At 45.5% G+C, this 71,349-nt stretch overlaps 2 protein-coding genes across 2 annotated transcripts; both read left to right on the forward strand.

Moving 5' to 3' along the window:
* Window positions 1-8,603: 8,603 nt before the first annotated feature.
* On the forward strand, window positions 8,604-52,351 carry CTTNBP2NL (CTTNBP2 N-terminal like). Its single transcript, XM_074977651.1, has 5 exons — window positions 8,604-8,663; window positions 18,700-18,807; window positions 42,142-42,372; window positions 43,641-43,748; window positions 45,125-52,351. Exons 2-5 carry the CDS (start codon window positions 18,709-18,711, stop codon window positions 46,586-46,588), a joined length of 1,902 nt encoding a protein of 633 aa, XP_074833752.1. The 5' UTR covers window positions 8,604-8,663; window positions 18,700-18,708; the 3' UTR covers window positions 46,589-52,351.
* Window positions 34,417-36,061, forward strand: LOC142001963 (uncharacterized). The gene is made up of 2 exons (XM_074977652.1): window positions 34,417-35,051; window positions 35,268-36,061. Exons 1-2 carry the CDS (start codon window positions 34,575-34,577, stop codon window positions 35,868-35,870), a joined length of 1,080 nt encoding a protein of 359 aa, XP_074833753.1. The 5' UTR covers window positions 34,417-34,574; the 3' UTR covers window positions 35,871-36,061.
* Window positions 52,352-71,349: the final 18,998 nt, after the last annotated feature.

The raw sequence follows: 71,349 nt of genomic DNA on the forward strand, positions 1-71,349 counted from the left end.
ATGGGTTTTCAGCTGATATATAGTGTCAGTTTCATAGAATCATAGACTATTAGGACAGGAAGGGACCTTGAGAAGTCATCGAGTCCAGCCCTCTGCCCTCATGGCAAGACCAAGTACTGTCTAGACCATCCCTGGTAGACATTTATCTAACCTGTTCTTAAATATCTCTAGAGATGGAGATTCCATAGCCTCCCTAAGCAATTTATTCCAGTGTTTGACCACCCTGGCCATGTCTACACTAGCCCCAAACTTTGAAATGGCCACGCAAATGGCCATTTTGAAGTTTACTAATGAAGCGCTGAAATGCATATTCAGCGCTTCATTAGCATGCGGGCGGCCACGGCGCTTCGAAATTGATGCAGCTTGCCCCGATGGGGCTCCTTTTCGAAAGGACCCTGCCTACTTCAAAGTCCCCTTATTCCTATGAGCAGATGGACGAGCCGCGCGGCCGCGAGCCGCATCAATTTTGAAGCGCCGCAGCCGCCCGCATGCTAACGAAGCGCTGAATATGCATTTCAGCGCTTCATTAGTAAACTTCAAAATGGCCATTTGCGTGGCCATTTTGAAGTTTGGGGCTAGTGTAGACATAGCCCCTGACAGTTAGGAACTTTTTCCTAATGTCCAACCTGGACCTCCCTTGCTGCAGTTTAAGCCCATTGCTTCTTGTTCTATCCTCAGAGGCCAAGAAGAACAAGTTTTCTTCCTCATGGTTTCCTTAAGTTTCCTCCCTCCTCCTTACAGACAATATCTCCTTTATCAGGCTCTCTCCTGCTCTTACAGGAAGTGGTGATCTAACACAGCCAATCTTCTAGCTCTAACTTCCCTAATTTATACTGCTCCAATACCAAGCTTCTCTCTCTTCCTCCTTTTGTGTCTTCAGGGAGTGACAGACTAAGCTCCTCTCTCAAACACAGCTTGCTTCCCGTCATTGGTTTCTCTTATGCAAATCCTGTCTCACAACCAACCTGTTCTCCCTGGCCTGTAACTCCTGCTACCTGTCTCTTCAATGGGAACAGTCGGCACTTACTCGTCCTTCCACATAGTCTCCATCTTTGTATCCAACTGTAACCCCCTTCCCCCAATTCGCTCACACCACAACAGATGTGGGAAGTTATGTGGTTTTGTGATTCAAGACAGATCTGTGAAACAGGAGAATTGAGACCAAATTCTCAGCTGCTGTATCTGGCTGCAGCTCTGTTTCCCTTGATGAATATACACCTGTGTATACCTGCTGAGGATCTGACTCCAAGGTTCTGATCCCAGCTTAGATACTGACTTGTGAGTGTAATCTTGGGCAAGCAACTTAGCCCACTCAGTTCCACAATTTTCTCTTCTGTAGAATGGGAATTATTATACATGGTTTGTTTGTAGTGAAGTAGTGCCTAATGGCTCCCATGACATTATGCTAGACACTGTGCACACCGCAGAAACATAATATCTGCTCCCAGAAGTTTACAATCAAAAGACAAGAGCCAACAGATGGATAGTGACAGGAGACAACACCAAGTCACTGTGAGCTGATTATGATCAGTATGATAAGCAGTAGTCTTAGTGCACCAGCTGCCCTCACTATGGTAATAGTCGTCAAGCTAGGTGAATTTTTTGACAGTTTATTTACCAAAGAAAATGCAGTTGCAGGTCAACTGAAACTATTTACGAATGCAGGTCACTGAACCAAGAAAATCAACTCTTCGCTCAGCTTGAAATAGTTGCAATACTGGTACCAATTTCCAGGGAGAGGTCATGAGGCTTAATGTGTTTCTGAAGGGCTCTAAGATCACAGACTGTCAGGCGCTGTGGAAGGGCAAAGTGTTATTTTTACTGGTACCTTTTACCAGGAGGGTACAGCCTGTGTGGGAGGGCTGCCAATTTTGGATGGATGTATTCCAGAGATTTTGTCACTTGGCAATCTTTAATTAATGGTTAATTTTTAATTCCTGGTGACTTCAGGACAATCCTGAACGACTGTAGAACCTGCAGCAGTATTGGGCAATCCTTGTGCATGAACAATTGTCTTCAGAAATAAACACTGTATGTCACAAGTTACAAGGGAGGAGGGTCTAGGACAGCTGATTGTATATGTTATTGCTTGCATTATTTACTGTACAATTGAGAACTTCCTGTCACTTTTATCAGTGAAGACGGACAGTTCTATTATTCCCCCACTCCCTCCATTGAGCTGTTGTCTCCACTAGCCTTCCTTATATTCTGATGCACCTTTTGTTTCAAGATGTTGCTGCTGCTTCTTAGGAGATGCCACAACAGAATATGTGTTCACAGGCACCCGCAATCCCCGTATTCTGCTGTAGTCGGTGTTGTAGTAACAGGAAGGACGGCCAATACGATTGTCTGGCTTCCCAAGTCTAGTGAGTTAGCAATTCTTCAGCATGTCTTATTGGGGAGCTGAGCGGCCACACAACACTCCCTGGAGAAGGGTTAAGTTCTAATTCTGATTACTGTGTGGGGAATATGATCTGCTCAGCAGGCGGCGTTGATGGCAGTAACCTCTCCCCTACACACACACCCAATTTCTCAGAAAGCAAAGGATCAAACAATCAGCTCTTAAATCAAGGAGACCACCACTCCCAATAGGGAGGTGATAGGACAGTGGCAGGCAAAATACAGCTGTCAAGCCTTTGGATCCATCCAGGAGTCCAGTGAAACCCAGAGGCAGACTCCGGGCCAGCTGCAGCCCTGGCAGCTCAACGCTATGCCTCTAGATGACACACATCACTTGAAGGGGGAGTGGGAGAGACCTTGCTTGTTGTCCCTGCCCCCAGCACAATCCTCACTGTTGCTGTTGGCCAATTTCTGCCCAATGGGAGCAGCGAAGATTGTGCTGGGTGCGGGGACAACACACAAGCCCCCTCACCCCCACCTCCCAAGTGGCATGCACTGCCTAGAGGCACACAGCTCCAGCAGCCAGCCACTTTGAATAGCCTGGGACAGGCAGGGAGGTTCCCCATGGTCCTGCTGGGTTGCTGGCCAGGAAGTACCTAGGTAAGTGCCTACCTGTCAGAGCCTGCAACTGGCACCCTCCCTGTACCCACCTCCTTCTCTGACCCTGCGCCCCCCTTGCACCCTTCCCCAAGGCCAAAATTCTCTCCTGCATCTTTTCCTCCTCCACTACCCTGATCTCCCTACTGAACCTCAATCTTCTGCCCTGATTGCAACTCCCTCCTCAACCCAAACTTCCTCTCAGACCCCACACCCTCTCCTGCACCCCAGTCCCCTATTCCAAGATCCCTTCTGCACCCAACCTCTGTCCCAGACTTCATGCCCCCTTCATAAGAAAAGAGCAACCCTTGAATACTTACCAAAATTTTGGAGTAGCCCCTCATCAAAAATTATTGCGCACACTAACAATTGGGTTTATGTGTTAAAATTGCAGTCTGGGAGCACTTGTGGGTTCTGTTTTTCATGTGGACCTAGGTAAAAAAATCTCAGACATGCTTTGTCTATCCCCCATCTGCAAAAGGGGGACAGCAATATTGTATCTGCTTCATTGGGTCATGCAGCACCTCTCAATGAAGCAATGTTTATAAAAGATATTGAGATCTCCAAATAGACAGCATCAAAAAATCATGAGAACGAGTCATCAGATTTATCAAGACAAGTCATGCTGCACAGCCATAAATACAACAACACCCCTTCCTAAGTAAAAGCTCAGTGCACCAATATCAGTAAGTACCATAGCATGGCTTGATGTGTCTGTAGAACATGCGACAAACTTAATCCTGAGGTTTTATATGTTAGTTTCTTTATAAAAATATAGTGTTCTCCTTTTCAAGTGTCCCTGTCACAAAAACAAATAAAAAAAATCTAGTGACTGGTGATAACTGAGTCTTTGTTGGGAGTCTGGCAGAACTGAAAGTGATGAAATGGGCTTCTGAAACTGACCATTCCTTCATCTCTACAAATGGGCTTTCTGCCTCAGTCTTGAGAGAGCGAGAGTGTGTGTGTAAAGGAAGTTCATACTGCCAGAAAGAATGACCTGTGATGAAAGTACAGGACTTGAGACCAAGAAAATTCCCAACTCTGCCACAGGCTCCCTGTGCAACCTTGGCCAAGACAATTCGTATCTCTGTACCTCAGTTCTACACCTGTAAAATAGAGAGATTCCTTTCTCCCACCCTTGGTCTTGAAGAGGCTGTGTGGCAGGGCTGGGACTCCTACTCTGAATGTATAGCATCTACCCCAACAAGGTGCTAATCATAGCTCGGGTCTAAGCACTTATGACAAATAAAAAGGAATACAGTTGTTTACTTCCTAAGTTAATAAAGAGACGCTAAAGGCCCACGATTCTTGAATAGTGTAAATAAGACTAGTTCCATCAACTTCAGCTGAGCTACACTGCTTTACAGCAGCTGAAGATTTGTCCCTTTCTCCCTAGGACCTATTTACCTGAACATTAAAATAAAAGTTCTCATTAAAAATAAGAGGAAAAAGGAATTTCTGAATTGTCTTGCTTTAGACAAAAGCTTTGTTTCTCTTGTTCTGATTTGGAGCTTGGCGGTAGGGATCGTCAGTGTCTTCTACTGTGCCCTGATGGTCGATATTAATAAAAATGACAAGAAAACCAGCCACGGCTACAAAGCGGTTCACAGTGTGTGATTTCACCAGAACAAATTTCTTATTATGCACTAAAACCATTTGGAGCACTTCTAAAAGAACTAACAACAAAATCCACATATGCACCCTCTCTCGGGAATTAATTAATATGATAGAAAGGCTTAAACTCCAGTTAGAGTGATTTGTTCTAGGAACTGGGCTGACACCTTACTAACCTCTCATCTCATTTAGCTTTCACTCTGTCATGTGCTGTTTCTATTATAAGCAGGATTTGTCAAAAAAACCAGATTTTCATTCTGCAAACAATACCTGCTCTGCATGGCTTTCTTATTAGAGAGGTGGTATTTTCATAACAGGTGTTTAAATAAAACAGGAAAGATGCTGCTCAGGGTGAAGGCAGTTTCTCTGTCACTGTCATTAATTTTCTTCACTTCTGAAAGTTACACTATGTCTCAACAGCCAAACAAAATTTTATTTCCAATAATAATACTTTACAATAATAACACATTTAATTAAAGGTTTATGAAATGCTTGAAAGATTAAAAGGCTTGGGAATGTGAATCATTAAATTTCCCCTTACTTCTGTGGCTGATTGAGGATCTCAAATTGCTTTTCAAATATTAATTAAGCCTCACAGTATTCTCTGCAGCAGGTATTATTACTATGTGAAAAGCACTATATGAGCCTAAAGTAGCATCATTATTATTTTAATGATGAGAAAACTGAAGCTTGGAAATTGACTTGCCATGATTCCAAAAGGGAACCTATGGAAGAAGTGGGATTTGAACGAAGATGTGATCAGACTCCTAGGGATTGCAAAATATGTCTGCTTGCTTAGATATACATCAAAGGAAGGAGGGTGTTTCAAAGAAATTGGAAGACAGCTAGGGAGGATTTTCTCAAGCATGGTTTCTCTTAAGAAAGTGTGAGAAAAATATGGCATTTCAAAATGTACACAAGTATGACTGAAGAAAATCATATTTTTTTGCCCAATGGCTCAGGGATGTGAACTGGGGCAAATTAAAGCAGATAAGTAGAAAACTGAAGCTTCTGAAATGTAGAGCAAACGATGAGTCGTTACTTCCTGGATGGGAAAAAAGATCAATGTCTACATGAGAAACATTATTTGAAAGAAGCAGACCCGGATGTCAGAAGCCAATAGATGAAAACTTGTGTCTTTTGCTCACTAAGCTGTAGAGATGGAAATTTACAAAAGTTATTATGGAAGGAATGATAGAGGATCATCCTAGTTAGGGGACAGCTAGCAAGGAGATTGATGAATGATGAGCAGCAGATGAATGACAGAACAGCTGCTGAGTGCTGTACATTGATAGATCATGAAGGCTGCTGAAAATTCTGCTATAGTGTCACCAGTATTCAGACCTGAGTAAATGGATTTGCTTAATACAGAGGGACTGGGATCGTGGTTTGCTATGCACTGTACAAAGCCAATATACTCCCTGTCCTGGAAAGCTTGCAATCTAAGATGGGCTCAGGCTGCAAAATCTGATTTCACTGAGACTGACAAGTAACCAAACCATCTGGAGACTGGCCTCTAATTTGAGGTTTCAAAAAAATGGCCTGTCTCAAAGAGACATAAGAATGGCCATACTGGGTCAGACCAAAGGTCCATCTAGCCCAGTATCCTGTCTGCCGACAGTAGCCAATGCCAGGTGCCCCAGAGGTGGTGAACCGAAGACGATCAAGCGATTTGTCTCCTGCCATCCATCTCCCACCTTCGACAAAAGGCTAGGCACCATACTTTACCCCTTGCTAATAGCCATCTATGGACCTAACCTCCAAATATTTATTGAGCTCTTTTTTAAACTCTGTTAGAGTCCTGATCCTCACATCGTCCTCTGGTAAGCAGTTCCACAGGTTGACTATGCGCTATGTGAAGAAAAACTTTCTTTTATTTGTTTTGAACCTGCTACCCATTAATTTCATTTGGTGTCCTCTAGTTCTTATATTATGGGAACAAGTAAATAACTTTTCTGTATTCACTTTCTCTACACCATTCATGATTTTATATACCTCTATCATATCGCCCCTCAGTCTCCTCTTTTCTAGACTGAAAAGTCCCAGTCTCTCTAGCCTCTCCTCATATGGGACCTGTTCCAAACCTTTATTCATTTTAGTTGGCCTTTTCTGAACCTTTTCTAATGCCACTATATCTTTTTTGAGGAGACCACATCTGCACGCAGTACTCGAGATGTGGGTGTACCATAGTTTTATATAGGGGAAGTAAGATATTCTTCGTCTTATTTTCTATCCCTTTTTTAATTATTCCTAACATCCTATTTGCTTTACTGACTGCTGTTGCCCACTGCATGGATGTTTTCGGAGAACTATCCACTATAATTCCAAGGCCGTGTCTACACTAGCCCCAAACTTCGAAATGGCCACGCAAATGGCCATTTCGAAGTTTACTAATGAAGCGCTGAAATGCATATTCGGTGCTTCATTAGCATGCGGGCGGCCGCGGCGCTTCGAAATTGATGTGGCTCGCGGCCGCGTGGCTCATCCCAACGGTGCTCCTTTTCGAAAGGACCCCACTTACTTCAAAGTCCCCTTATTCCCATGAGCAGATGGGAATAAGGGGACTTCGAAGTAGGCGGGGTCCTTTCGAAAAGGAGCCCCATCGAGACGAGCGGCACGGCCAAGAGCCGCGTCAATTTCGAAGCGCCGCGGCCGCCCGCATGCTAATGAAGCACCGAATATGCATTTCAGCGCTTCATTAGTAAACTTCGAAATGGCCATTTGCGTGGCCATTTCGAAGTTTGGGGCTAGTGTGGATGTAGCCCAAGATTGGTTTCCTGATCTGTTGTAGCATTTGAAAGCAATCAGGTTTCTTCCATTTACTAGCCAAAAGGAACCTAACACGCACAGCTAGTGTAAGGAACACACAAAGTCAGCTGCATTATTGGTATGGTACATAGTGAGAAAACAACGTCAAGGGCCAACTTACAAATATTTGTATGTATTAGCGGCCCTGTGGCAAATTACATAGCAGCTGTGAAGCTGAATTTGAACTCAGTGCAGAAAGAGCAGCTGATGCCAGACAGCAACCTCGGTGAAGGAGAAGTACCAGAATGAGTTTGTTTGGTGGGGGCAGTCGTATTTCCCGTCCATGACGTATGCTGGGGGCAAGAGCAGAGATCTGGCCACCTCCTGCTTTCCTGTCTCTTTGGCTGGGGCAAGAGGAAGGGGAAGCTTCTAGCTCCTCAGGGTTGTAGAGAAGCTTCCCTCTCCCAGGATGGGGGGGAGGGAGAAAGGAGCGGCCCTGTCCCTGGCCCCCTCTGTGTGGTAGAAGGGAGAGCTGTCAAGCCCCTCCTTTGGCCTACGCCCCAAGGCTGTGTGGGAGAAGGAGCTGGCAGCTTTGCCCCCCTGTGTTTTACGCGCCCCCCGCTGTGTGGGAGGAGAAGGGAGAGCTGTCACATCCCGACCCTGACCATCAGCCTGCGTGGGAGAAAGAGAGGGGCGAGGCCCGGACGCTGGGTGGAAAAGAGGCACTCCTGGACCCCCCCTTGTGCACAGCCCCTCCAGCGAGGGTAGGGGGAGAAGGGGGCGCCCCCAGGCTGGGGGGAGGAGAGAGGCCGTGGCCCGTCCCCCGGCTGGCTGGGAGCTGTCAGGAGTCCCCCCCCAGCTGAGGGTGCGGGAGGAGGTGGCACGAGCCGCCCGGGCTCGGAGGAGGGGGGCAGACAGGAACCCCCCACGCTGGGGGGGGGGGGGGGAGCTACCGGACCAGCCGGCAGCTCTCCTCTTCCACCCGCCAACACCGCCCCGGACGTGACGTATCAATCACAACCCCCTAACTCTCCCTTCAGGGCCGCGAACAAAAGGGATTTTCAGCTCCTCGCCCCGCCCTCCGGTGTCCAGCGCCGCGCCCTGATTGGCTGGCGGCTCCGAGGGCGGCCGGCCTCACCGCTCCGCCCCGCCCTTTCGCTCGCCGATTGGCTGTCGGCCCGGTCGGTGGGCTCGGCCATTGGCGGGCGCGACCGACCGTCGGGGAGCTGGGCCGGGCCGGGCCGAAGAGTCGGGCTGGGCGGTGTAGCAGCGGCGGGTGCGGAGCTGGACGGGTCCCGAGTCAGGTCAGTCTCGTTGTGGGGGGCGCTGCTGCACCCCACCGCCAGGGCCCGCGCGCCAGGGGGGTCCTCGACTCGGGGCCTGATGAGGCGTGTGGGGCCGGCGCGGGTGACCGTTGCGTCGGTTGCGGATAAGGTCGCGCGGGCGCTCCTCGCCCGAAGGCAGGGCGCTGCCGGGGCTGCCTCGCCCTGCGCCAGGTGTCCGGCGGGAGGGCCGCTCTCGGTCCCTGGGCCCGGCTCGGGGCGGCTCCCGGTGCCCACGGCGTGCCCGTGCGCCTCCCGCCTCTCCCCCTGCGGCTCCTCCGCGGGGCGCGCCCCCAGCTGGCGGCTGCCCTCGCAAGGGGCGCGCTGGCCGCAGGGCGCCGCCTGGCTGCAAAGAGGCCGCCCCAGTGGGCAGATGGCGATTGGTGAAACGAGCCCCCGTCGGGGGGACGGGGACGGGGACGGGGACGGGGGCGGGAGCACCGCGTGGTTTAAAAAAATCCGATTCTGTTAAAGTCGGCAATGAAGCACTTAGTTTCTCATTAAAAATACGTCCCAGCGGGGTCGGCGTGTTAGGCTGTGTCCGCAAAAACGGGGAGGTCCTGGGGAACCTTATAGACTCGCAGCTCTATTGGATAGAAACAGAGAGGGAGCCGTGCTAGTCTATATACCATCAAAACGAAAAAGCAGTCAAGTAGCACTTTAAAGACTAACTAAATAGGTAATTAGGTGAGCTTTTGTGGGACAGACCCACTTCTTCAGACCATAGCCAGACCAGAACAGACTATGACTATGGTCTGAAGAAGTGGGTCTGTCCCACAAAAGCTCACCTAATAAACTATTTTGTTAGTCTTTAAAGTGCTATTTTGCTGTTTGTTTGTTTTTTGTTTTGATAGATCTGTTGGAGCATAAGTTTTCATGGGTTTTGCTTTACTCACAAAAGCTTATGCTCCAGTAGAGCTGTGAGTCTATAAGGTGTCCCAGGACTTCTCGTTGCTTTTAAAAATGAGTTGCCATTAACTTTCATCACTGTCCTGCTACACCTACACTTCCAGTTCCATAAAAGCAGCTAGTCTCTCCCTTCTTGGAAGTTCTGGGCTTTCCATTTCTGTTTCCCAGCAGAGGGTACACTGTGCAAAGCATGACAAAAACTGGTTTGGATTGTTCTGTTTTTTTCTTTTTCTTTCTCTCTCTGTGCTTATGTGGTGGTGGATGTTGGCCAAGCACAACAGAGAATTAAGACATTGTCATATAGCCCTGGCCTCCAGTCAGTTCTGAATCTATGGCCACTATAGGTATAGTAGCTTGCTATAGAAAACTAGCCCCATTATTCCAAAAATACAGGTTATAAATCTCTAATCCAGCACCTTCAGGGCCAGAGCAGAGAATTTGCCAGACCATGGGAGGTCAATACTGTCTAGCACATTACCAGCATTTCCACTGTTTACTGGGCTCTTAGAAGACATTTAGGGGTAAACTACAGCTAAATAAGAGCACAGAACACTGAAAGCCAGGATTAGTGTTTGTAAACAAACTTTACGGGACCATGGGAAACTTGGCTGCACCCATGATAAGCAGTCGTCCAGCTAACTAAACTCATGTTAGATTACGGATGTTGCTGGACAAGAGTGTTCCAGATTAGAGAGGCTCAACCTGTATATTTATTGTTCAAGCCAACTAGCCACAGACACCCAGCCAAATAGCCACATGTGGCTAGCAGCTAGCATGTTGGACACCACAGTCTTGCAGACGTCGAGACAATATATATAGGAAAAGATGCAGGTAGCATAGAAAGGAGCAATGGAGCGGACTAGAAAGGAAAAGGAATGCTGTTATTCAGCACATCCACAGCTTCCTACATTCCCCCACACTTTTGCCACATAAAAATTGTCCTAGCTTTTGGGCATGAGAGAGCCCTATTTGGGAATATTTTAAAGAAATTCATTCCCTGGGTAGAAAATGAAACTGTGACAAGTGTAAGAAATGCAAGATGATGATGCAGGTCCTAGTTTTAAGGATGAAACATCCTAAGAAAATAAGGTGATAGATAACAACCAGCATGGATTTGTAAAGAACAAATCATGTCAAACCAATCTCATAGCTTTCTTTGGTAGGATAACAAGTCTTGTGGATACGGAAGAAGCAGTGGATGTGGTATAGCTAAACTTTAGTTAGGCATTTTGATACAGTCTTGCATGATCTTATCAGTAAACTAGGAAAATACAACTTAAATTGAGCTATTATAATGTGGGTGCATAACTGACTGGACGACTTCTTAGATGTTTCACAATCATGCTGAAAGGGCATAACTAGCAGGGGTCTGTTTTGGAACTGGTCCTGTTCAATGTCTTCATCAACGATTTAGATATTGGCATAGAGAGTACATTCAAGTTTGCTGGGAGAGGTTGCAACTACTTTGGAGGATAGGGTCATAATTCAAAATGATCTGGACAAACTGGAGAAATGGTCTGACGTAAATAGGATGAAGACACATAGGATGAAGGACAAATGCAAAGTACTCCACTTAGGAAGGCACCTTCAGTTTCACACACAGAGAATGAGAAGTGACTGTACAGAAAGGAGTAATGCAGAAAGGGATCTAGGGGTCATAGTTGGTCACAAGCTAAATATGAGTCAACAGTGTGACACTGCTGGAAAAAAGCAAACTTGATTCTGGCCTGCATTAACAGGAGTGTTCTGTGAATAAGACACAAGAAGTCATTCTTCCACTCTACTCTACGCTAAGTAGGTCTCCACTGAAGTGTTGTGTCCAATTCTGGGTACCGCCTTTCAGGAAAGATGCGGAGAAATTGGAGAAGGTCCAGAGAAGGGCCACAAGAATGATTAACAGTCTAGAGAACATGAGATATGAGGGAAGACTGAAAGAATTTGGCTTGTTTAGTTTAGAAAAGAGAAGACTGAGGGGGCCATGATAGCAGTTTTCATGTACCTAAAAGAATGTTACAAGGAGGAGGGAAAAAATTGTTCTCCTTGGCCTCTGAGCATAGGGCAAGGAGCAGTGGTCTTAAACTGCAGCAAGGAAGGTTGAGGTTGGACATTAGGAAAATCTTCCTAACTGTCCAGGTGGTTAAACATTGGAATAAATTGCCTAGGGAGATTGTGGCATCTCCATCTATGGAGCTGTGTAAGAGCAGGTTAGATAAATAGCTATCAGGAATGGTCTAGAGACTGTAGATGGTGCTGGTCCTGCCACGAGAGCAGGGGAACTGGACTTGACCTCTCAAGGTCCCTTCCAGTTCTAGAGTTCTGTTATTCTACAAGAAAAACTGCTTTTGAAAGGAAATGATGCAGATGAAGATGTGGCTATGGCTGAGTGGATCAACCAGTTACTAACCTAAATGGCACCGTTCTTCAAGATGCTCTCTGTGCCTTCTGGTATAAATGTGATTTGATAAGTAAATTCTCAGGCTATTTTCTGTGTTTGAAGAAAAATGTTTAGGTTAGCTAATCTTTATGGCATGTTTGATTTGTTAACTGGGTTTAGCATCTGTCATTCAAGTGTACAATATGGAAAGCTGCAGTAAATCTAGAGCAGTGATTCCAAACCTTTTCAGTAACACAGCACACTTCAATGAGACCAACAATTCCACAGTACCCCCAGTTTTTCAGTTGAATCCATTGCTCGTAGACATCATATTAACTACATTTACTGTGGTTCCAGTCAGTCATTTTTTACTGCTTTTTCAGTGCCTCCAAGTCACATAATCTGGTCTGTGTGCACAGTATTCATGAACCAGTATTTGACTTCTTAGAGAACAGACCCGTTCAGAGGCCCAGTGGCTGTCATGAAATTTTACATCCTTGGGTCTGTAACAGAGGGAGTGCTGGCTCAGGCTCTAGCTGACGCCATTACTAGCTATTTCAGAGACTAGTATTTGAATTAACTCTGAAATCCCCTTTCCCCTAAGTGGAGGCAAGAACCATAAAGAGTGTATTTCAGGAAATTGCATTAAAAAATAAAACTGTATATACTTAGGTCAGAAAAATTTACCAGATGCTTTTTAGCCTTAGAACTAAGCCTAATAATGAGAGGTTTATACAAAAGGTAAGGGTGTGGAAGCCCCCTCCATGGGCCAAGCCCTGGAGTAATGTCTCCATGAGAAAACCAGAACTGCTAATAAGGAAGAAGAGGATACTGTTTCAGGATCCTGGCTTCTGCAAAGAAGGCTGCTTCTGCACTTGCCCCTTCCTGTCAGAAGTGGCATGGTAATAAGGCAATTTGAAGCAGGCTAATGAGGTGCCATTAGCATAATGGCAGTCACGCAAATTTCAAAGTGTGGACTTCGAATTGCAGATTGACAGCGTAGATGCGGGCAGCTTCGAAATAAGCTCCACACTTTGACGTTCCCTTACTCCCGCAAGACAAGATCAGAGTAAGGGAATGCTATTAGAGCAGATGCCAGCCCTGGGATGCCAGAAAACAAAGCTTGTACTGTGAAGAGATTTGCCATGTACAAGGAGAGCTGGAGAATTTTATGCACAAGGGTTTCAGATGTGATATTTGAAGTCTGTAGTTCTAGAAAACAGAAGCCTATAGTCCAGGAGAATTTTAGGTATGATTTTATTGTTATAACAGTTTAAAAATATTTTAATAACAATTTTGTATGGGGAAATATTTTATTTTGGAAAAGTGGTTGCTTTGTTTAGCTTTTAGGCTGACTTCTACCTTCCCTGACCCCTTCCTCCCTCCAAAAATGTCCCCAAATGGTACTCATTTTAGCCTAAATCTCTGTTGTAGCTTTGGCTTACTGCCTAATACATGTGCAGAAAAACAAGATGTTAAAGAGAGCGGTGTGCCTGTTTTTGAATAGTATAACTGGAAGCACAGATACAACAACCTCTGTATTCACCAGCATGTTTTTATTTTGGTGATTTCCACACCATCTTTTTAAGATTTTTATATGGCCCCTTTCATTGTGGTATCTGAATGCCTGTGTACTTCTGAAAATATGACCCCTGCTTAAGCTATGAGGAGTTAAAATGAGGCTTAGTCAGAGCTCTAGACACAGAAACATTGTTGAACCACCAGCATGTTTGTAGCCATGGCATATGAAGGAACAGGAAGTAGCCTCAATCTTTAGAGTAAAAATGCAGCTCTGTTCTGTGTAAGATGTAGCAAAGAGAAGCACAAGGCACATGAGTCTAAGCGTATCTGAGCTGTGTTACAGATCTCCACTGTGTATTCTGCTGTATGTGCTTTTCTGAAGTGCTGTGGTTAGGCTCTTCTTTGATTGGAACACTGGTCAGTTGGAAGTCATCAAGTACATCATCCAGATCTCCTGGAGTCAGTGAACGAGATTCTTCTATTATGCTGGGGTCCTTGTTTAACTAACTTCACATTTACACTCATGAATACAAGGAGAATATAGCCAAGTGCTTTCGTAATCTGTGCAGGTATTATGCATGATGAAATATAATGAAATACTCTTATTATTTGCTAGGCTATTCCCTCCTTTCTTCCAACAGTGCTTGCTCAGAACACTTAAGTCTTATTTAAAACCAGTTTCAAATATGCCTGTAAGATGATGTTTAAGAATTTATATTTAAAGTTTGTTTTAATATTTGTTTTGTGCATATTTTTTCATGTTAAATTCTGGAAAGTAGGTGATTTTAAGGGATCTATTGACAGGCTTAGAATAAATTGTGTCATAAGAAATGTAACTTTCAGGTATAAAAATTATGTTTCTGCTAAAAAAAATTGTAGCACAGCTAAAAGGGTGTTGACCTTTAGACAAGGAGTAAGCAGTTTTGTTTGTTTAAGCTCTGAATTTTTGATTGCTGTTTTGAAAGTGTAGCAGATGTCAGACTTAAAAATATTTATTTGATAAGACTAAACACTGAGGTTTTGTGATTTGAGCTCTGTGTTCACACTAGTTAGCATGTTCCAGCAGTCCCTCGATTTACGGGAGGGCTGTGTTCCCATGCACCCTCGCATAACTTGAACTTTCTGTAAGTCGTGGAGCGTCTTTTTTCCCTTGCGCAATGCACGTTCTGCAGCCGGGGAAACAGCAGGAGCACGTGGAGCTCCTTTTGAAAGGTAAGCCCTGGTGCAGCGGGGAGAGGCAGTTGGAGAGGGTTAGGCCTGGCGGTGGGTTGGGGCAGTGGGAGCAGGGTTAAGCCTGGACTGGGTTAAGGCTGCAGGGGGGTTAAACCAGGGCCGGGGTAGGGGTGTGTGATGTTGAGCTGGGACTGGGGGATTGAGCTGGAGCCATGTCCAAGTGGTGAGCTGGGCCATGGGGGGTTTGAATCATGGCGAGTGTGGGGGTTGAACTGGAGCCGCATGGGGCCAGGGCGCTTGGATTCTGAGTTGCGCTTAACTTGGGGGGTTGAGCCAGGGCAGGGGGAAGTGGGATTTTGAGTTGTGCTTAATTTGCAATCGCACATTTTGAGGGTTTACTATGCTGTGGATGTGAACTGTAATGTCCTTATTATTATTCCTAAATACTGGTTTTAAGATTGTTCCTTGTTTAAGAATATAGAGGCAATGAGTCAGTTCATGCCAGTTTGCACATGCAAATCTACTTGACAAAATGTGTACATGTGGTGTTAAGGGGCAAAAATTGTGCAGGACAGAGTGGCAACAGTACTCTGAGTAGCATTTGCTGCGGGGGAGGTGGGCAGAGCGGGATTACTAGGAAGGGCATGATTAGAATGACCCAGGATAGGGTTCAGATAGAGGAACAAATTTATTGGTGTAATGGCATCTTTGAGTTATTTTTTGCTCCAGAGACAGCTGGTGTTCTTGTGAAATTGGGCACTAAAATATATTGTGTTGACTTTTAAGTTCTTCCTCCCACCATCATCCTAAAGCTAAAAGGGCTAGAAGGGTTCCATTTCTAAATGTGCAGCTGCCTGTGTACTAAGAGAAGCATTTACCCTGTGTCTGAAAACCATAGTAATCGACATAGTGGTGTTTTTCAAAATCCTGATTTTAATTATGTCTGTTTTGTGAGATAATCATTAAGACATACAGTAAACCCCTGATTTATGCATAGGTTGCATTCCTGGGCAATCACACGTAAGCTGAATTTCCTGCACATTTTCCTGTATTGTCAAAATGGGTCCCCATCTGGAAAAGGTTGGCAACTGCAGCTCTGTTCCCTCCCACCACCACCCGTCCCCCAGGCTCACCACTATTGAAAACAAAAAGGGCCCCTTCACGCCCTTTTCTGAGTGGTGTGTGGGGCAGGGCAAGCAGGAAACCTGCCTGAGGCTCTAACCTCGTCCGCAGGTTGGAGCCAGTGGCTTGGAAGGCCATACCCATCCCGCAGGCTGTATTTTGCTCAGCCCCGTACTAACTCATTGTCCAGTGTAGAAATGTCACTCAGTCCCATGTTGGATTACCTAGACGCAGTGTTTCCCAAAGTGTGGTATGTGTACCACTTGTGGTACTCGAAAGGATTTGGGGGGAACACGGCAGAAAATAAATTGCTAAAAATCAGGAGACAAGCACTGGGCTGGCAGTGGGAGAGGAGGTATGCTGATGAGGCCGAAGTCCTAAAAGGAGTACGCAAATGTTTGGGAAACAGTGCCTTGAAGCATTCACAGTTTAAAATAGGGCAGCAACTTGTCAGGAGGGAACTCTCTTCCTGTCAGAGGGAATTTAGACTTTCTCCTGCTCATACTGCTGCTATGGAGAACCCTTACTTCCTCCACTGTTTTGAAGGCACCAACTTAAGGCTGGCTAGTCGTGTTGGAAATCACGAAACCATACATTTTCGGGTTTACCAGACTGTTTATTACATAGTCACATTTCCTTCCCTCAGACAGTAAATTCATTTATCTGTAGTACTGAACACATGCTATGCTGACAGCTCTTTAATGGCTAGTTACATTGCATTTTACACAACCACAGTACCATACACTGCTGTAGCTATGCTTTCATTTAAGAGTCTCTAGGCATGCCAGCGTAAATCTACCCAGAAAAGGCATTTAAAAACCTGTACTGCTCTCCTGAAACTTTGCTGCTTTAATGCTTCACACTGGACTTTGAGTGAAACAAAAATTTTATTTTTATAGATGGAGTGCCCCCAATTAATGCTGAGGGGAGGAATATATCTTTACGTTAAATTTCTTTTTAAGTGGAGAGAAGATACTTAGGCTTGTTACTCTTCTGAGTGAGCAAGACAATTTTCCTTTCCCATCATATGGAAACTGCAGCAGCTTAAATAGTCTTCCATTTTTGTTTGCAATGTTTGGCCACGTCTACACTACCAAGTTCTTTTGAAATATTTTTTGAAAGAAGGGGCTCTTTCGAATGTTCAGGAGAGCATCTACACACAAAAAGCGTTCTTTCATAATTAAATCGAAAGAACATGGTGATCCTTTTGAAAGCGCTGTTACACTCCCATTTCAGGAAGAGCTCCGTTTTTTGAAAGCTTCTTTCAAAAGAAAACATATAGACACTCCGCAGGCCCTTTTTTACAAAAGAGCAGTCTTTATGGTGCCTGATTTTTTGATCATTGGCCCGCTCTTTCAAAAGAGAGTGGGCTGTGTGGACGTTCTGTTTCAAAAGAGCCAGATCACTCTTTTGATCTGCTTTTTTGTGTGTGGATGTGTTTTTTTCAAAGAAGTTCTTTGGAAGAGATCTTCTGGAAAGACTTGTTTTGAAAGATTGCTGTAGGGTAGCCGGAGTCTAATTGTCACTTTTTTGTTCCCAGGATATTAGAGAGACAAGGTGGATCAGGTAATATATTTTTTCTTGGACCAGTTTCTGGGGGTGAAAAACATAAGCTTCAAAGCTACACGGAACTCTTCTTCTTGTCAGAAGAGCTCCATATAGCTCAAAAGCTTGTCACTTTCAACAACAGAAGTTGCTCCAACCAAAGATCGTACCTCACCCACCTTGTGTCTGCTTACATGAGACTGAACATGGCTTTATTTGTTTAGCACTACACAAGACTCTTGTGCAAATTATCTGCAAAGTAGCAGTGACTTCAGAAGTTTTCACTGGATTCCATTCTGCTGTATATATTTGTCTAAACAAAGGTTAAAAATTAATCATCTAGTGGGTAAGTCCATCTTTTGCTAACACAGTTGAGCACCATATCACACACTGAAATCAAACGTCCCATGAAGTTTTTCACTTTTAGAATATGTTAAGAATAGCAAAAGATTGGGATGAATTTGATGCATTTAGTGCTCTTGTTGCCTTGCAATGAAGGGTATGTTCAAGAATGTGTAGTAGTTCTGGGACTTTTTTCGACTTACATGTTCAATGTAGAATATTTTTGGCTTCCACCATAGAGACATGGCTTTGTTAAAACATAGGGAGTGACTACTGTTGATTTTAATGTAAATCCAGTATCCAGAAATATTGGATCTTCATTCTAATGAGTGCAACTTAAAATTGTATTTCACAAGCTCCTATTTTCTGAAGAAAATCCATAAGCAAATAGAAACCAGATTTTTCTCTGTGTGTGTTTGTTTGGTTGTGTTTCTGAGGTGTTAACATTATGGACTGACTTGAGTCTCTGCCACAGATATTACAGATGGCTGAAAAAATACAATGTAGTTTTCAAATGTTAGCCTACAAAGTTTATACTTATATTTTATTTATTTTACATATTTGTATTATGATATAGTTGGATCAAACAAGTTACAAGCGTGAAATACAGGTCCATGATTAAGTCCTGAGTGGGACATTTGCAGCTATATGGTTCAGATTCATAATCCACTATAGATGTTAAAAGATTCAGTTCTCCTCCCTGTTAATTTTGGCTGCTGCTCAGTGAATGCTGAACATCTATATTAGCACTTCTCTTCTGCCCACACCATCTGGGTATGCATATGCTTGTGAACCCCCTGGGAAAAGGTGAAAAATCAATCTTCTGCAACTACTTATTGAAGTCAAAAAGAAAATGCTGTTGTGTGTGTTTTCTCCTTTGACAACACAGCTGGCAATCTGAAAAACTAAAAGGTCTGACGTTTCCAAGTTGAATGAAGATTGTGCATTTCTGGATCTTACAATATCACAGTTGGTTTTGTTCACAGCAAGGCCAAGTGAACTGATTGTTTTCTGATTACTTTTGTTCTTTAGGTATTCAGAATGAATCTAGAAAAGCTCAGCAAACCAGAACTATTGACGCTATTTAGTATCCTTGAAGGAGAACTAGAAGCCAGAGATCTTGTCATTGAGGCCTTAAAGGTATGTTCTAAGTACCACAATTGAGGTACCATGCTCCTGTGAGTTCTGCCAAATACCTGTATCCAAAGATGGTGTTCCACAGCAATGATCTATGCCCCTTTAAAAATTCAAACTGGATATAAGTGGTGTTAGATAATCAGTGCTGTATATTGATCTATATCTTGGAAGTCACTATAAAAAGTTGGCAGCAAAAACAAATTCACTGTTTAAGTGCAGAGAGCAATCAAAATGTCACTGCTTCTTTTTTGATAACAAGACTGCTCCTGATTATGCTTTGGGAAGACTTAAAGGGTTAGTCTTAAACTTCTTAATTAAGTGTTTCATATGTCCCTGTTTCTTCAGTAAGCAAAGCACCAGAGAAGATCAGCTCTCAAAATCTCTGGGGCAGAGGTGGCTGTGTCACTGCTTCTTAATTAAGAATCAGATGCCAATTTCATGCTAAGAATAATTTAGCACCAATGGGATAGCAAGGCTGTATCTGCACTGCATGTAAGGGTTGTGATTCTTTTGCTGTGTACGTATTTGCACTAATTATCCTCAAACTGGTGGGAGTACAAATATGGTTTTAACATGCTAGTGGAAGCAGAGGCCAGCTGCTACTATCATTGTCGCTGCAGCTACTTGCAGCTACTCTGCTATTTATGTGCATGCTAGTTCTCTTCAAGACCTCATAATGGAGACATAACCTAAGACAGATGCTCTGACGCCACCTATATAGACTTGTTACATCTGTGTGAAGGGCATTCTTATGTCTGCTTGTACAGCGTTCTGTGGTACTCTGCTTTCATGTGGCATGCTTATTAATCGAATAGAAAAAAAGAGCTCCATGGCTTTTGATGCCTGTGTGAGTGAGGGACAGTGTTGTTTTGTTGGAGCTGTACAGTGTGCTCAAGAAATGAATAGCTGATATTGGGGCTTATGTCTAGGCTGACTAGCTGAAACTCAGCCCTGAGATGGAATTAGTGCTCCAGGATAGAGACAAGCAATCACATGAAATTTCAAAACTTCATCTGTCCTTCACTGGGGTTTTTGTCACAGACTAAGTCCTGGTATGTGTTGCAGACTCTGGAGGGCCTATACTAGTAGTAATGTTTTCTCCAGCTACGTGTGACTAGAAAATTGCATCCCTTTCTTTCACATGCAGGACCTTGTCATCCTTATTATGACTTTATCCTCTTGTTGTATGTCTGCAACATTGTACTGAACATGTCTTGAGGAAGACTACTCAGACTTCAGCTGGCCCTTGTCTGGATGGAGAAAGTAAATAAGGAAAAGTTATTTCCTTTTCCCATAACACAGGAACTAGGGGTCACCAAAGGAAATCAATAGGTAGCAGGCTTAAAACAAACAAAAGGAAGTATTTCTTCATACAGCACAGTCAGCCTCTGAAACTCCTTGTCAGGCTATGTTGTGAAGGCCAGGATTTTTACACGATTCAGGAAAGAACTAGAAAAATTCATAGTGCAGCGATGTCCAGTAGGAATTCAAAGATCGACACACTTGTGGTTATCGTCTTTCCATATTTGCCACATTTGCCTTCCCCCAGAGCCAGGTGCTCCCAGTCTCTCCCGCCCCCACCGCTCTAAATAAATGCCCTTCCCATCCCGCAGAGCCAGGCTCCCCTGGCTCCCCCAGCCCCTTCTAATTTAATGCTGGCAACTCACCAGAGGTGCTGCTGTTGCCACCATGCACTTCTCCCGCCAAGCGGTGGGGCATGAGCATAGAGCAGGCAGACGGCACTCCCCATGTGCAGCTTTCAGGAGCAGCCACATTTAAAGTCTCCAAGAGCCCCATGTGGCTTGAGAGCAGTATTTGCCACACTGCAGTGTCATGTTCACTATGTGTGGCAAGTGGCAAATGTATTGAACACTGTGGTCATACGATAGGTTCATCAGTGGCGATTAGCTAGGGTGGACAGGAATGGTGTCTGTTTATCAGAAGCTGGGAATGGTAATGAAGTGGATCGTGATAATTGACTGGTTTTTTTGTTTTATTTTGTTTTTTCATTCTTTCTGCAGCATCTGGCATTGACCACAGTTGAAAGACAGGTTACTAGATTAGATGGACTTTTAGTTGTTGAAGTTGCTGATTTTGATTTGTGGTTTTTATCCTATATATATGAGTGTACCTGAAGTACAATTGTCTAAGACATTCAGGTTTAAATGAGAGTGCAAGATGTTCTCAGTGAGGTGTTCTTAGCTAGGATGCCAACTCCTCAGCTATGTCTATACTACAGAAGTCTTTTGAAAGAGGCCCTTCTGGAAGATCTCTTCCAAAATGATTTCTTTCGAAAGAGAGCATCCACACACCAAAAAAGTGGATTAAAAGAGTGATCTGGTTTTCTTAAAGAGAATATCCGCACAGCCCCCACTCTTTCAAAAGCACAGGCCAGGGATCGAAAAATCAGGTGCCATGAGGGCTGCTCTTTCGAAAGAAGGGCCCTGAGGAGTGTCTTCATGTTTTCTTTTGACAGAAGCTTTCAAACGAAGGCATTCTTCCTGAAACAGGAGAGGAAGAGCACTTTCAAAAGGAGCTGTGCATTCTTTTACTTTACTTTCAGAACACTTTTTGTGTGTAGATGTTGTTGACCTGGGGGGAAAGGTAGTAGGATTTATGGATTTGGGAAGGCTGGTCAATCTGACTTAAAAGATTGTCGGTTCACACCTCTCCAAGTTAACAGTTGAGTCTGAGACAGAGGCTGTCTCAGGCTAGAGGTGAGTTTTTGGGGATTTTCAGTGACTACACAGACAATATTTTTAGTACCACTTTTAGTTTTTTTATTTACCAGCACAATGATACATATGCAGCACTTAACAAATACAAACTGAAGGTGTTTCACGTAGTCAGTATCTGATTACAATCAAAGGATTTTGCTTAACAAAATTTTAAAGCAGTACCAATTACGTAACTAACTGCACTTACGGGTTAAACTTATGCTAAGCAAACAGGATGCAATACTCACTGATTCCTTTGAACTCTTTAGAAGCAGAGAGGAGCTCACTTCAATTGGTGAGGAAGGAATTATTGCAGTGGTTAGATTAAAGGAAGAAATACAAAAAGATTGTTCCAGGAAAGATAGCAAAGATTAAGAGATAGCAGAGGGGGAGAGACAATTGGGGTGACAAACACCCCTCTCCTTTGGAGCTGTCTGGCACAACTTAACACAGCGCTCGCTTTCCCTTGCACGTCAAGGGATTTTTATACCCATTTTACCGCAAAGGGTACGTCTACACTAACCAGCTACTTCGAAGTAGCCAGCACAACGTCGAAATAGCACGCGTCGTGTCTACCTGCGCCGTGTGCTATTTTGACGCTGAAATCAACGTTAGGCGGTGAGACGTCGAAATTGCTATTCTCATCTGACGATGGGAATAGCGCCCTACTTCAATGTTCAACATCGAAGTAGGGCATGTGTAGACGATATGCATCCCACTGCGTCGAAATAGCGGGGTCCTCCATGGCAGCCATAAGCTGAGGGGTTGAGAGACGCTCTGTCCAGCCCCTGCGGATGTCTATGGTCACTGCGTGCAGCAGCCCTTAGCCCAGGGCTTCTGGCTGCTGCTGCAGCTGGGGGTCCATGCTGTGTGCACATGGTCTGCAACTGGTTGTCAGCTTTGTGGATCTCATGCTGCGCAGGGCAAGTGTGTCTGGGAGGGGCCCTTTAAGGGAGCGGCTTGGGGCTTTGTTGGCCCCTTATTTCGACGGGGAGCGCTTGTGTGTGTGGACGCTCCACATTTCCTTCTGGGGAGGCTTCTTTTGATGTTCCCTGTCACTACTTAGACGTGGAACATTGACCGCACCAGCCCTGGAGGACGTGTAGACGATACACGTCGAAGTAGCCTATTTCGATGTCCTTTCTTCGAAATAGGCTACTTTGACGTAGTGTGCTAGTGTAGATGTAGCCATAATGATTAAATTAGGGTCTGACCTCATTGAATCTTTACCAATTGCTGATACCCCAAATTTCCCAATGATCTCAACCTGGATGTGTCCAAGCTTCTAAGAAAAGGTCAAGGGGGAAATGCCATCTAGCAACCTTTATCCAAATTCGGCTGACAATTTCATACCTTTTTAGGTGGGGGAAAACTTGAGTACCATTGGCATCAGAGATGTACCCTGGATAGCGACAATCTATGCACATATTTTAACATAAGTTATATGACCTTAACCTTACTTACAGAAAAATGTTCAGCAAAACAGCCCCCCCCCCGCCCTCGCCCATGCCACATTTGGCTGGCAGGCTGCTCCTGTTACTGCTGACAGGAAAGATAAAAGGGCATAGGCCTTTTCTGGGCCTAAGTTAGCTAGACTGTCATGGCTTCTTAATACCTATGGCTGTAGTGTACTAAATTCTAGTTAAGCTGTATCTTCTACTATAACTAAGCTAAGCTAAGCACAGGCTACAACGCTCCACAGGATCTTTTGAAAGTTATTGAAAAAACTTGGTAATGTAGATGCAGCCCTCCAGTTTATCAGGCAATGTTGACCTACTGTTCTTCAGGGAATGTTTTCAAATGCATCTGTTCACTAAGGTGTTGTGTGGGTGTAAATATTAAATGGGAGAGTGGGGACATAGGAGTAATGAGGCAAAAATTTTTTGAGGAAAAAAGTTATAGATGTTTTGTGAGGGTTGACCATCTGGTAACTTATGTACAGTGCTATAGAATTTATAGCTGAGCTCACAAATCCGGTCCTGTGCCACGCTAAAATCCAGTTACAGTCACTTGGCATGGTCTGTTCCTTGTATGTATGTTCTAGCTAGCGCAAGTGGTTCATCTCTTTCTGGGTGAGTGACAGAGATTAACTATATTTGTCTCAAAACTAAAGGTGGGATAGATAGCTTGCTGTCTGAACAAAAATGTATTGCAAAATGCTGTTTTCCATTGACTTGTACATGTAGAAAGCTTTTCTGGGTTGCTTCTCTGCATGCTGTGCATTCTACAGGAACTGTATAATTCCATGGAACAGTTCTGCAGTTAACAATGAATGACTCTAAATAGCATCAGTAGTTCTGGTGCTGTGATAGGTTGTAGTCTTACATTGAGCATATCCTCTTTCTGTTCTTCCTGTGTCAGCTTCCACCCTTTTATGCTGCTTCCCCATTTCTCTTCCCTTTTATTTGTCTCCATATGGGCTTGCATGTGTTTATGTATTTTTAAGGAACTAACCATTATAATAGCTAGATGCCATTATTAAAAGTATAAAAGATGATATACTCACATGATAGTTCTTCGACATCACACACTAAGGAGGAGGCTTACAGTGGATACCAGTGGAACAGTCCTAAAACCTATGATGAACTCTATTTTTGCTGGCAAATATAAACAGGTTCTGTGTGTTGTACTTTGAAAGCTCTACCTTCGGTTCCGCCACATTTGATTCGTTTTAAAACATCCAAAACTAAATGACAAAGCCAACTAACTGAAGCTCTGTCTGCTTTTGGAAGGTTATCAGTATGCTAAAAAGAAAATGATCAGTTTTGCAGCCTTTTCTTGTTGTGCTGTGTATTATAATGCCTTCTGGTTCTCTTGATTACAGATGTTTAGGTAGTTATTGCATGTGTTTTCATAAAAGACTGCTTTTGTTGCACTAGTTTAGCTTTGTTTACTGCTAGCAGCTTTTTTCATTTGTAAAGTTATTTCTCCAAATAGGGAGAACACCCAGAGAAGCCACAGCTGGAATTAAGAAAGTGTTTTTAAAAGAAAGTGGCAGATGCTGTTGGAGTGTAAGTTTTGTGTTTAGTCTTCATGTGTTGTATTTAGATAAAAGTTACCTTTCAAGGCTTCAGCACTGGACAGCATGAATGAAATGAAAAGCATCAGTGCAGCATTGCAGTCCATTCTATATTACACTTGATGATTGGAAATTGGATTTAACAAATAAAGGTGCCTATTATAGTCTACTCACCCAATCTTTTGATTTGAGATGAGAACTGGTTTGGTTCAAGTTTTGGGATCTGCTTTGTGTGTCAGGCCATTACCTCATTAGTTCCCCACAATCTGATCTAGTGGGGTAATACAAAGGAACACGTGTAGGAGTAACAGGTGTCTCAAGGAAATAGACTTCCCTCTCGCACAGTACAGTGAAAATGCTACAGTTCAGTTTTGAGCCTGTGGTGGTGATGCAGCCAGCATAGTGCTATGTAGAAAGAGCTCTTCAGAAACCTACGCAGCAAACAGTATGTTCATGTAAAAGGATAAACTAAGTAATGCACAGTGTGCAATCTTGTTGCTCCAGTGGTGAAAAAAAAATTTTGAACAAATATTATAGCTCTTTGCCTTTAAGGTATGGTAGGAAGAGTCTTTCTTATCAGATGAAATGTGCTTTATCTGGTCAATAATTTTGAAGATAGAGAAACTGGAGTATTAGAAAGTAGCAAATGGAACTGGCAGGTTATTACAATAAATAGTAAAATGTGACCATGTTCAGTATTACTTTCTTCATGTTGGGTTGTCATTACTTGTAATGTTATAACTTCAGAGGTTTTAAAACTAGAATGGCATGTTGCTTGCCCCCCTGCAGTGTTGACTTTGCTAACCTTCTTTCAGATGCCTCGCTAGCCTCAACCCAAGTGAGAACAGACAAAAATATTCTGTGGTGAAAAAACTTGTATCTTTAGGCCTCTGTTGAACTTTCTTCTTGCATCCAGACAATGTCTTAGCTTTTCAGGATACCTGTTACTCTCTCTAAAACGTTAATGTTCTGCAAACACATTTGGTTTGTGCTTTAGTGGACTTCTGCATTCCTGCAGGGAAAGGCTGACCAAAAGTAGGATGGCTTCAGTGTATATACATCAAATGTATATATGATTAACAATAATTAAAATGCAGATTTAACCAGCAGTGAAGTGTTCGTAAGCTGTTCATACAGCACACCACTAACCAACCAAAAGAAAATTTGACAAGTATAGTGGAATAATTAACAAATTAGATGAAATTATGATCTGTTAATGGCAGTCACTGAATGTACAGTGGCTAAAGTAATCACATTAATTACTCTCGTAGGGCTAGGAAAAAGATCAGTGGTAATGTGATTCTCAGCAAGACAACTGAACTTAGTGGGGAGAAAAGAAATAAAATCTTTACTTCAAAATTAGTTTTCACTGTGGTTCCCCCCAGAGTTACTACTCTTGGGGAAATGAAAATCCCTCTTTTCTAATTGACTTACTAGTGGAGCAGTGGCAGATAGCTGTAGGTCTCCCGGCACTGTTCTGTGACTGGATCCCAGAAGCTAGATTTAGTAGAGTCATGACTAGAGCTGAACTCCATGTTGGAAGAATAATTTTGGTACCCTTATGAACACAGACAAAGAGAGTTAAAAATACTGAAGTTACTTAGTCTAGAAGCTAGACAGAATTTGAGAAGCAGAACATTTACAGCCAAATTCTCTGGGATCTACAGCTTTTCATTTATTTTTAGTGGTTTTAACTATAGTAACCATTCTAAAATGTTTCATTGAATAATATAGAAAGTGTTCTTAACATATGTAAAATAGCAGAGTGCAAATTCTATGCCAGTCTATATGCTCCTATTTTGACAAGTAGAAAATATTACAGGAAAAAGTATTAAAGAAGCATGTTAAGAGCATATTGAACAGTTACAGAGTGAAATCCTATTAAGAAAACTTTAGCTAACTGAAATGCTTACAGGATAAATAGGACTAGTAGATAACAGCTGAAATAAGCATTTTTTGACTGCATCCTCTGTGAGGTTATCTAATTGATAGTTCTGAGCTGTTGGGTCAAATATATGTTAATGTCTAACAAAAAAAATCCTGAGGGTTACTCAAATTTTGTTGTTAAGCAAGATGAGATGTACTAGTCTGGTAGATGGCAGGGTGTACAAGTTCTACATCTGATTCAATAAACTATTGAAATCTCTGGAGTTATATGTCATAACAAAGTTTTGTTTATATTTCAACAAGAAGCACTTTTGTACTGAAAGAATACACGTGCACACACTTGTACAAATTGCAGCCACTAAAATAGCCTTTCTTCCAGGTCACTCTGATCATATCATGTCCTTTCTAGTTTCTTTGCACTGGCTCCCTGATTCTCACCATATCAGATTCAAGCTTCTTGCCATACGAATAGCCATACTGGGTCAGACCAAAGGCCCTTCTAGTCCAGTATCCGGCTCTGACAATGTTCAACACCAGGTGCACCAGTAGGGAATGAACAGAACAGATAATCAAGTGAACCTTGACCTGTCACCCATTCCCATAGCCATCAGTGGCTGTTAGCCAGGATGGGCAGGGATGGTGTCCTTAGCCTCAGAGAGACACCATATCTGTCCATCCCAGCTAATAGTTGCCGAGGTACCCAACCAAAGTGAATTTATCTGGTTCTTTTCTGAATGCTGTTATAGTCTTGGCCTTCCCAATATCTTCTGGAAAATAGATCCACAGTTTGGCTGTTCATTGTATGGAAGAAAATGCTTCCTTGTGCCTGTTGTAAACCTGAAGCCTATTAATTTCATTTGGTGACCGACAGTTTTTGTGTTATGTGAAGGAGTAAATAACATCTTCTTCACCTGAAAATAGCCTATTCACTCAACAAACCTCTCTCCAAAAAATCATCCAAGTTATCCAGGACCATCTCACATTGAAACCTTAATTTCATTTACTATGCTGTTGGCTGCCTTTTCTTCCTGAAAATATTTAAAGCACACAACAAGGTAGCAGCTATTTTGGGAGTGAGAAATTTTTATAATCATTTTACACAATTTAAGATTAAGGGCCCACTTCTGTGGTCCTTACTTGTGTAAGACTGTCTGTAGAAATTACTGCGTGAGTGGCCTCCAAATGATCCTTCTCAGATGTAGCAAATTGTAGAAGTGGGAGGAATCCATAAAAAATAAACTAGATCCATCATTCTTCACATTTATGGAGTATTTTGTTCCCTTTCCCTTTTTTGAGAACAGAATTATCTATTAATTAGGACTGAAGTTTTGTTTGCTTTTAGATCTGAAAACAGGAAGCAGCTTTTAGGCTTGTTCTTTCTTCAGTGTTGATGTTCTTTCATTGCAGGGCAGAATCTGGTTAATTAGCGTTAATGACTGGAAGACTGAATCACTGAAGTTTACAAGAAAACAAACAGATGAACAAACAGCAAAGTGAGGATAATGCATTCCAAAACAAACTGTTCATTTGTCAGTTGTTAGATTTTGTAGTTTTCTAATCAGTACCATAAGGTCCCCTATAGCAACTACTAAATTTTTGAGAAGGGTCAAGACTACTAATTTTTTTTTTTATTTTTTGGGCAGGTTATAAAGTACTTGGATTTAGCAGGCTTCTGCTATGCTCTGTCTTCTTGAATTACAATATTTGATACAGGCTATTATATATGTGTGCGTGTGTGTGTCACTTTCGTGAACGTTTCAATTAAGAAGTTGACATGTTCACCAATAAATTGTAATAAAAAGTGCTGTCACTCACTTGTCTAGTACTGGTTGAACCACTCTTGTCCAGCACCTTTGGGACCTGACGGGTGTTGGATGAAAAAATTTCTGAGACCGCGGCGGTCAACATTGTCTAGGAAATTACCAACACTGTCACTGCTTACTGTGCTCTTAGAGGACATTTAGGGGTAAATTACAGTTAAATAACAGCACAGAACACTGAGAGCCAGGACTGGTGGCTGGAAACAAACTGTAAGTGACCATGGGAACTTGACCACACCCATGATAAGTGCCAGATTATGGATGTTGCTGGATTAGAGAGCTTTAGATTAGGGAGATTCAATTTGTAATTTATCAAATTCTGAACAACAATTTCTATCCTCTGTGTTATTACGTGAGTATATTTTTGTGAGAGTCTCAGTTTCATATTCTGTTTTTCTGGCCAAAACACAGATTTTTCCTGGTCCAGTTCAGTCCAGGAGGGTCCTCATTTGCAGTCTAGGGAATTGGTAGTCTTCAGGCTGCACTTTAGTTTTACATACAAGAGAAGCTCATTTAATATTAATAATGCTATTATGTTGGTTCTATAGAGAGTTGATTTACTGACTAGCCAAGTTCAACAGGAGGAGGAAGCCTTGTTGTTTTGGTCATCTCTTAAAATATCTATTAGTAATCACTTTTGGGTCAGAATCAAGTTCAGCTTTCAGATATGGAGCTACTCTGGAACTACTGATAGCAAGTCGACTCTTTATGATATTTTTTCTTGGTAGCTTAATGCAAAGTCTGTAATCCCTATCCCTGATTACTGTGAAGTTATCAGGAAGCTCAAGACTTCAGGGGAAGGTATTTAAAGAATATGCCATTCTCTGTAATCTCAAGGAGGAACTTTAGCACAGATTACATTGCTAGATATTTGGGGGTTGACATAAAAATAGTGCAATTAAAACATTTTAAAAGTTTTTTCTGTTTTCCCTAAAATGAAAAAACTGAAGTGTAATATACACATTCCCCATTCTCTGTCCAAGCAATAAATTTTGTTGGAAATTTCCACTAATTTATGCCTTGTGGTTTAGAAAAGGAAGTTGAGGATGGTTGAGAGGCCATGATGCAATGCTGTGTCTCAGACAGATCTTTTTCAGTAAAAAAAGTATTATGAAAGAAAACTGAAGGATACTCTGTAGAAAACACTTGGTTCAGAATAACCTGGAAGTCCCCAGAGAAAACAAATCCTTTTTGCTAGCAGAGCAGAGCCATCAGTTTACTTAGCTGCACATTAAACATCTTTTAACTATCCAAATATTGCTTCTACTCCACAATACTAGAATTATTTCAAAATAGCCTAGTGGTGTTCAATAACCCAAATTCAAATTGAACAGTCAGTTATTGCCACATCTGACATGCATGTGCTTCAGCATCTTCGTTAACAGACTCTGAAATACTATTTTTGAGTAGCTGTTAGTCTCCAGTTAGCTGAATTTTATTGTTCTCCCCTCCGAGCATTTGCTACTTAAAATGTTCATCTTGTCTTTCCTCTAAGCATAGTTGAATAGCCTGAACAGCCAACTACATTATATTTTGAGTTTGCAACTTTCACATGCAAAGGAGGAAGTTGTTGCTGGGAATGAATGCATTATATTCAGTTGTCTGGGTGAATGGCTGTGTCCTTTCAAATTAAAAGACTAGGTGCACTCAGTTGCGTAAGCCACCAGATAATGCTCAAATCTCTGTTATTTAAGGTGCATAGCCTACAAGCATTACAATTTCACTCTAGAGGGACTAAACTGAATTTTTTTTCAGTGCAAAATGTATCTGTTCAGCAATACCTCTTACTTACCAGTAGGGTCACCTGTGCAGCAGACTATAAGGAGCAATGTTATAATAATATTTCTATAGACTTCGTGTTTGCCAGGGACCTGGTACTGAAAAAAATGTGTTAATATGAAAACTCATAACTGCATTAAGTATATCTTGAGAGTGGATGGGCATTGTGCCTTTGTGGGCAGGGTATATTAACTGAGTTGTGAGTCTTATGTATTCTAGACTTCTGGTTAAAGATGTATACCTAGTTTATGCCTAGCTGACTTGTATTTCTATGACCGTAGTTAGATTTGAAAGGTGGTTTAGTTACATTTGATCATTGCAGTTCAGGGAAATCATTAACTGCTCATAAAGTAAGGGGGAAGAACTTGTTCTTTCCCAGACAGGAAATAAACCACCCCAGCTTGATTCAACAAACCATACAGCAGGTTCCTGAAAAGTGTGGGGGAGTTTGTAGAATTGTGGATGGTTTCAGTCCTCACAAAAGTCAAATGTAAAGAACATACTGTATGTGAGTTGGTTTGATGGATTTTGGTTTGGGTTTGTTTCCACAAGAGTAGACTGTTACTCTGACAGGAACGAACCCTTCTTAGGGAGCCAGATCAGAACTTTTTGTAAAGCTTTTACTGAAGAGAAATGAGCTATGGTAAATTAGTTCAGAAGTGCCTTTAACAATAGACGTGCTAATACCATTTTAAATCTGGAATTTGTTTCTGTTGCGGTCGTGTGTAACCACTACAGGGTTGGATGTAATTTAAAAAGAAAAAACAGCTTGTCCATCAAAACATCTGGGCCAGCTGGATATACACATTTTAATTTAGTGAAAGGCTTTCCAGCCCTTGGATGTTCCCTCACAACTGTTGTTGGGTTTGGTTTACTTCTGTTTTTAGTGCTTGAGAAAAAACTTGAGGATTTTTCCTCTTATCTGTTCAAAAAACACTCCCCTAGTTTTTTCCTGTGATTCATTTAAACCACTGGCAGCTCATTTATCCAAAGACAGCGAGTACTCCCTTTTCCTTCCTTTTGCTCACAGCAGTCTCTTAAGCTCTGATCAAATATATTTGGATGCAAAAAGCATGTACTGTATAAATTGGAAGGTTTATAAACGGGGTGGAGTATTTATTGTGTGTATGTGTTGGCAGAGGGAGTGGGAAGGGAGACATGGCAGGGACAGGAGCAGATTCTGTTGATAGCAGCTCCAAGATAGCATTCTGGGCTATCTGTCCAACTCTTTCTGCAGGGAATGCGTGTGTCTGTTTTCTTTTGCAGGGAAGTTGGGTATCTGATTGACTTCTGACTCCATGCTAGTCAGGAGCCATGTGATCAGAAGAGTATGGACAAGACTCTAATTTTGATTCCCAGCCATTCTCACTCCCAGATAACACTGCACTCTGTCTTTGTTAGACAGAGCCCATGAAGTGGAAATCTCAGTGGCTGCATCTACACTTGCAAGTTCTTTCCAGAGATTTTTCAAAAGAAGTGGGCTCTTTCAAAAGATCCCACAAAGTGTCTACACACACAAATCATTCTTTCAAAAGTAAATTGAAAGAATGCTGTGCTCCTTTCGAAATCGCTCGTCCTTTTCTGTTTCGAGAAGAGCACCTACTTTCGAAAGCATCTTTTGAAAGAAAACATGTAGATGCTCTGCAGGCCCCTCCCCCCCCCCTTTTTTTTTTGTTTGAAAGAGTAGTCCTCACGGGGCCTGATTTTTTCTATCCCGGGCCCGTTCTTTCAAAAGAGCGAGGGCTGTGTGGACACTCTGTTTCAAAAGAGCAGATCACTCTTTTGTGTGTGCACACTCTCTTTTGAAAGTTCTTTCAGAAGAGATCTTTCCAGAGAGCTTCTTTCAAAAGATCTTTGTAGTGTAGCCATAGCCAGTATATTTTTTGTCTAATTCTTTTAAGGAATGTCCTGCTATAATAAAAGGATATTATCAAGAGACAAAATGTATTAGTAACACTTTGGGGGAAAGTATCGGAGGGGTAGCCGTGTTAGTCTGGATCTGTAACAACAAGCAAGGGTCCTGTGGCATCTTATAGACTGACAGAAAAGTTTTGAGCATGAGCTTTCGTGAGCACAGACCCCCTGGGACCAGCGTCTGATGAAGTGAGTCTGTGCTCACGAAAGCTCGTGCTCAAAACTTTTCTGTTAGTCTATAAGGTGCCACAGGACCCTTCGTTGCTGTTACTTTGGGGGAAGACTTTCAAACATGGTGTTAGGTGCCCAATTCTCATTTCTGCCTCTGAAACAATCTCCCTAATTATTACAGCCAAAGTAAATTTAAAATCCTCAGGCTAGGGTCATTCTTGCTGTTTGTTTTTTCAATCTGTTCATTTATGAGAAATAGCCATTTTCATGTTTGCTCCTAGAGAATATCACTCTTGTTCTTATACATGGGCCCAAAGCTGTACTGTTTGGGTTTCCAACTGTGCAAGGGCATGTTTACATTTTAAGTTGTGTTTATTGGAATGTTAAAGAAACAGTCATAGGAAGGTTATCCATATTGAGTTTTGAAAATCCTGCTCTCTGATTTTAACCAAACCTAACTCTTCTACCTAAAATATATCCTGAAAACAGTTATGTGCCACTTATTAGTCATGTCTGTCTTTTTAATAAATGAAAAGGATGAAATTAGCTCGTTAGGGTGAGGTTTGATTTCATATTCAGTGTAGATATCTAGCTTTTTCTGTTTTCCAGCAACTGTATGTCATTTAACGTGATCAGTGAAGACTCACTGCCATGTAGAACCAATGTTAAGAACTCTATTAATTCTGAAAAGCCTACTGTATTTAATTTGGTATGGCTTACTGGCATTTGTGTTCACACAGATACTCACATATATGCCTGCTTATATATAAAACTAGAATAAGGGAGGGTTTGTTATAGCAATGGGCTTAAATTGCAGCAAAGGAGATTTAAGTTGGATGTTCAGAAAAATTTCCTGTCAGGGTGGTTAAGTACTAGAATAAATTGCCTAGGGTGGTTGTAGAATCTCTATCATTGGAGATATTTAAGAACAGGCTGGATAAATATCTAACAGGGATGATCTAGATGGTGCTTGGTCCTGCCATGAGGGGCTGAGTTACCTGAGTTGAATTGATACCTGTAGTTCTAGGGAGCCTAGATCAGTGCATCACAAGCTTTTTTATACCAGTGGATTGCCTGCTGCCTTCTTGAACTTTGTCAGAGAGATCTTGGAGCCCAGTGCCAGTCCATGAACCAGTCATTGAGAAACACTGGTCTAAATTTATCAAATCAGACACTGATATCTCTATGGCATCGCCTCTGGATGGTAGGTGCTGCACTGAATGTCAGGTTTGTGTCTTTAATCTACGTCATAGCATTGTATTTTGAGATGGGAACATTTAAGGAGAGATTTTTCCAAAGTGCTCAGCATTGATCTGTTTTTCCATTGGAGTCAACAGTGAAATTCCCATGGACTTCAATCTGGGCTTGTCTGCATTTGCCCCCAGCTTCGAAGAGGGTGTGTTAATCAGGGTGATGGGAGATTACTAATGAAGTGCTGCGGTGAATATGCAGCGCTATATTAGGCTAATTCTCCCCCATGCTGACTTCCAGTTGTCAAAATTTTGAGGAGTAAAGACACTTTGAAATACACGCATGCCAGCACTTTGAAGTTTGACACTTCAGAGTCACCATGGGGGAGAATTAGCCTAACAAAGCACTGCATATTCACCGCAGCACTTCATTAGTAATCTCCCATCGTCCTGATTAACATGCCCACTTCGAAGTTGGGGACAAGCGTAGATCCAGCCTCTGAGCAGTTAGGCCAGTGAGTGCATTTGAAAATCTCAGCCCTGAGCATTCTTCCCTTCACCACCACATACACATATCTTTACCTTTTGGCCTTCAAAAGCATGTCATTCTGCAATTGAAAATATGTGTCTTTGATTCTAATTCCTAACGAAAGAGGAATGTGTTTGGATATATGTAACCTTTAATTTTTTAAAACTTGTTCCTTGTATGTTACATATTTTCTTTTTGAACTATTTTAGCAAATGTTCAAGGCAGTGGGGAGAGGCATGACCACATGCCAGGAGCCCAACAAACACATTCTGTAGTGCCGTGGTTGGTTCCAAATTTTATTTTTTATCGGTTACTGGGTTTTTAAATTCTTGTCCGTCAGTGGAAGAAACGAGTGATAATTTGTTTCATTTAGGCTACGTCTACACTGGCACGCTACGTCGAAGTAGCCTATTTCAACGTAAGAACATCGAAATAGGCTACTTCGACGCGTATCGTCTACATGTCCTCCAGGGCTGATGCCGTTGATGTTCAACGTTGAAGTAGCGACAGGGAACGTCGAAAGGAGCCACCCCAGAAGGAAACGTCTAGCGTCCACACACACAAGTGTTCGCCGTCAAAATAAGAGGCCAGGAAAGCCCACGGACTGGGACACAGGCTGGACTAGTCCTTCCGGGTCAACAGCAAGCTGCTCCTTTAAAGGGCCCCTCCCAGACACACCCGGCCTGAACAGCACGAGGTCCGGAGGGTACTCTCCACACTCTCACAGACCAAGTCACAGCAAATATGGACCCCCAGCAGCAGCAGCAGAAAGAGGAGGCCCTCCAGGTAGTCATCCAGGGGAAAAGCGCCCTGCTAGGTGCTGCCCGGGAGGCCACCCAGTGGTTCCTGCCAGGGGAGCCTTCCCCGGGGGCAGACGGGGACGCCCCTGACCACCGGGCTCCCCTCTTCCTCCCCCGCCGGCTGCTCCCCTGCCGGTGGAGCTACCCCAGCAGCTCCGAGCGGTGGGAGCACCTGGTCATGCAGGAGTGGGACGACAACATGTGGCTGCGGAGCTTCCGCATGCGCCAGCAGACCTTCCTGGAGCTCTGCCAGTGGCTCACCCCCACGCTGAGGCACCAGAACACCCGGATGCGGCGCGCCCTCCCCGTCGAGAAGAGGGTTGTAATAGCCTTCTGGAAGCTGGCCACTCCAGATGGCTACTGCTCCGTGGGACACCAGTTTGGAGCGGGAAAGGCCACGGTTGGGGCTGTCGTCATGGAGGTAAGGAGGCCCAGGCATGCATCCATTGGGAGGCGGGGGGGCCGGGTGTGAGGTTGGGGAGGGAGGGGCCGGGTGTGGGGCTGGGGAGGGAGGGGCACTGGGGAGTGAGGGGCTGGGCGGGGGAGTACCCGGGGAGGTGCCCGGGAGGGGGGCCTGCAGGGAGGACCGTGGGGCACCCTGCACACCCTCATGGGCGCCTGTGTTCCCTCCCCACAGGTGGTCCGTGTGTTCAATGCCATGGTGCTCCAGAGGGTCATCCGACTCGGGGACCTGGACGCAGCCATTGCTGGATTCGCCGCCATGGGGTTCCCGAACTGCTTCGGGGCCCTGGACGGGACCCACATCCCCATCCACACCCCGGACCACAGCGGAGGAAGATACATAAACCGCAGGGGTTACCACTCCGTGGTCCTGCAGGCCATGGTGGACAGTCGGGGCCACTTCCAGGATGTGTACATGGGCTGGCCCTGCTGCACACACAATGCCCATGTTTTTTGGAACTCGGGCCTGTGCCACTGGCTGGAGGTGGAGCCTTACATCCCAGAGGGAGATCCCTCTGGACTACACCACTGTGTCCCTCTGCCTCGCGGCAGACGCAGCCTACCCCCTGCAGCCCTGGCTCATGCGCCTGTACGCCGGCCACCTCAACGCCAACCAGGAGCGGTTCAACGCCTGCCTGAACCACTCCCGCCATGTGGTGGAGAGGACCTTCGGCCATCTGAAGGCCCGCTGGCCGTGCCTCCTTGCCCAACTGGACATCAGCCTCCAGAACATCCCCCAGGTTGTGGGCGTATGCTGCACACTCCACAACGTTTTTGAGAGCAAGGGGGGCGGTGGCTGGGCAGTCCAAGGGTGGGCAGTTGTCGCCGGCACGGGCTTCCCCCAGCCAGCTGCTGCACCCAGCTACCAGGCCCACCATGAGAGGGTATGGGTCTGCAAGGCCCTGTGGGCCCACTTCGATCAGGGAGACCTGAGCACCTCCCTGGCCTTCCCCAGAGGACCCCCCTACACACAGCCCACACTGCCCACACACCACCCCCCCAACAAGCACACGCCTCCCGTTATTTGGAAAATAAAACCTTTTTTTTTTTTTTTTTTTTTTTTTTGAAAACTGCTCGCTTTGTTTTGTGCACAACAGAAACTGCAACCAATATACAAAGGGGGACCACAATATACATGGGGGCCCAGTGGACGGCTTGGCCGTTGGCCCATCAGTCCAGGGTGGGGGTAGAGGGGCACGACCCCTGGCGGGTACGGCTTACAACCCCACCCCCCATGTCCGCAGTCCCCGGCGTGGCTGGCTGGGGGCTGGGAGGACCGGCAAGTACGGCCGGGATGCCTCCACTGGCCGGTCTTCAGCCCCAGTGGGCTCTGGTCCTGGGGAGCTTGCAGGCAGCATGGCAGGTGGGGCAGCAGGCGGCAAGGCAGGCGGAGAGGCGGGGGGCAACAGGTGGAGCGACGGGGAGGGTGGCCCAGGGGACAGCGGGGGGTGGACTCCCAGATTGACCCAGCTATGTCCCAGAAGACCCCCATGAAGTCCTCCCACACCGCCCACCACCAGGTGGACTCTTCCCTGTCAAAGCGGAGTCTCTCCTCCGCCACCTCTGTCTGCCGCCAGAGAGCTGCCAGGAGCTGGGGGTCCACAGGGGCCATCCCCAGGGTCCAGCAGTGGTGGGACCGTCCCGCTGGCCTTGGGGGTGTCTCTGGGCGCTGGCAGTGGCTGACCTCCAGCGGACTGTCAGGGACGACAGAGGGTGCCTGCCGGGGGTGTCGGATGGTGCAGCTGCAGAGAGGGAGAGAGGGAGGGGAAGGCTGTTAGTACCGTGCCCTGGCCCGTGGCCCATTCCCCTGACCCCTCGTTGGGTGCTGGGTCTCCGCCCCCGTCGGTGGGTGTGATGTCCCTGTTGGCTGTCCCCATAGCATTGTTTCCCCACCCCCGAGGTTAAGGCACAGTGCTGTCCATGGGTGCGGGCGCTGATGGCTGTGCCACCGTCCTGGGACCGTGCTGTGGCTGGGCAGTTGCGGGTTGGGGTCCGCTGGGGGTGTGTGAGGCTCCCGGTCGTGTCTGGTGCCCATGGCCCGTGGGTGTGTGCCCTGTGGGGTACGTACCTGACCATCCATTGCCACGGTTGGGGGAAGCCCGGTGGGCGGACACCCAGCTGGTGCTCTCGGAGGGGAGGTCAGTGAGGAGCCCCCACTCCTCGGGCGAAAGCAGCAGAACACAGAAGCGTGCTCTCCATCATGTGGAGCACCACCTCCTCACCCCAGAGCCCCAGCAGGTCTCGGAGCTTGGCCTCTGACCAGGAGGGGCCCTGTCTCTTTTTGGTCCCCCGCTTGGCTACCGGGGGTGCCTGGGTCCCCTCAGAAGAGGAGTCCTGGGGCGCTCGGGGGGCTGGCTCTATGCCATGGGTGGTGGGTGGATGGGTTGGGGCCTGTAGAGGGCGTGCAAGGCTAGCACGTGCGTGTGGTGCTGCCTGCCCGCTTTCAGCTTCCTGCCACAGGAAATCCGGGTCCGTGGTGCTTGAAAGGCTGCTGCGCGCGGGGACCATAAAGCCCCGCAGGAGGTGGACAGAGCGTCTCAAGCCCTCAGCTGATGGCCATGGAAGACCCCACTATTTCGAAGTAGTGGGACGCGGATCGTCTACACCCACCCTACTTCGCCATTTAGCGTCGAAGTAGGGTGCTATTCCCATCTTCAGATGGGAATAGTGATTTTGACGTCTCGCAGCCTAATGTCGATTTCAACGTCGAAATAGCACACAGTGCGTGTAGATGCGACGGGTGCTATTTCGATGTTGTGCTGGCTACTTCGAAGTAGCCAGCTAGTGTGGACGCACCCTAAGTGTGTATCTGGGTGAGAATTTTAAGGACTTATTTGTTGACTAGTTACAGATTTATAGTGTGGATGTGTCCTTTTGATATTGCAGAAGGATGCACAAAACTGATCTTCCACTGAAACCTTACTAAATTATAAAATCTCTTAGCCAAGTGTTTACTTTCTTTGCTTTTTAAGAGTGTCTTAGGACTTGCTGGCTCTATTAATTTCAGTAGCTGGTGTGTGAATATGGCGTGCTGAATGTACTGTGTAGTGGCTGTGATACTTTTTAGTGGTATGTGGCTAGTATGCTTGTTCAAATACAGTGCAGACAGCCGCTGCCAAAGGTATTTGTGGTTTGTGTGTAGGAGGTTGGGGTTTAAACAAAGAACAGAGGATGAGTTCAGAGCAGTGTGCCAAGTTGCTAGTTAGTTCCAACGTACAAGCTCATTTAGTCCTTTGTTGTGGTTTGAGGTAATGCTTGTGAGGACATTTACTGAGTTAAAAGCATTTTTTTAGATTTAAGAACTAGTGAAAAATCTAATTGAGTTTGCCAATGTTGCTTGTAATGATCTCATAACACCACCAAAAGACCCTAGAACAAGTGTTCCCATACTTTTCAGCATCATGCCCCCCCTTTTGATTTTTGGGAAATCCTCACGACCCCCACCTCTTCTTTTCCATCATCCAACCCCCCCCTTAACAAAAAATTCAATTCATAATTTAAAATAAACACAAAAACTTGATATAAATGTTATTTAAAATTAAAAATAAGCACAAATAGTTTTCTTGGCCCTTATGGGTGTCTGGTGCAGCCCCAGCTGGGCCAGCTCCCTGAGCCCCATACTAGCCACCAGAGCTTTCTGTGCGAGCTGCCTGCCTGCCTCAGCCCTGCACTGCCAGAGCCACCTGCCCAAGCCCTGCACCACCAGGGCCAGCTGCCCACCATCCACCCAAGCCCCATGCTGCCGGGACCAGCTGCCCACCCACCAGCCCCCCGCCCCAGCAAGCCCCATGAGCCGCCCACCCACCCATGCCCCTTCCCTCCCACAAAGCCATGCACCACCAGCCCCCCGCCCTTACCCCATCCCCCTATCCTCCTCTCCCAGATCAGGCACTCCCAGCCCCCATCTAACCCCCATCCTCCTCCTCCCCCTCAACCCACATGCACTCAAATTTGCACATGGGTCTTCACCAGCTGCCTGCTTTTTATAGCAGCTATGCCCGGTCACCCACATAAAATGGCAGGGGCTGAGAGCCAGAAACAAAGGCTGTTTTTTTCCTTCAGGAGGGGGAAATAATGGGGGGTGCTGGGTCACCTCATTTTCCCCCTGGAATTTCTTCACTTCCCCCAGTGGGGCACACCCCCAGTTTGGGAAACCATGCCCTAGAAGATCTATTGGACCTTTGTTCTTATCAGTGCTTAAGATCAGATGGTTTTAAGCCATACGCAGTAATATCATGATGCTTATAACTCCTTTTACTAGCTAATTTTTTGTCTATAAAGACTTTGTCATCTCTGGGATTAATGTTGCTGCACGTCTGTCCTTGGATGGATAAATCTTCAGTATGTCAGCTATCCAAATGCTGTCTGTAACATTCAAGTTTTCCAAGCTGGCACTTGAACTTTAGTAGTTAAGCAAATGCCTGGCCACCATAGTTTGTTACAAAGTTGAAAGAAATATTTCCTTCCTTTGTCCTCGGATGCTCAGACTGTTCATAAAAGGTCTCCTTGTTTACATTTGCTCCGCTGAGCTCTAGAGTTTCTTAGAATAGCGATTCTTTCAGTATCTCTGTCCCAGAGCGAGCAAATGGTGTTGATTATGGACCAAAATGATGATGTAATCGGTGAAGAAGAATTTCCTCTTATCTGCAGAGCTTTTGTGTCCTCTGAATCTGCCTGGATGTGCTTCATTTTTTCCCCATACCTACAACAAATTGAAGGGACAGAACAACATGGGCATTTGTTGAAATTCTAGTTCGGAACCCTTTCCTTTTGCATTCTTTCCCAGTAGAGTACGGGAAGGCTTGGGAGTTTCAATATGGTACATCATGTTGGAAAAGTGGACATCTTCCCTTGCCAGTGGTTGCTTTCTGGAAGTGGTAAAACAGGAGTATCATTTCAGAACCCTTTGATACCTTGCATCAGAGCATTCTGAATGCTAGTGACACCTCTGCCCCGAGAGGCAGAGGCTTTGACAGGGTGCAATTCAAAGTGTACAGTTGTACCATTTTTGGCCACTGGTGAAACACACTCCCACTTAGATAAATGTAAGAAACAAGCCCTGTTTCATACGTGAGGGGAAGTTGAGATCTGGTGAAGACCCCTGATCCCTTGTTTCAGTCCTTAAGCCGTGTTCATGTAGAGGGGAATACAGTTCACTGAATTTGACAAGACAAGCAGCTTTGACCTCACTCTGATTTCTGCAAACATGAGTAAGCCGTGGGGGAATTGTGAAGAAAGGAGGTCCTCGATTCTTCAGTTGAAAAGAATCCTTTTTGTTTCTGTGGCATTTTAATTACAATCAGAACTCATGGGCATTTGGAGCGGGATTTCTTTTTCTTGCATGTGGCTTCCTGTTGGAGAAAGCAAAAATGGACATCAGTAGTTTCAACTGAGATGATTCGAGCAGGAAGGAAAATGTAGATGGAAATTTAGTGCTTTTGGGTCTGCACTTTGGCTCACTTACATGTGGTTTGCCACATGAGACAGAGTTTTATGTTTAATTTTTACTTTCAGACCCTGTCCCCACGCATCCCCTGCAACCACATTGCCATGTATCTTGCGAAACTAGCTTCTTTTCCTGTGTCTTGTGGTGGAGGTCAGCTTTGATCTTTTAAAATGATTTGCTGTTGTGCGGTAACTGGCAAACATATTCAGAAATCTAAACTTCATGTAACCCATGCAGCACTCAACAAACCTCTCCCCCATCAAAAAAAAAATCACCACACCCCATTTCTGCTCTGTATTAACTGCAAGTGTGCCATGGTGGATGGCATATACTGGTCCTCACCACATTTAAAGAAGTCCAAGTGCTCCTCTTTATGTGAACTGCTTATTAAAGGATTGATGGCTCCTCATTCCGTTAGAAGATTATTTGTTGGAGAACTGGCTCAACATGGGATTGACGGTGGGAGAGTGGGGCCTCTTTTATACTGCTGATGAAAGTTTCAACCCATTCTAGAACCTGGGTTGGATTTGCAAGGTTTTAACAAATTTGGTTTTTGATGGTGGGCTGAAGCTAGGCTTTTCAACAACATATTGTGCTGTGCTTTGGGGTTGGCTTAAATGATTTAATTGTCAAAAAATTTTGATGCGGTTTTGAGCAAATTAAAAAAAAAAAAAAGCTTGTGAGTGTTTTGCAGTAGGATTTTTTTGACCTACGTCTATGAGATTCATAAAGATGGAAAGTTGTTTAAGCGTTAACTAAGTGTGCTGTGGCCATTTAATCACTTTTCATGAGTTATGAAATAAGTTGTTTGGACTATGGCCAGTTTTCAAAGACTAGCTCATTTGCCACAAAAACCATGACCTTTATAGACCCTCTTGCTATCCACATTAGTGGAGATGGCAAGGACTAAATGAGCAATCGAGGCTCCACTAATTGAGAATTTAGATGTTGGTGTTCTGTCATGGCAAAGAAGCTTGCTGTATTGCTTGCCCCAGCTTCTTGTCCATCAGTTCTGTGGATTAGTAGAGCTCTTTAGTCTTCGGGGCTGTTAACCCGGTACTTTTCATCAGGATAAAGAATGCAGTGATACATACTTTTATCCCTTAAGCAGAGAGCGAGGTGTGTCTCACATCTTGCCGCCAAGCAACAGGGGCTTCTATGCCTGAGACAAAATATGAAGGAGTGTTTGTTCTATAGGTTGAACCCTTCTTGCCCAGCACCCTTGGAACCTGAGTGGTCCCAAATGAGAAAATTTGCTGGATGATAGGAGGTCAGTATTTTCTAGTACATTACCAACAGTTCCCCAGCTTACAGGGCTCTTAGAGACATTTAAGGATAAATTATAGCTAGCTAACAGCACAGAACACTGAGAGCGGGGAGCAGTGGCTGTAAACAAACTTTATGGGACCACAGGAAACTTGGCCCCACCCATGATAAGTGGTCATCTGTTTTACTAAAATCATGCCAGATTACAGATGTTGCTGGGCAAGAGAGTTTAGGATTAGAGAGGTTCAACCTGTATCGAGAAACTGTTTGTGAGTTTCCATACAATTCTTCAGTTACCACCTTCTAATAAACTGAAATACATATTCATATGTTTCAGGCTCAGCACAGAAACACTTTCATTGAAGAACGCTATGGAAAGTACAACATCAGTGACCCATTAATGGCTCTGCAGAGAGATTTTGAAATGCTGAAGGTGGCAAATCATAGCGAAAAGCAACCAGTTTGTGCCAATCCTTTGTCTATCCTAAAAGTAGTGATGAAACATTGCAAGAACATGCAGGAAAAAATGCTCTCTCAACTAGCTGCTGCAGAAAGCAGGCACAGAAAGGTAGGTTTTAAATTCTCTAGAACTCACTAAAAACAGTATGTTTTAGTAGTATGTTGTTGCCTTTAGTGTGGTAAAGAGTAAAAGTTAAATGCAAAAGGAGCTCCTGTAACTGCTAAGCTCTCTGGCTTTGTAGCTTTAAAAAGCTTTAATTACTTAATATTGTGCAGTCAGTAACGATTTTGTATTGTAAATACAAGGATACATGTGCTGCAGTTCTGTTAATGGGAGATCTGTGGAAAATATAGAGGAAATGCTTGCTCAGAATGCAGAAGTAGAGTATGAACTAAACCTTTCATTTCCTTGTAGTCACACAGAAAGCTCTTCCCGTTCACAGCTATGCAGAGCTCTAAGAGCAAACAGGGCATAAAACTATGGCTTAACTGAATGGTCTAGATTTGCTCATTTTAAAAAGAAATTGAATTAGTTGGTAGGTCCTGGTGGAATTGAAGTTTCCCTTACTGATTTCTATAATATGTGTATATATTTTTCCTCTAAAAATATTGTTTAACAAGGGCTTTTCTTCAGGCCTATTAAAAAATACCTAATTTTGCTTTTGCTATCTTCCAAATAGGCATGAATGTGTAGTAAAGGCACAAGCTCTGGACACACTCTATTTGGAGGCCCCACCTATGTGGAGCCGTGCTTATCTGGCTTAACCTGTCTCTCTCATAGAGGAAGGCGGCACATAAGTATGAAGACAACCAAGAGGTTCCACTGACCTGGACTCACTGGAATCTCACACTATTTAATTTATTTGCCCTTCAGTGTACTTAGTTGGCAGAGTTCAGCTTTTGGAAAGGTGACAATCAGGTTTTTTTTGTTAGTTTGTTTTTGTTTCTCTTCAAACGAAGTCAAAGCAGTATTTATTACCAACGTAGACGCCGCAAGCAGTAAAATAAGGGAAGCTGCACAAAATTAGTACATATGAATTTTGATTGGTGTCTGATTGGAACTAAAAGCCATTGTCCAAAAACAAGTGTGGTTTTTGTTTAAAAAAAAAAAAATTGCAGCCGATACTCAGCTGGTACTTGGTTTACAGGTCTGTGCAAGGTAGTGGCTATGACATCATCTAAAATATGCCTGCCCACATATACAGCTTTATGTCCATGTACTTGAATGTTGAGACATTCTATAACTCTTCTGTCGAAATTTGGACCTTAATGTTGCTTGGAGGTCTCATTTAGTGTCTGGACCTTTATGAGCATGTATGTAAATGTAAAAAACATGTGAAAAGATGACTGAAGTGTCAGTGTTTCTGTGCTTGGAAGGTGATCATGGATCTTGAGGAAGAGAGACAGCGGCATGCCCAAGACACAGCAGAAGGAGATGACGTCACCTACATGTTGGAGAAGGAGCGGGAGCGGCTGACTCAGCAGGTGCAGTTTAGGAGTTAATAATCCTCAGAGGAAGCTGACTCAGAACACAGTTACACTACGCATGTGTGATGAAGCAGTACCTCTGTCCAGTGTGGCCTCGAATTTTTTTTATCCATGAGCAGAATAAATTTTGTTCCGTACATATGTGGATGTCCATATGCAGATGTGCACCCACAGTAAAAACACACTCTGCCCACTGTGCGTGGCTGTAGGCGTTCTGCTAATCAGCTGGGCAGCCCCTGAATCTCTCCTGAGTGGCCGCCCAAGTGCTCAGCTTACAGGGAGCACAGCTTGGGTCTGAACACTGTTTCTATTAAGGATATGACTTTCTACATTTCTTGGCTTTTGCCAACTATATGTAAAATACCAGCTTTCACCCAGTTTTCTGTGTGTGGATGAGTTAAAATCTTTGCAAGCTAAGAAAGCTTGTTTCAGCCTTAAAAGGATAAATTGCTCAGGAAGCAGGCTGAACTTAAAGGTAGAACTGTCTGTGGCCCACCCTGTGGTTTTCTGACAACGTTGCATTGCTAGTGCAGAACTCCCAAACTAATAGGGGGCTGATAATGGGCCACATCCTCCGTGACTATATTGACCTTGTCAACTCTGGTTCTCCTTTTGACTGGGACTCCCTCCTTTTTATTAGCCTGTAAATTTCGACCCTCCTCTGGAACCCCCACTCATGCATCTGACAAAGCAGGTCTTTGTCCACGAAAGCTTATGCTCCAAAATATCCCTTAGTCTATAAGGTGCCACAGGACTACTTGTTGTTTTTGAAGATACGGACTAACTCGGCTGCGCCTCTGATAAGGGGAAGTGGGTTCTCTGTTCAAAGGTATTCCAGACAAAGGCACTCGAGGAAGAGGTGGAGGGTATACTTTGTTCAGAGAGCAACAGTAGTGCAAGTTCATGTTAATGCTTTATCTGTAACACAAGAACAATAGAAAGGTGTAGACCTTAGATCTGCATAAATATTTCTAAATGGCATTGTAAAGCAAATTAAGGAGGGAGGGAGAAACCAGTAAGAGGGAGCTTGGAAGGAAGCTTCCATGTAGTGACCACGGGTATATATTACACTAAATGTAAAAAACTGAATATTTCCAGCCCGTGACTATATGAAGTGATACAAACATCTGAGGTCTTTGCCATGCAGGACTTGGTGACTTCACAGACACCTAAGGTGAACAGAGAACCATGTTGCTTTGTGTTTGGTGCTACTGAGGCCCTCTGTTACTGAAAGCTTGTGAGATCAGTAGATAAGAAAATCTTCAGATTTTCGGTTCTACCACATTAGTTCTGTGGGGTATTGAAAGTTACCTTATTTGCATATGTGAGGCTTTATTCATTCCCTCTGAGAACCCCTCTGTCTTCTTTTCCAGTTGGAGTTTGAAAGGACCCAAGTGAAAAAATTTGAAAAGGAGCAGAAGAAGCTGTCAAGCCAGTTGGAAGAAGAGAGGGCACGCCACAAGCAGCTGTCCTCCATGCTTGTGCTGGAGTGCAAGAAGGCCACAGCCAAAGTAGTGGAAGAGGGGCAGAAGGCAGGGGAGCTCAGCTTGAAACTGGAGAAAGAGAGGAGCAAAGTGAGTAAGCTGGAGGAGGAGCTGGCCTCCAAGAAGAAGCGGGGTTTGCAGATGGAAGCACAGGTGGAAAAGCAGCTCTCTGAGTTTGACATCGAAAGAGAACAGCTGAGAGCCAAGCTGAACCGAGAAGAGAATCGGACAAAGGCACTCAAGGAAGAGGTGGAGAGCCTGAAAAGAGCCTTGAAAGAATTGGAAGTTCCTTCCCAGGGCATCAACCCTGATGAGCATTCACAGCAAAACCCCTCGGTGATGTCCAAAGATGTAGCAACAGAGAGCCCAATGGTGAAGTCTGTGTCTTGCCAAACAGAAAATTTCCAGGTAGACAAAATCAATCTGGGCAGTACTGCACATGTGACCCTTCCCAGTCCTGCCACACCTCCCCAGGCCTATACTAAAGCAAATGGGCACTGTGACACAGACATGCAACCAAGTGGTGAGCTAGTGCAGACAAACTTAGCGGAGGACCAGGCGCCACTGAGAGAGAAGCCAATTGGGCCAGTCCCAGAAAGCGTAGTGGAGAATGGAAGTTCTCCTGTAAGAACAGAATCTCCTGTGCACTTGATCCCACAGCTTTCTTCTGGTGGGACATCTGTCTCTCCCAGCAGCACAGCCGCATCATCTCTGTCGTCATCTCCATGCTCATCCCCAGTTCTGACTAAACGCTCAGTAGGAGCTTCAGCAAACAGCCCTGGTTATCAGTCGTCCTACCAGGTGGGGATCAACCAACGTTTCCATGCTGCCAGACACAAATTTCAGTCCCAGGCTGATCAGGACCATCAGTCAAGTGGCCTGCAGAGCCCACCATCCAGGGATTTGTCTCCTACTCTTGCAGACAACTCTGCTGCCAAACAGTTAGCACGCAATACAGTCACTCAGGTTCTTTCCAGATTCACCAGTCAGCAGGGACCTATAAAGCCAGTCTCTCCAAATAGTTCGCCCTTTGGCACAGACTACCGGAATCTGGCAAATGCAGTGAGTCCAAAAAGCGAGTCCAGCTCAGGCAAAGTTTCTAGTCCGCTGAGCCCCTTGTCTCCTGGAATTAAATCACCAACAATCCCTAGAGCAGAAAGGGGGAATCCTCCACCTATTCCTCCAAAGAAACCTGGCCTGGCTCAGTCCCCAGCAACTCCTACACCGCTGACCAAAACCCCTTCTCAGGCATCCTCTCTTGGTGCCCCCATGGACTTGGCAAGTAGCTGCTCTAACAATACTGTAATAGCCAATGGGAAAGACATCGAGATACTGTTGCCACCTAATAGCTAGTGGTTAGAAAATGTGAATATGGCAGCCTGTGGCTTAGCACCCTACAGCTAAGACACTGTTTTATCCACTCCATGTTATTTATTTGGGTAGTAGCAGAACGTGTCTCTGTAATACATTTAGTGTATTTTCTTTTTAAAAATAGGAAATGATTTTATAGTGATGTATAAACCTTAACTGTGGAGCTGTAAGGTAGCCTTTAATGGAGTCTTATGTCAGCAGTGAAATTAAATGTGGGGGGAGAGAAAATTTTGTGCTTGGAGCTGATTAGCAAACTAGAATGGGACTGAACGATTCATTTTAAATTATGCAGAAATAACTTGTGCAGATTTTTATTCCTGATGAACACTGTATAAAAAGTGCCTGAACTAAGCGTGTCATATGAATGTGGTTCTCTGTACAAAACAAAAAAGGGACCATTTAACCACAGATGTAACAGCTCTTCTGTGAATCATGAATGTTTAAATCAACACTGCTTTTAATCCTTTCCAATTGTTCTTAAATCAAGTGTACAAACTATGTGCTACAGAAGGAAAATCTTTCAAAGGTAACCATCAGAGTGCCCCCAGTTTTGCCCGGTATCTCCCGTTGGCATCAGAGGCAGGTGATGCACAGGAATGTGTTAGGGTAGAATTTGGACCTACTGTTCAGCTCTGTGCAACCCAACCCATTTTCTTTTCCAGTGGAGTTGTCCAAAAGCAGTGGCAACATTATACCTTCAGGGTACCAATTTTCCTGCCTTTCATAAATTTCCCACACAGATGTCTCACTGTAGATTAAATAGCTAAAGATTCATTCCTGGTGCTTCACCTTTGATTTTTAAAATTCTTCAAGCAGCCTACTGTTGAGTGTTGAACTTTTGAGAGAAGGATTTTGCTATTACTTGAAAAGAGAAATTGCTGGTCATTCTGTAGAGGAAGATGGAATCTTTATTATAATGAAAAGCAATAACTTAATTTGCTCACTTTGTCACAATACTGTATGTCAGACTGACAGATTTTACTGATCAGTTTGCTAGCCTCATTGGCTGCAGCTGTGGAACCAAATTGTTCTCTCTTTCATATATAGATATGCATATATGTATATATAGATGCATTCATCTACATGTTACACACAATACATATATAAATCTTAGTTTGGTTATGTTGTTGAAGTTGTCCATAATTCATAAAGAAAAGGTAGAAATACATTTTAAGGTTATAAAACGAGAACACGGTTGTGATTTTTTTAAATTAAAAAACAAAACTTTGCCTAACTTTGTGAGGCAGACATTATGTTGATCAGTAGCTTGGACCTGTAGTGGATGTTGAAGGAATTTGCAATAGAGTCAGTAATTTTCACTGTACTTTAGAGTAAATAGTGAGTCTGCAGACCTCGCTGCAAACCTCTATTTCATATGCTACTCACATTCAGATACAGTAATGGACACTAAATGTAACAAGATAAAGAGAACAGAGATCAGGGTTACAATTTGGAGAGTCTAATCCTAAACTTCTAAATCAATTTTGCTGCTCGGGGTAGGTCCATTTGTAACCATACTGCCTACTGCAATATGCCACCCACATCTGGAGAAGAGTTTCCCACACTTGGTAGCTCACTCCATTGTTTTAGTTATTCAGCATTCAACTAAACAAAGCACTTGATCCCATTATTGTTACAAAAGATTCCTGCAGTGGTTGAGGGGATGCACTCCTATATATGATATACTACAGGTTGAAACTCTTGTCTGGCACCCTCAGGACCTGACTGGTGCCGAACGAGGGAGTTTGCCAGACTGCAGGTGGTCAGTGTGGTCTAATACAGCGTTTCCCAAACTAATTTGGCCATGGAACACTTTTGGACTTGGAATGTATTGGTGGAACATACACATGCCGGTCAGGGGAAGTTGAGGGGAGGGAAGGGTTCATACCAAAAAACTGCTGCACATAATGCTCAAAAGTTGATTTGAAAGAGTTGTTTTTTAGATATCTTTTATTTTGCAAAGAACAAAAATAAAACAAAATCATGTGAATGAACAACTAATGTCCTTCTGATAGGAGGATAGTTAGCAACCCTGAAATTAGGTATGCAAATTAAAAATTAAGTACAAATCCAAACCAAATCATCAATATAACAGCTAAAAGGATAGTTAGTGTCATTCTTTTGTACATAAATAGAAAGGATTGTCCTTCCTTAAAGCTTAAAAACATTCTTTCTGAAAAAGAAATGCAAAACAAATTAGTTATGGAAGAATATTTTTAAATTTTGTGTGTTTATGAATTTGTTATTTTTACAGGAAACTACTGGAAAATAAAAATAAGGAATATTTGACAGTTTTTTAATGGGAAGAGTGTTTTGCATCTTTTAATCACAAATCTGCTTAATAGTAGAAATGGGGCTGGAGAGTTGGATCCTCATGTCAGGTGCAGCATCACATGATTTCTCTGAACACAACTTGTCCCGAAACAATCCAGATTGACTGATTGTTTTGGCATGAGTCACCTAACAACTATACTGTTACAAATGCATTATACATATTAATATAGCTATACTCTAAATACTATTCAAATGCCTTGGTATTTTTGACACGCACATCATTTCATATTTAATATTTTAGAAGGAAGAATATCACTAGCATCAAAATTTTTTCGTGGAACACCTAGTCACATCATGCAGAACATCATTGTTCCACGGAAAACAGTTTGGGAAACACTGGTCTAGCACATTACCAACACTTCCACTGCTTAGTGGGCTCTTAGAAGACATTTAAGGGTAAATTACAGCTAAATAACAGCGCAGGCTGGACTGGTGGCTGTATACAAAGTTTACGGAACCATAGGAAACTTGGCCACACCCATGATAAATGGTAATCCAGCTAACTGAAATCGTGCTGGATTGTAGATGTTGCCGAACAAAAGAGTTCTAGAGTGCAAAGATTCAGCCTGTAGTACTCTTCCAGTTTTAAAATTTATTCTATAAGACCTCAGAGTTCTTGAGCTGTTTTAGTAGATACTGTCCTAGTCAATGCCTTTCTGTGTCCCACCCAGATGATAGAGCTTTGGCATATACAATGGACATGGTTAGATACGTTCTTATAGATGTCTAAATAATAAATCTATGCACCACTGTTCCTATTTAATTGTAATGGTCCATATGCACCAAGAGTAGGAGACTAGGAGCACCCTGTAGCTAAATAGGTAGAGACTCTTGGAAAGTACATTTAAAATGTGATCTTACCACAGCAGTTTTTTTCCAGATAAGAGTAAGTGTTGAACGCTAATGGGTGAATGGCTTTTAGCTAGAGTAATCTAAAACAGAGTGTGTTGCAGCAACTGTTCTAACCTGTTCTCTTGCTTTTACATTAATCTTAAGTGGTGACATACCATTTCTTTATTATATGAATCTATATATATAAAGATATATACTATAGTGAAGTTTATTTCTTAGGAAATGCACTGAATACTGTATTTCTTCTGCAATGTAATACAGGGAGGGGGAATGCAAGAGAAAAATGTGTATTTTTGCTAGTGGCCTATCTTCTGAGATAAACTAAGCACAAATATTAAAATAGATTCAGCTAATCCAACAAGAAAGGTAGGGGTAATATTTAAATTTTTGATGTAGATTCTGCGTGTGGAAGCAACTAAAATTTTCTTCTATGAGTCACATCTTAGTTATAAGCACACATTGGTGCAGAGCTTTGTCACAGGCTGATGGGGCTATAATGAAGTATAAAATGCATACACTAGTGTTCGTTAACATTTGTAAATTTGTAAAGCCAAATGTACCAAGCAGAAGTCTTTAATCATTTTTATAGCTGACAGCATTAAACGTGTTAAACGTTCATACTATCAATAAAGTATTTTATTTTTAAGATCTGACTGTTGTGCAAGAAAATAATTTTAAAAAATTGTTCTGTGTGTGCCTGGCCTGATGTGTACCTGTAAATGGTACTTGGGGGTAATCAAGCTGTCTTTTACATCATTAATATCTGTTTTTGACACGTTACACAGTCACAAAGGGAAGATGTCCTGGAGCCTCCTGCTTATGCAAGGTTGCGGCTTCCCAAACCAAAGGTATTTTGTTGCCTAAAATACTTACAACAGTGATTTGAGATAGCCTGAAGACACAACATGTTGTATTTGCGTCTATTAAGGTGGCTTGATCTATCTGGGTTTCATTTTTGTTGAATATGTTAACAAATGACCAGCATATTGAATGTTTCTGTACTTAATGCTTGCTTTAAATCTGAAAGTTGCTGTGAACTATGCTAATTAATTAGATATAGGTATGAAACACATGGTTTTTTTAGGTCATTTTGGACCAGTGACAGGCAACCTTGCATGTGAGTGGGCCGCAAGATTGTTGTTAGCAGGGTAGTCTCCCAGGATAGGCCAGTCTTGCTAACAAAACAAAAAGCAGTCAAGTAGCACTTTAAAGACTAGCAAAATAGTTTATTAGGTGAGCTTTCGTGGGACAGACCCACTTCTTCAGACCACCTAATAAACTATTTTGCTAATCTTTAAAGTGCTACTTGACTGCTTTTTGTTTTGATAGTGTATAGACTGGCACGGCTCCCTCTCTGTTACCAGTCTTGCTAACTGTGCTTGCATACATAGAATTTGCAGGGTGTGCAACTGAACCACAGCAGCGCTTTGATTGCACACAGCACACTTGGCTTTCACAGTCCATGTTGTGTATAATCAGCACGCGCCTCACTTCATGTGCCCTGGCTTTATGTGCTTTAGTAATACTGGTAGGAAAAAACCCACCTGGAAGGAAACCAGTGGAATCTGGCAACCCTATGTGTGAGCAACAGTCAACAAAAAGAGCCCCACTGGGCTGCATGTCCACCAGTGAGATAGTTAAGCCTAGGGAAAATTATCCATCACTATTCGTAAGCCTATTTCTGCCAGGTTTGGATGCTTTGGAATCCATTTGAGTTGAAAGTGCTTTTGGACCTGGCAACTGGTAAATAGTAGAAGATTTACCCCGCCTTGCTCAGGGCCTTCAGGGCTGGGGGTTAAAGGTGTTGTAACGGTACAACCATTATGGTTTCTCTATAGCCATACTGAGAGGCTTAGAGCTCTTCTGCAGCCAGAGTAAAGAGCAGCGGACATTAACTGTGAAGCTACAGGTCATAGACTCACATTCCATCTACGTTTCAGTACAATAGTGTCAAATCAAACTGTTAAGAGGGAGACGACATCCTAATGCCACCCATTGTCTCCAGATAAACAGATCTCAAGATGGGTAAAGAAAACTTAGTTAACAGCATTTTGTCTGGCAAGCAAGCAGTAGCTGGGGTTGTGGAATCACCATTCTATGATGATTGTCTTCACTTTTCTTCTGTTTTCGGTATAATCTCTGTCTGGTTTGTAATTGCGCCCATCTGCTGTATAATTAATTTTGCTAGGTGTAAAACAGTGGTGGGATATGATTGGTTAGGTAATTCTGTTACAGCATGTTATGACTGGTTAGTAAAATCGTACTAAAATAGTTGGTCAAGTTATAGGTAAGCAGGAGTCAAGTTTCACTACTTCAACTGGGGTCCAAGAAGGAAAAAGCAGGAAGGGAAGAAGGAAGGCAGGAAGAAGAAACACCTTAAGGGAGAACCTGACCAGAAATGCCAGACCCTGAGGTGCAGCAACCAGCATCCAGAGATTGACTTTGTCTGTCCCAACAGGGGAAGTGTGCCTGCCCTATCAGGACTGGTGAGCATGATACTGTGTGCTTAGCATGTATTCTGCTTTCTTGGTAACTGTAAATAAATAGAGAATAAGAATATTACTGTGTAAGGATTTTTCAGTGGCATAGATCATGCAGACCTGCAGGGAATTATATCCTGAGCCCTAGGAATTGAGTAACAGTGAGAGTTTAAAGTAATAGGGTCACACCTTGAGCACTGCAGATTGGGTAAAGGTGTGTGTGTCCCTGAAGTCTGGAAAGGCTAAAGAAATTAGTGTAGGTAACAAATTTGGTGGAGAACATGGACATCTCCGAGAAGTGTTCTCTTTGAGATGAACTGTAAAAGTAAATCCATGCCATCCGTGCCTTTCATTGGCTCTCTAGCATTTCAGGTATGTCAGACGTATTTCTAGGGCACGTTGCTGTCTAAGGGCTGCAGCACTAACGCTCCTGCATCTTGCAGCATGGGAAGCATGGTAACCCAGCCTCTTGGTAAGGTTCCAGAGCCTGTATTTGCATACTGCTGACCTAAATTCCCTCTGCAGCTTCCATGGGCTGAATGATTCTTTGACATGCTGAAACACAGGCCCCCTTTAGAGCAGTGCACTGGAGTGATGCAGCCAACACTCCATCCCTGTGTCCGTTTAATTGTGTTTATGTGAAGTACTTTGCTCTCCTTTGGAGTGAAAGCCACCATTCCAAGTCCTGTTTTAACTGATATTTACTGTGCACAGGTGGAAAAGAGAAGTGTTTCTTGCTTTGAGCACACTGGGAGAGATTTCTCTATGGAAGCTGCAGTGCAGACTCATCCTCCCCCCACCCCCCAGAAATGCTGTATGTCACCCTTCCAGTTAACCCAATGACTAGTAAAACAGTTGCCTCTATTCCCGGACCGGGATTGGAATGTCAAGCAAAACAAAAGGATGGCATCTGCCGCGAACAACTTGTGTGGGGTGTTTTTCCTGTTAGAGCTGCCCCTAGCCCAGCCTGCAGGTTTGTGCTAGAGACGCTCCTCATGTTTGCTGCATGTTTGGTACAAGTCGCTTGTTACTTATCTTTGCATCAGGCCACAGTGAGCAGGTTTCACAGCCTATTTTGCAGCCGCCCAGGAAGTAGGTCTCTGCTCGGCTGTCTCTCGACAAGCTTGGGAAACAGTGGCTCACAAGGAGTGTCCGCACCTTGGCCCTGCCCCCGGACAGTTCGGATAGTAACCACAGTCAGTGCTTCTTCCTCCTCCAACAGCCCTTGGTGCCAGCACCTGGGAGAGGAGAGCCCTGCCCAAGCGTCACTTGAACTTGCTAAACAAGTGAGTTTCTGACAAGCTCCCAGGTGGAGGTGGAGGTGGGGCTGGGATGCTCAGGCCCCCCCCCCCCCCCCCCCCCCCAGCCTGGAATGTTCCCCAAAACTGTTTTCAATATCAAAAGCAGGCAGAGTTTCATCCGCCTCTTGACATCACGTGGGCATTAACCTGAACAGTGGAAATCTACTTAACCCAGCTACGTCTGGTGCTGCAATACTGTGTGTGGCTCCGGGGATCCAGATCCAGACCCAGCCCTCAGTTCCTGCTTGCAGCCATTCTCTGATGGGGAAAAGCGGTGAGTCACTTTCTCTGACACACAAGACTCCTATTCATCTCTCATTTTACCTCGCCCGTTTACTCTGAATGGCACTAGCCAGGCTCCTGAGAGGTCCTTGTTTCTGTTTAGCGACAGCCAGAGCCCTCCCATCCATAGACTGATTCACCTTAACCTCCCTGTGGGTGGGGCCCAGGGTGGCCTGGGAGATTACCGGGGAGGCCTGGTGTGGGATGGCAGTAGGGATTGTGGCCCCCTGCCCCCATTGCAGCACTAAGAGCCAGAGCAACCAGGCGGTCTGCTCTATTCCACTCCACCCCACCGCCTTGCCCGAGCCTGCAGCGCTGCACTCCCCTCCAGCGCTGCAGCAGGAAGTGGAGCATTCCAGCCCCACGGTGCTCTGCTGCCCACCGCCAGCGTGGAGTTCAATGGAGCAGTGTGGGAGAGGACAGCAAGGCAGAGAAGCCACCAGCTTGTTCTGGCTCCCACCACCATACTGAATATGAAGGGGAGACCCTTGCACCAGGATCCCTTGTAATCTCCCCACCTTGTGTTGCTTGGGGAAGGGAACTTTGGGCAAGGGCTGGAACAGGGGTAGGGCTTGGGGAAAAAGGTGTGGTGGGTGTGGAGCAGAGGTGGGCAGGGACTGGGTGGGAGGTTGCCCGAGGCCCTGCACTTTGGACACTGAGGGAGGGAGTTGCCCCAGGCCCCACCTTCCTTGGGATGGCAGTGTACCAAGAGATGAGTTTTCTGCAGCTGCTGCTGGCACGTGGTAAGTGTATTGACTCCACAGCAAAGGGGGGCATGCGGTGTCAGGGTTTAGCTTGGCTCCTTTAAACATCTGTGGGTAAACAAGTTGCACCCTGCCCTACTAACACTGAAGGAATTCATGGTGCCCCAACTCCTGGGGGCCACAGTGCTGGCAGCCTGAACGGAGTGAGCTCAGACCCAGAGTGCCCACCTCCCAGGCCCCAGAGGGGTAATTCAGACCTGTTAATTAATGAACTGGAAGCCTGGCATCCTCCTGTCTGCACTATACCTGCTGGGTGGCTCCAGCAAAGCTCATCTGGCACTGAGATGCAGCAAAAGTTGGTGACCTTGGAGTGGCACATGAAATCAGGCTTTCTAAAGGGTTTGGAAAACATCTGTGATTGCCCAGCCGGTAGTTTTGCTAGCAAATGCCTTGCTACATGCTACGAGCTTAGCTGACATTCCTGCCTGAAACTTTCTAACATTCAGCTGAATTGACAGCACGTTTGAAATGTCTCCAGTGGAACTGAAACTTGCTGCATGCGTGTGGGAAGAGTTTCACAAGGACTTGTTTCTTCCCTCTGCAGAAGTCTTTATCTAGCGCCGTCTGGAGAAGAGCAGCTCGCTTGTACCACCTTGTGGTGAAAAGAGGTAGGCTCCTACGCCAGGCGTAGAAAGCCCCACTACCAAATGGGATAGGGGTTTTCTTTTCACACAACACAGGTGAGGGGAGTACCTTTTCGGGGTGTTGTCCTGTCTTTCTTTGATCCTCCAGTTATGCCTATTGCATGGTTATTCCACCTCAGCACAGGGCTGGAACTCCAGATCTGGGATCAGTTTTCAACTCTGCCAGTGACTCCATGTGGGATTCTGGTCCATCACTTAGTCTCTTTCTGCTGCAGCTCCCCATCTGAAATAGGTGCTTTATTTTTTATCTTTGTCTTGTCTATTTATGCTTTTTAGGACAGGCAGTTTTTGTATGAGTTATATGCACACAATGGGGCCTGGACCTATTGTAAGACAGTAACCATTATGAAATGCATTTCTGAATTAACTCTTCACAATTGCAAAGCTTTCAGCCTTCAAGGATTTGGAGATACACAAACTGCAGAGTGAACCTTGGTTTATAACATGGGATAGGAGGTGGGCTCAGTTTTGAGGCTTATGGTTTTTTTTTTTTAAGTTGGCTTACCTAGCACTGAATTATTTCAGATTACTAGTGCTTAGCGCCTGTGATCTGATGTGTCTGTGAACACATATTTCAAGCCATTTTAATGATGCAGCCACAAATAATGTGGTGGGGTCACGGGGGGAGGGAGGGTTTATTTCCTAAAACAGTATTTCCCAAATGGGGTTCTGTGAAAGGAACCCCATGGTTCCACGAAGTGAAAATAAAGGTTCCATGAAAAAAATTCCATTACAATAGCTGACTCCTCTGCAGCTCCCTGCCCAGCTGCCACTGAAAATAGTACAGCTCAGTTCAACTGGTTTAAATGGTCGACGGCGACGGGAGGGATCCAGCCATTAAACCAACTGAATTTAGTTCCAATATTTCACACTGGCAGCTTTGTGCCCCTAGACTCATTTTCGGAAAGGAGATACATTGAAATGGCTGCTTGTTGGGAGCCATGTGATGGAGCCCCACGACTATGGGGAGAAAAGCCCAAGCAACCCTGAAAACTTACCAAGAGCCCATTAAGGTTTTCTTTCTCGACAGCTCTTTGCTGCTTCCAACCTGTTTCCTATTTCCGCAGGTGCATGCAGCTTCGGACAGAGCCCCTTCCCACTCGGCAGAGGGCCCTGCAAACCACTCACTTTGGATCAGTATACAGGATAACTGAAGCAGAACGCATTCATTGCACTCTCCAAACACCCACGGACAAACACCAAGGCCACCTAACTACAAGCCGGATTGGGTTCTTGGCTTTTACCTTCCACAAGACAAGAGCCAGTACTGCCCCCTGAGCTCAGTGGTTCTTAGCCAGGGGTACACGGATGCCTTCCGGGAGCACACCATCACCCCTGAACAGCTCCCTAGTTTTGCAACACGCTACATTAAAAGCACTTGTGAAGTCAGTACAAATCCATCTTTCCTACCAGGACTTGTTTATACAGCTCTGTGTACCGTAAATGGAAATGTGAGTACAATAGTTATGTTCTGCTTGATTTATTTTATTATTGCATTGTAAAAATGAGAGAGAGGGAAATGTTTCATTGCTTGTGTGCTGTGACACTTTTGCATTTTCATGTCTGTGTTTGTAAGCAAATAGGTTTTGTGTGAGGTGTATCTTGGGGGCAAGCAAGACAAATGGGACTCCCGCAGTGGGGAAAGTGGTTTGGAGAGTCTGAAAGCCACTGCTTGGGCTCATCCTGCAGAGGGCATAACAAATACACTAGTTGGAGAATAAGAATGTGAGTGCTCCTGTGGAAAATATTCAGGCCAGCAGAGGTCAGACTTGCCCAGCTGCACACATCTGCTTGGGGTCTGGTCCTGAGTCCATGTGGCAGTGATTACCACGGTTGTTTATGGCGAAGCTAAACAACGACAAAGCACGATTTCTCTGCAAGCGTTAAATGTTCTGTGATGGATCCATGGGAGCGAGGTGAAGTCCAGAGCTCTGGCTGAGATGGATTTATTACTGTATAGAAAGTCCAACAATCAAAGCACACAGCAGGTATTTCCCTGCAAATATCTTGACAGGGTCACCCTTCCTGCCTTGGTATTTTGGGTTCCAGGCCAGATGTCAGGTGAGAAGTGCAGGCTCTGGTACCCAGCACCCTGCCCAGAGAGAAACCTGCTGGTTTCTCTGGGTTGCATCTCACCACAGCTGCATTAAGTCCCTTCAGGGTCCAGCTTTGTGATCCCCAGCTTTACCTGTCACTCTCCCAGGCACACATGATATGCCTATGTTCCAGATGATATGAAACCCTCTCACAGCTGCTGAGTGGGACGGCCAGAGATAGCTAATATTTTAGCACTGTCTGTGGATTTGGAGCATTGAGTGCAAGTGCAAACAACTTCACAGTTGCTGCCCTTCCTGCCAGCTAACTGGCTCCCTAGTTTGGATCCAGAGGAGATGCCAGTCCCACCCCAGCCTGATTCTCTCTATCTGCTCTTTGCAAACCTCTCTCTCTTCATCACCACTTGGTCTGGGACGTGATGAGGCCCCTCCACTTTGACTAATCCCCATCCCTTTTCCTACCATCTCTAGAGGTGAACTGAGCTTGGACTGAACCATTCAGAAGGGGAGGAACCTTTCAGAGACTGTCTTATCCCTTATTGCTGGAGGAGGCCCCTGAGCAGATGGTGGCAAGCTGCAAAGGATGATACCCAATCTGAAGGCCAAAGTCGGGGCAGCTGGGTTCAGGCCTCTCCTTTGATCCCCACTCCAGTTTGCAGACCACAGTTGACTTGTAGAGTGCAATCTCCTGAGTGAGGATCAGGGTGTTTAGAGTCGGTGTTCTTTCCCCATGATACTTCCTTCGGTGCGTAGGTTCCAGGGGTGCTGTAACATTGTCATCCCCTCAGTACCATGCCTGTGAAATCTTTTTAAGGCTGGGACTTGATGCATCTGTTTTTCCAGGCAGTTCTGTGCACTCCTGTTGCACTATAAACTAGTAGGGTTAGTGGTCACTGCTCTGTTCTTTACCCACGGCAGTTTTCCTCCCTGAGAGAGGGAGTCCTCTAATCAGCTGCTGCAGTCGGCTCTGTTGTCAGAAAAATAATCAGTGCAGTTCTAAGAGCAACTGTAACCAAATCATTAGAGTCCTGTCTCCCGCAGCCCAGCCCGGTTACCGAATGCTAGGGGGTTCTGTCAGGTAATCCAGTTTACAAAATGAATTCCATGGCCCCAGGCAAAATCTAACCACAGTATTTCCAAATGAAGCTGTGGGTCTGTCACTTTCCCCCAAGTGGGCTGGGGAAGGAGACCAGGAGAATTAGGGGCTGATTTACTTTCCCTTGCAATGAACAGGGAGCAGATTTATTCAGGCCCAGTGGCAGGTGACATGCTCCAGCCAGCTTGCATTTCAGGCACCTCGGTCCCAGCGATGGCAGGGTGAAGTGCCTGATCTGTGAGCGTGGGTCATGCCCAGGCTATTCTCGCAGTCCATGGTGGGAGAAGAGCAGCTGGGAAAAGGAACACACAGGGCTCTCCCCTTACTCCCAGGAGAGAAGGCAGCAGGAGTGAGGAGAAACATCTGTCTCCAATCCAATTCTTGGGGTTCTGGGAAGGCAAATGCTAACCCGGCTGGCAGCAAAGGTCTTCTGAGACTGCCCACCCATCAGCTGAGCCTGCCCAGATCTGGGAACGCGCCAGGCTAACGCAGTGTCACATGCTCCCTACAACTAGCTGGCCATTAAGATGACATGTTCTAGCAGCCACTCTGGGTTGCTCTTGCAAACCTGCCTCCATCCCTTTGGTGCCTTAGTCACAGGGAGCAATGGTGGGCCAAGGCCCCATTTGTGGCAACTCCAGAGCCTGGAGCTTGCTGGAGATAAGCTGCAATAGGCTGAGCAGTCAGGGGTGGGGGAGGGAGGTGACTGAAAGCCACTCCAGAGGCCCCAGTTGGGCAGTGCTTTGGAGGCTAAAGCAGGTGTCTCAGTCAAACGTGTCTGATGTGGCTTAAACATTGCCTCCTGCGCAGCATGTTAGTACAGCTCCAATAGCATACCTGAGTTATAGACTCACAGAACACTCGACCTGGAAGGGACCTCGAGAGGTGTCGAGTCCAGTCCCCTGCCCTCATGGCAGGACCAAGCACTTGTCTAGGCCAGCCCCGATAGGTGTCTGTTTAACCCGCTCTTAAATATCTCCAGTGATGGAGATTCCACAACCTCCCTAGATAACTTATTCCAGTGTCTAACCACCCTGACAGTTAGGGAGCTCTTCCTGATGTCTAATCTAAGCCTCCCCTGCTGCAGTTTAAGCCCATTGTTCCTTGTCCTGTCCTCAGAGGCCAAGGTGTGAAAACCGCTATCCTGTCCCCTCTAAGTCTTCTCTTCTGTAACCTAAACAAGCCTGGTTCTTTCAGTCTGCCCCATCGCCCATGTTCTCTGGACCTTTCATCATTCTCAAAGAGTTCTAAAAGAACAAGAACAAGTGCCGCTGCCATTTGGGCAGCTTTCCCCTCAGCCTCTCGGCTGCTTTGCCGCGGTCCCACAGGCTGCGTGGCTTGCTCTTCAGCAGCGCAAGGAGGACTCCAGCTGAAGAGCTGCCTCTGATGCTCTTCCTCTTGCTTGGCAGTCAGAAGGGAATGTGTTTTGTGTGGAGTCCCAAGTTCTGTTTACATGTGAATGACACAGCCCCATGTGCTCCCAATAATGAACTTCAGCAGTGCTGAGCAGAGCTGCATGCGGGTATGGGCGAGCCTTTAAGCTGTGCTGCACCCTGCTGCAGATTGCCAGAGTGCCCAGCACTAAGCACAGACATTCCAGCTTACGTGTCCACTGCTGGGGCTGAGGTGACTATAGCATGTGTGAACCTGGCATATCACAAGCTGGGTGCCTAGTGCTCTCGTCAACTCACAGCTCCCAATAAGAAGCTGCTCAGAAAGCTAACAGCCTGGGGACCACAGAGGGTCACACTGAGCTGCGGGGGGCGGGGGGGAGGCTGATTGGCATTAAAGCTGCTTTGGAGTGATTGGCCTGCGAGTGCAAGTCCCGTCTGATTGACAGCTGGTTAATGCGTTTTTGAAAGATCCATTCTTGCTCAAGCAGAGGGCGTGGGTTTGCTGCAGGATTCACAATGGGAAATTCTCGGGGCCTGTGCCATGCAGAGGGTCTGGCTGCTCTAGGGCATCATTGTGGTCCCTTGTGGACCTGTGTGTGTTCTCTCCTTGTTGTCACGGATGCTGGATGAACCTTCCCTGCTGCATCCAGAGGCCTTTTGGTTCCCTGGGAAGATAAAATAGGTAAACATGTCTCAACTTCGGCTGAATTCCCCCATAATGCGCTGGCCAATGCTGTGCCCGTGAGCCCATACATCCAGCTGCTTCTTACTGGTCATTTAGAGCAGTTGATTCCCAGCTTCTTTTGGCTGGGACTCACTTGAGATGAATGAGCAAAGGGCCTCTCATACCAGGACCTGTCACCAACAAAGGGGAAAGAGCACTTATCAAAAAGCCTAAGGACCAGCTCCAGGTGCAAGATTTCCTTGTGGGCAGCCCACATCTGGTCTGCGGCTAGTCTCTTTGTCCAGCCCCGTGTTGGGCACTCCCGCACACCAATCAGCTAGAAGAATTCCATCGCTGTCCCTGGTTAGACACCTGCCCAGGGTCACAAGCCGGGTGGAGGGAGATGTTGGAAGGGGTGTAGTCTTCCCATATTATGCAATGTTTAAACGTCACCCAGCACCTACTAACAGAAAATCATAAAATCACTTAAAGGGGCGTGATGCCAAGACCTATACTTTAATTTGGACCAAATTTGACTAAAAGCTTCTAAATACAGTTAGTAATGCAAGTGTCTATTCACAACAGTACTGCTTTGGACAGTTTGGGAAGCATTTAGCCCAGGTGCTCTATTTTATGGGATGTCCTGTACTTTGTGGCCTTTGGTTAAAGCAGAAGTGTGTAGGCACATGACCGCATGAGCTTGTTTGTACCACATAATACAGCAAACTAGTTGTCATTGAGTTACAGAACGAACTGATGTGAGAAGTTAAGCAGCTAAGACCCTAGCCCCAATTACAAAGCAGATAGTTAGGCTGCATCAGCTTGGCCAAAGATGTCAGTCTAAAGCACTCATGGTATAACTGAAATTTTCTTCTTACCGTCTCTGAATATAACGTCTATGTCTGCAAACTACACAGTAAACTCTTTCCTATCCAGCATTCCATCATCTAGTACTCTCAAATAACTGGCATTTTAATCATAAGTAAATTTGAGTTAGTTTTTCCACAAGTGCAGTATAGTGACAGTACATACAAATAAATACAGTATAAGTTTACAGTGCACAATACTACTGTTGTTGGTAGATAAAGTACTCTGCATATACATGTGATGTGTTTGTTTCTTAATAGTTAGTCTTGTTTTTCTGAAGTGTTATGCATTGCTAGGTGTTCTGCTCTATTATCCAGAATATTTAAAAAGCCAGCAACCTCCCAGTCTTGGGGCTGCCGAATGTGAAAGAGTTTCCTGTACTTTGAACAGTAATAACTTTTCCAAGGACTGCATAAGAAAGTATGACCCTAACTGCTGTAACCACTGCATGTAACTAGTGCTACCGAGTAACTAACACAGTATTTCTCAACCAGAGATATGTGTACCAAGGTCTTCTGAAGGGTACATCAACACATGTAGAGATTTGCCTAGTTTTACCACAGGTGACATAAAAACACTGGTAAAGTCAGTACAGTCTGGCAGTGACTTGTTTCTACTGCTTCAGATGCCTTACGCGGAAATCTAAGTGCAGTATTTCTATTCCAATTCAGTTATTGGCTAAGAAGATGGCAGAAAGGCAGCAAGTTTTCAGTAGCAGTCTTCTGTGATATTTTTACACTGTTTTTGTATGTCATTTTTGTAGGTGTAACTTGGAGGGCTGCAAAACAACCCTGACTCCTGAAAAGGGTACGGTAATCTGGACAGGCTGAATGGCACTTGTTTCAAGACCTCAGATTCCGTTAGGACCATGTTTCTCAGCTGGCGGCAGGCATACCCTAAGGGGTGCATGAGAGAAGTCTGGGGGTACTTTTAATGTTTTTTTCCTTTGAGGAAAGAGGTACTTCATTAATAAATGCTGGTCAACCACACAATCCCTTTGAGCAATAATTTACCCACAAAAAATAGTCCTGCTATTTTGCAGATGGTTGAGCATCAGACGCTGGCTGATGTGCTCACCATTCTGTTGCTGTACTCAGCGCAGCGGCATGCATGTGTGCCCACCAGATCTTCCCTGTGACACACACAAGTGCTGCTCAAGTACCCCCAGCCCCCATCTGTTGTGGGCTCTCTCTCCAGGGATGACCAGGGACACGTGAAGATACTGAGCATTTGCACATTTCTGATGCTGCTGGAAGGCATTGGCCGTCATTTAGCATCTGTTCGGTTGTCCGTAGCAAACAGCTCACAGTGCACGTTACCCAGCGGTATTTGCTTTTTAAACACTGTACCAAAACAGCACCAGTAAGCCAGAGGCTGTGGCCTATGAAAAAGCTGCACTTGCCTTTCCTCAGAGCTTTCTAGGCATCTTGAGCAATACGAGCTATGCAAGCAGCTACTGCTGGATTTTCCATTCTCTCTCCACCGAGGTCAGGTCCATCCACGCTATGAATTCAGCGGAATGGAAGGAATTTATAAACCCACGGTTGGGTCACCAGGGCTGAGAGTTTCACTCTTTGCCTTTGGCCTGACTCCTAAGATAAGTAGTGGGAGCAAGCTTGGCGGTGACAGCCTGCTTGGGACAAACTGACACCGCCCCCACTGCGATTTCACACTTGTTCTACAGCTGGGTAGGAATCCATGTTTGCCATGTGAATTGAATAGGAAGGAGCCAGCCTGAGAGTGAGGGGCCTGAGCTGTTGGTGAGCTAAGTTCAAATTCTGCAGGCCTAAGTAAGGATTTGTTCCTTGAGAAGCAATTCCACTTTAATGACATATTAAGGGGAGAGAGAAGTAGCTCAAAGTCTTCTCTAGCCCAGGGGGTGAGGCTGTTGCCTGGGATGGTGCAGACTCTGTTTCAAGTCCCTGAGCTGGGGAAGGTGGTTACTTTTTGAGGTGTGGAGTACTTAGAAAGAAAGATTAATTGAGCCACAGCAGAAGGTTCTTTCAAGGTACCTACTCTAGGAGAGTGGTTTAGGTACTAGCCTTAGATGCTAGGGACCTGGGTTCAAGTCTCCCCTCTTCTGCAACACTAAGCTATGTGAAAGGGCATCTTGCTACCTTCACATATGTTTTTAAAAAAATTTATCAAAATGCAGTTCACTCTCTTGCCCCTCTGTGGCAGGTGCTTGCCTTGGAGGTGGGAGATCCCAGTTCCAGTCCCATCTCTGCCAAGGGACTGGACCAGGGATCTCCTGCCTCCCAGGGACCGCCCAGCCCCCCACCCACCCCTCCCACCTCCCTCCCTCCCTGCCCACCCACCACCCCCTTGAGAGGTGAGAGCCCCCTGTTCAAGTCCCCTCCTTTTCCCAGGAAGATAATGACTCCTGCGAAGGAGAGGGGGCCTAAACAGGAATCTGCCACCTCCCCGGTCACCTGGGAGAGAGGATTTCCTCTGGTCAAACCCCTTCTAAAGGGGCAGAGGCAGGATTTGAACTAGGAAACCCAGGGATCTCCCACCTCCTCAGCAAGCACCACAACCACCAGGCTAGAGAGTGATCCTAACAGTACTGCTGCCCAGTTCACACTTAAGTAAAGGGTAACAGCACCAACAGGAAAAACACACAGGATTCAAACCTGGGTCTCCACCACCCCAGGGGCCTGGCCCAACCACTGGGCTATTAAGCACACTGCTTAGAAGACATTCTTATTTTGACCCACTTAACAGTGAATTAAAGTGCAGCTGCTTCAAGAAGCAAAACCAGGCACTCCCATGCCCACTATTTCTTAACCCATCAGTCAGGGACAGGGCCTCAAGTGGTAGCAGATCTCTGCCCCCTCCCTTCCTAACAAGCAGGGGGTGGTTGCTGGAGCCCACCTCCTCCCTGCACTGTGAGCGCATCTGAACGACTGCTGTCTCGCACAGCCCAGCTGCTGTCTTTGGCTCTGTTAACATGGCACCCCTGCGAAGAGAGCGAGAGCTCAACACCCCTCAGACAAGCCCTTTGTGCAGTCACTGCCACGTTTGCCTGGGCCCTGGCAGGGCCTAATGGAAATGGCTGCATCTCTGTGCCCGCCCCAGACAACACAGATGGGCAAATACTTCTGCCCTGGCCCCCTAGGGAAAGGGGTTAAGACCATTCCCATCAGAGACCCTCTTGTCCAATGCACGTTTCATCCAACATGCTGCACTTGCCTGACTCTTTGCCTTCAGTTACCAGTGCTGAGCAACTCTCCCCTAATCTTTTCCAGCCACGTGCAGAATAAATTTTGTTACGGCCACCACCGCTAGCAACACCAGCCTGGCTGTGGGCACTCTCCTGATTAGTGCCTGTGGGCTTCCCAAGCTCAGCGGTGAGAAAGCAGCCAGGGACGCTGCTCTCCACACAGCTGTCTCCCATCCGCAGGAGCCTCCCAGGCTGCACATGTGCTGCAAGGCGATTAATCTTTTGTCACACAAGCCCAGGGTAAAGCAGCAATTAATAAGCCCCCGCCTTAGACAGTCCCGCTGCTCTCCCAGGCCTGCTGGTAAACATTGCCCTTTTACTAACTGTGACTTGGGATGTTCGGGCTGCCGAGACACAAGGAGCAGCACAAATGTTATTGTAAAGGCTGTCTCCCAGAGAGGCCATGGGGCCTCGTGCCGCTGAGACAGGCTGGCTGTGGGGAACCTGGGGTCAGCAGCGTGTGACGGGGACGGATCACCGGCTGGGGGCCGTTTGTTTGTGTAGCAGCTGGCTGTGTGTCGGGGAGGGATGGGAACGTCTGCTGGCACTTGGGGCTGGAGGGAGGGAGGGCGGCCAAGGGGGGATAAAACGCCTGACAAGTTTGGACTAGCCAGGAGTTGATTAGCTGAGAGATGAAAATTCACAGCTCTGCTCTTGAAGGGGCCGTGAGCGGCTGGAGCTGTGTTTATGCGAGAGGAGAACACACGCAGCCATCAGACACATCTCCTCCTCACTTTCCCTTCACTGTCACTAACACCCAGGCCCTGCCAGCAAAGCCAGCACAGAGCACCAGCTCACCAGCAACCTCCATGGGGCTGGCAGCAGACCGTGGCCTGAGCTGGTGGAGCACCTAGTGTATGAGTCCCGCTTCTGGTCTCTGCCCCCTGCCCCACACCACTGGTCATTATGGCTCCGACAGTAGAGGGGGTGGGAAGGGAAGTTTCTGGGGAGGAATAATCTGCGCCCCAAGAGCCGGGGTCTGTGCGCTCCCTCTGAAGTGGTTCATGCTGGCCCCTGTTGGAGGAAGGACTAGAGAGAGGCTCGGTCTGAGCTGTCCCAGTAGCCCTTTGATCCCGATAATAGCAGGTTGTTCAATGAACCCGTGCCCGTGCCAGGGCTCAGAGTCACAGCCGTCTTACATGTCATCAAGGGCCCCAAAGTACTTTGCAACTGGCATACACACAAAGCTCACCTATTTCTGCCACCGCTGCCAGGCAGCTACCTCTGGGGTGCCCAGTGCTCTCGGAAAGCTAAAGGAGTAGCAGACAGCCAACGTCCAGACAAGCACAAGCAGCAGGGGCTGAGAAAACCTTTCCTGTGCAGAGAGAGAATAAGGAGACGCTGCAATTTAGAGATGAGCTGAGTTACTTGGAGGTGATACGACAGAGGTGTGTCAACAATACAGTATATAGTGTAGAAGGAAATCACGCTTGGATTTGACAAGCAAGCAAGCAGCCTAACCAGAAGGATGAGTTAACTCTCCCTCTACTTATACACTTCATGATTTGTAAAATTACTCAGACACAATGTGCTGTATTCTGACTAAGAAGGTAGCTGGAAGTGGGAACAATTATTTACCCTTTTCCAACTCAGGGGCAGCCAGGTATTTAAAACAGGGGAAATTTAAAATGGATAAAAGCACATACTGGGTTTCTGCAGGTATAGCCACCTGTGGAACTTCCCGCTCCAAGAGAACACAAGAAAAACAGGCTGGCCTTTTCCTTCATAGAGTACTTGGAGCTGCACTAGGTAGGATGGAGAGGTTCAATAAAGACCAGTCCTCATGCTCAAGGTCACCAACCAAGCATGAACTACCCAGGCTGAGGAAGAAAAGATTCATGTTTGGCTAGTGGCTGGAGCCCAGCATTGGCCACCAGAGAGCTTTGCTTTTTGACTCTCTCCTGGTGTCACTGAGAGTTTATTTACGGCACGCTGCAAGTCCCACACGCACACCTGGTAGACTAGGGGTAATTCCCCTGCCTCTGCAAAGTCCTCTGAGATCCTGGGCAGCAGGGTGCTCTAGGCAAGCACAAAGCATGCGAATTATCAGTTGTGCAGGTTGGGTCTCTGCACTTGCCCCTGGGTGTAGCCAGCTCAGGCTGCACCACCAGGAAGTGGAATTCCCTGACCCAGAACACGTGCCTCAGGCAGGATGCCTCTATTCCCCCTCCCCAATGGCTGGACACGCCCCGTGTAACATCAGGGCCTTTGGAGCAGAGCCTATCAATCAAACCCTGTAAACATCAGCCTTGCTGGGCCCCTCCAGCGCCAGGCCTGGAGCGGCCTAGGTGCACTCGCCCCCCACCCAACAAAGGACTGGGAAGACAGACAGGCAATGGGGTTGTTAAGTGTGCAGGGGACTTCCTCTCCCAGGGCTCTCTTTCCCCCTCATAGTGCCTCTGAGTACCAGCTGGCAGGGGGCATTCAGTGCCAGGAACACATCTGGCTGGCAGCTGCTGCATATCTTGCTGCACTCTTAGTCCACAGCCAGAGGCAGGCAGAGGGAGGGCAACAGGGTGGACTCCACCTTGTTACAGAGACAGGGCAACCAGGCCATCCACAGACAGCTGCTCCCCATGGCACTGCAAGGGCTTATTGCTGAAGGCTGCAAGATACAGCAGCAAGCAGAGGCGGGTGTGTTTGCCTTTCTCCCCTGCTGGAGCATTGGGGTCTGAGCAGTTACACTCTATAGGTCAGACAGTGTGAAAACCAAAAGGAAATACCATGAAGCAAATGGAGGCAAGACTGGGGAGCACCTTAGCAGGGACCTCCCAGCCCCCACTCAATAGGCCCATGTAAAGGCAGCAGAAGGAGCAGCAACGTGCACCTGTATTCACGTACAAAGACTTCATCCCTCCAGACCTGAGCAAGCAATCCCTGCCTGGAGCACACGTGCTCTGTGGCCTGAGTCTCTGCTGCCCAACCCCTTTGTCAGCTGGGGAACGCAGGGTCCAGCCCCTCCCCTACCACAACCTCCCCCACCCCACGGAGCCAAGCAAAGTCCCCAGCCCCAGCTGTTCCCAGACCCCTTAGAGTCCTGCATCACAGCAGCTAGCCTGGCTGTGCTGTTTCTCCAGCCACCAGTGCCTCAGGCAACCCTGGTTCCTGCCCTCCCATTGGGGCCAGCAGCTGACCCATGCCCTATGTTACCCACTGTCCAGGAGTCAACCCTGCACCAGGAGAGTGGGTGGGAAAGGGGGCATGTCTTCCTGCCAGCAACTTGGCACATTCATGCTAACTAGGGCCACTTCCAACCCAAGCCATGCGCAGGGTGACAATTCAGGTGTCACTCTAACGGTCTCACTCTCCAATGGCTTTGTGCTGCCCTCCCAGCCCGACCTTCGTATAAGTGAGACCTGGGGCCTTCCTTTCCAGTCTGGCATCACCTTACTCATGCTGTGCAGGGGGGCCAGAGGTGACCCAGGGCAGCACTTGGGAGGTGTACTCCCCCCCCCCCCCCCGTCAAACCTTTCATTGATAACTGGGGTATGCTTCATGTCCCCTCCCTGCACCCCCTTCCCCACAGGCATCAGCCACCTGTAACTGGGGCAACACCACATCATCATGCAGCTCACCTACCTGAGTAGGACCAGGTGCATGGCAGCTAGTGGAAAGTGAGGACACTAGGCTAAATGAAAGCTGAACAGGACCTACAGAGCAACCAGTACCAGGATTCCAGCTCCATGTTCACTCTCCAGGGCCCAGGTTTCAAAGCAAGCTTCACTCTCTCTGGGCCTGCCAGGATCTGAACATGAGAACCGACTCCTTTGCACATGACTGCAGCTTGATTAACACCTGAGGGAAAGAAATTGTTAACGGGACTTTTAAGCCCTTGTAGACTGATACCGCAGACTCATTGCTGGTACAGCTGGCAGTGGAATTAATTAATGGGATAGGCTATGTAATTGCCTTGGAAATAAGGTAATGTTTGGTTCTAGGAATGCTTTGATCTCACCTCAAGGCAAGGGATGCACTAGTAGGGCTAATTTTTGGGTGAAATGAATTCAGTTTTCTAGGTGAGATCTTTCTGGCAATTGGCTACTGGTTGGAGATTATCAAAAAAAGCAGTCAAGTAGCACTTTAAAGATTAACAAAATTTATTAGGTGAGCTTTCTTGGGACAGTGATTCTTTAATCAGATCCAATCTTTTTCAATAGCCACAGAGTTGTGTGGTTTGTGAGATACACACATAAAATGTAGATAGCAGCCTTTGGATTCAAATAGATGCATGCATGTATGATTTGGATGTGTAGTCAGATTTATCAGTCTTTTCCCCCAGCTGAGGAAAGAGCAAGTAGACTTAGACCATCCGTAACAGGGGGTTGGCCAAGCTGTTCTTACAAGCTACCAGTGATGGGAATTGCAGAACTTCTTTTGAAGGCTTATTCCAGCACTTACTTCCTTTGTAGTTAGCAAGTTTTTCCTAACATCTAACCTAAAGCTCCCTGGTTGCAGTGGAAGGTGATAACTTTAGTGATCATGGAGGACAATCACCATGCTCTTTATAAGAACTCTTGATAAATTTGGCAACTGTTACCAAGCCCCGCCCTCTTGCCTTGACTGCACCTAGCTTAGCAAATATTCTTGTTCTGTCCTTATTCTGGCTTGCGTTCCCCACCCACCTATGTTGTTAGTATTAATTGTGTTGATCATCTGTTCACAATTAACCTCTTAGTGAAAGTCATTAAATACCTCAGGCTTCTCGGTGCCCCTCCTCTACAGGGCAATGCTGATGTACAATGAAGGGTTCATGGATAGCAGAGGCACTGCACTCAGAGTACTTTTAATCAGGGATGAAAGTAAGTAGGTGCACCCTCGTGCACAGCTCTAGCTGTGGCAAAAGCTGGCAGGGAGCTGGGCTGGCTAAGTTGCTTCCACCCCTGCTTTTAATGTGAGGAAGTGTGTCTTGGGCCAAGTACAATTTGGGTAATGGCCCTGATCATGATTTCCCCAAGTGACAGCTGATTTGGGAGGCAGAGGGGAGACCCCCCTCTGGCCCAGTTTCCAGAAAACCAGCTTCTTGAGATGAGCCCCTGCCCCCAGTCACTAGTGGAAACGCTGAGTGTTCTAAACAACAAAAATGCCCACGGCCTTGAACTCGCCCTGGCCAGTCTCTAGTGTTGCCCCTGCTGAGGTTTGGGGCCTTGTTTTGCTACAGTGTAGTGCTGGGAAGAGCGGTTTCTATTTATAGCCATCTGTAATTCCCCTACCCTGTAACAGCCTTGCCTATTAAAATCATAAGGTCTTTGAGAAAGGGTGGGGAAGAGAGTGCGTGTGTGTGTACACATACATGCACAGGCATGTGCGCCTCTGGGGTTGTCGGGCCCATAGCACAACAGGACCCTACTTTTGGTTGGTCCTTAAGTGCTATCACAATAAACATGGTAAATAAGACTCATGATTAGTCCATCTCCCCTGACCTTTTTTTAAAAGCTGACCCCATGCTTGGGCTGCGCCCTGGTGAGAGGTGGTGTATGCACTGAGAACCCCGCATTCACTCAGCTCCAGAGTAGGCTAGTCTCACCTTCTGTCTCTAGATTTAAAAAAGCCGCCGTCCTGGAGCACCTTAACGTCTAACCAATGACTTCGATAATGAGCTTCTGTGGATGACCCACTGTGCAGCTAGCTGCTTCTCTCTTGTTCTCTCAGAGCTCCTACTTCACTTGCTTTTTGTGAACTTACAGACTAACAGGGCTACCTACCCCTCTGAGACTGTCTCTACAATGTTAGTTTTATTCACACACACACTTATCTGCATTAATTTCCCACAGGAGCAGACCTCAGGCATTGTGCTACACCATCTTCAGCGCAAAGATCTCAATGGCAAGACAGTCTCTCCCTTCCCTCCCGCGCTGCAGAGGGTGTAACCTGAGAAAGCCTCTGACATGGAAATGGCAAGGGAAATACTTCTACAATCCACACACTGTCTCAGAGCACAAGCAAGCAGTCTTGTACCACCTGAAAGACTAACACAATAAATGAAAGTGTAATCGCTTTCATGGGAAAGACCCACTTCAGATTCTGGAGCAGAACTGAACAAATCAGCGAAACATAAAAAGCAGAGGAAAAGGTGTGGCAGAAAAAACCTCTGGGACAAGTAAAGTTAAGTGAGACAGGTGCCACCCTGGGGAATAATATCAGAAGGTGGGGAAATTGTCCTTGTAATGCATAAGGTAATGGAGATCTGAAAGCACATTATCTAAAAATTGTTAGCCTTTAAGGTGCTACAGGACTACATGTTTTGCTTTGTGAGGCTACACCCTAACAGGGTGACCTCTCTGAAAGGCAGCCTTCCCCAGTGGGCAATGCATAGAAACTGCTTAGGCAAACAGTAAAATGTTCTCTCTAATCTGAGGGGGGGGAGCACAATTCCAAGTACTTCAGGTGGCACAGCCCATCATCTGTTAACCCTTAATTTAGGAGCACCAGCCTGGGGAGCCCAGCTCAGATGAGAGTGTAGAGCAGGAGCAAAGAAGTCCTAGCCATGCCCCTCTTCTTACCTACCTTTGCACCACTGTCTGGAAGAGCACATCCTCCCTTCACCCTGTTCCTTGTTACTGGCTGGTAAGTCCCTAGGAACAGGCAAAACTCCTGACATCTGATGCTGTGGCCATACTAGTGTTTCAGCAACTGCTTACTCTTCCTGGCTGAGCACCCAAAGAGGGAGAGCAGGGTAGCCTGAGCTGGTCCTGTCTACAGTCTGAAGAAGTTCAGAGTAAAAGTCACCTGCATGGAAAGAGCCAGCCTCTGCAGCCCCTATGTCCCCACACAGGCTGAGAGTTGTGTGG

Source organism: Carettochelys insculpta, chromosome 26 (genome assembly GCF_033958435.1).
Source record: "Carettochelys insculpta isolate YL-2023 chromosome 26, ASM3395843v1, whole genome shotgun sequence".
Taxonomy (NCBI): domain Eukaryota; kingdom Metazoa; phylum Chordata; order Testudines; family Carettochelyidae; genus Carettochelys; species Carettochelys insculpta.

Excerpts from the sequence above, each read along its gene's own strand:
- CTTNBP2NL (XM_074977651.1), top strand. The coding sequence starts at position 18,709 with ATGAATCTAGAAAAGCTCAGCAAACCAGAACTATTGACGCTATTTAGT. Across the intron at positions 42,373-43,640 it reads CAGAAAGCAGGCACAGAAAG|GTGATCATGGATCTTGAGGA; the intron begins GTAGGTTTTAAA and ends TGTGCTTGGAAG. Across the intron at positions 43,749-45,124 it reads GGGAGCGGCTGACTCAGCAG|TTGGAGTTTGAAAGGACCCA; the intron begins GTGCAGTTTAGG and ends CTTCTTTTCCAG.
- LOC142001963 (XM_074977652.1), top strand. The coding sequence starts at position 34,575 with ATGGACCCCCAGCAGCAGCAGCAGAAAGAGGAGGCCCTCCAGGTAGTC. Across the intron at positions 35,052-35,267 it reads TTGGGGCTGTCGTCATGGAG|GTGGTCCGTGTGTTCAATGC; the intron begins GTAAGGAGGCCC and ends CCCTCCCCACAG.